General features: G+C 38.3%; 1 protein-coding gene across 2 annotated transcripts; it reads left to right on the top strand.

Moving 5' to 3' along the window:
• Positions 1 to 40,901: 40,901 nt before the first annotated feature.
• On the top strand, positions 40,902 to 70,373 carry EED (embryonic ectoderm development). 2 transcript variants are annotated; one of them, XM_047071212.1, is made up of 13 exons: positions 40,902 to 41,359; positions 46,080 to 46,232; positions 48,527 to 48,619; positions 51,751 to 51,816; positions 52,784 to 52,909; positions 53,851 to 53,932; positions 56,112 to 56,203; positions 57,926 to 58,059; positions 60,032 to 60,137; positions 61,265 to 61,339; positions 68,461 to 68,619; positions 69,604 to 69,677; positions 70,039 to 70,373. In XM_047071212.1, exons 1-13 carry the CDS (start codon positions 41,246 to 41,248, stop codon positions 70,163 to 70,165), a joined length of 1,401 nt encoding a protein of 466 aa, XP_046927168.1. In that variant the 5' UTR covers positions 40,902 to 41,245; the 3' UTR covers positions 70,166 to 70,373. The 2 variants fall into 2 exon arrangements, with proteins under 2 accessions (XP_046927168.1, XP_046927169.1); XM_047071213.1 differs by lacking the exon at positions 61,265 to 61,339 and having other exon boundaries at positions 40,939 to 41,359.
• The last annotated feature ends 1,716 nt before the right edge of the window (positions 70,374 to 72,089 follow it).

The following is a 72,089-nucleotide window of genomic DNA, read 5'->3' as shown; positions in this document are numbered from 1 at the left end:
ATTTCTGTCTCCAATTTCAGGATGATTCCCTCATACTTAACATCAACAGAGAACAGAAAGCAGAATTCTTTCCCTGCAAAGATATCCCTTGGGGTATAATAAATATTTGGTCTTGTCCCTAGTTCCTAATACACAGCTTCTAAGCCCTAGGAGTGATAGGAGTGTCTTTTATATGCAAATGAGGTGGCTGGAGTTGTAGAAGCTTCAAGAGGGGAATGGGGGTGAGTGGTGGCTAGAATGACCAAGCCTTGATTAGAAACTTGGAACTTTCAGTCCCAACCCCCATCCTCCAGGCTGGGGAGAGGAGCTGAAGATTGAGTTCAATTATGAATGGCCAATGATTTCATCAGTCATGCCTATGGAATGAAGCCTCCATAAAAACCCATAAAATATGAAGTTTGGATAGCTTTCAAGTTGGTGAACACATCGAAGTATTGGGAGGGTGGTACACTCCCAACTCCACAAGGACAGAAGCTCCTGCACTCAGGATGCTTTCAGACTTTGCTCTATGTATCTGTTCAACTGGCTATTCATTTGTATCCTTTATAATAATCTAGTAAACACAAATGAAGTGACTGCCTGAGTTCTGTAAGCCATTCTAGCAAATTACTGAACCTGAGAAGAGAATAGTGGGTATCCCCAATTTATACCTGGTTGTTCAGAAGCACAAACATGGGTGGTTTAAGACTTGCAATTGGCATCCAAAAATGAAAGAAGTCTTTTTTTTTAATTAAAAATATTGTTTTAATGTTTATTTTTGAGAGAGAGACAGAGCGTGAGTGGAAGAGGGACAGAGAGAAGGAAACACAGAATCTGAAGCAGGTTCCAGGCTCTGAGCTGTCAGCACAGAGCCCAATGTGGGGCTTGAACTCATGAACAATGAAATCATGACCTGAGCTGAAGTCAGACACTTAACCAACTGAGCCACCCAGGCACCCCTGAAAGTGAGAGCAGTCTTGTAAGACTGAGCCCTTAACCCTGTGAAGTGTAACTAACTTCAGGTAGTTAGTGTTAGAATAGAACTCAATTGTGGGACACCCAGTTGGTGTCCAAAGAATCAGAGAATTGGTGTGAGGAAAAAAAAAAAAAACCCAAAACCTATACATTTGGTGGCAGACATCTTGTGAGTCAAAACAGCTTACCCCTGGTTAAATATATCTTTCTAGTCTTACTATTTTATCTACTTGTAGAAAAATTAGTATTTAGCAAAATCTCATAGGTTCTCTGAGTGTGTACATGCACACACACATATGCAAGCGTGCTATCATGTGAGGTTTGGAATAGTGATTTGGGTAGGTGTAGAAGTGAATCTGGGTTTTTTGTCCCTCAAACATTTCAGGTCTAGATTTAATATTGCTCTGTTCTTTCTCCTCCGTATTCCTTACTTCTTTCAAGTAAACTTCAAGTTAGTTCACTGCTTTTGGAAGCTGCTATCAACCTCACCCTATTCAGTTACCTCTCTACTTGGTTCTACAGATACTCCATTTTCTAACACATTCTGTAAGGCAGTGAAGATCAGGAATTGTTTTAATCCTTGAAGACATGGTAGGATTTACCATGTGATTTTAGGTAATCACTTAGACCAGAGGCTACACAGAAGAGAGATTTGAGGAAGGAGGCTAGAGGTATCGTGCACAAAAGCACAGTTTTGGAGTCAGCCAAACCTGAGTCCAAATCTAGCTTCTAATACTTATTGGCTGTACAACCTTAAACAAGTTACTTATGCTGTCCCAGCCTGCATTTCTTCATCAAGGGCTATCGTAATGGTTTTCAACTAAGTCATGTTTATGAAGTGCTTAATGTAAAGATTGGCACATATTATGCCCTCACAAATGGCAATGATTAAGTTTAATTGTCATGTTGTCATGTGAGTCATATGAATGTTTTTCATTTGGGTCTTAGCTAGATTTTTAAACCCTTTCTTGTCAGCATCTCTCTTATTTCCCACTAAGGGCACTGGATACAATGTCTGTCCCCCAATCCTGACTAGAAGGTTATTCAAATGTCACCGCATTCCCACTGTGCAGCAAACTAATGTCAAAGGAATGTAGACTAGGACGGGATGGTCTCTGATACCCACTTCTTTTAGTCCCCCTGAGACCCCTTTCACTCTAGGCGGCCCCTTCCAGGCTCATACCTCATTCAATGCCACCGACTCACCACTCCTTACCTGCCCTCCTAAAACAAGTCCTTCATTAAAACTTGCTCTGCCACATCGTATCCTCTCCAGCTCTGTCTGCTTACTAATTCTTTCAATAAACTCAACAAACTTTTACTGAGTGCTTACAACATGCCACTAGCTGAGGAAACAAAATGAAAGCAGTACAGTCTTTATACTCCAGTAATTAATATTCTGCTTCTTCTTTGATACATTCAATGATTCTCAACCTCAGAATTAGAACCAACTGTTTGAAGTTTTAAAAACAGCAAATGCTTATGTCCCACCTAATTTAGTAAATATGGGTGGGACTCAGATACATAAAATTTGTAAACCCTCCTCAAGGATTTTACTGAATAGCCACAGTAAAGTAGAACCACAGGATGTGTTGAGAATGGAAAGATGATAGGAATCTGCAAGTGTTGGGTGGACTTCATATTGGAGGTTTAAATTGTATGCTGAGGGATGAGTAGTTTTCTAGGCAAAGAGAACTCCAGGAAAAGGAAAAGCATAATGCCTGAGCCTAAGCCATATGAATTTATCAGTATCATTTTCACTAATACCCTCATGGAAGAGGGTTAGAAGACTCATTTATGAATAGCATCTGTGCATGAACTATCAATTTCTGGGGGAAATACCCTTACTCTGGGTCTTGTGTGGTCTCCTTCTCTCCCCTCCCACCTGCTTTCATCTCCCTTCCTCTTAACTCATGGTTGGAATGTCCCAACAACATGGGGCCCTTCTCCACTTAATCATTAAACACTTTCTCCATCTTACTCAGAAAATAGCTGAGCCCCTTTGAGGGTAGCAAGAGCACAGCGCATAATGGAGGAAATGCCCAGTGCAAGGGCGAGAACTGGGTGAAAGCCTTAGTGTCACCCACAGTGTTTCTCCCTTTCCTCTTCCTTGAGGCTTCTCCTGTATGTGGCTGGGGAAATCCAGACCAGTCATCTCTGAAAACTTTTGAATTAAAAGCTTGATCTTCCACTAAAGTTGCTTTTGGTGAGGAGAGTTGGCTGAAGCAACTGTCCCCACCCACAACTAATACTCATGCACTTATCTACTTAAACCCTGCAAAATGATCTGTCCTCTCAGAAAAAAAATATACCATCCCTGTAAGCCTCTAAATTAGTCAAAATGACAAACTCAGACTTCAGAAGCGTGTTTACATGCAACACTTATGTCTGGCATACTCTTTCCATAAGGTCCCCTGGCTAGTCACCAGTCACCTATTAAAGATTATCACCCCAGGGCATCTGGGTGGCTCAGTCGGTTGAGCATCCAACTCTTCACTTCAGCTCAGGTCATGATCCCAGGTCGTGGGATTGAGCCCTACGTCGGACTCCATACTGAGAATGGAGCCTGATTAAGATTCCCTCCCCCCCCTTTCTCTCTCTCTCTCTCCCTCCCTCCTTCCCTCTCCCCCTTTCCCCTGCTCATGCTCTCTCTCTCTCTCAGAAGAAAAAAAAAGACTAACACCCACTTCTCCTCCCACACTCCTGAGTATTCATGAGGAGACAGGCAGATCTGGCCCATCCTCTTACCAGGTCATTTAAAACATTTATCAAAAAGCTTAATTTGAAGAATATAATCAATAACTAGTATTAAGGAGTTCCTGGGTGGCTCAATCAGTTAAGTGTCTGACTTTGGGTCAGGTCATGATCTCATGTGCTGACAGCTCAGAGCCTGGAGCCTGCTTTGGATTCTGTGTATCCCACTCTTGCTGCCCATACCCCACTTGTGCTCTGTCTCTCCCTCTCTCAAAAATAAATAAACCTTAAAATAAATAGCTAGTATTAAATCAACAGATGGATTGTGAAAGCTGAAAATTCCCTGTGGCGCCAAAGTCCCATCTTTTGAATGCTCTCCACCTCAGTCATGGTTGTTTTTGAGATTAGGAATCTTTCTGCACCGGCTTCTGTCTATACCCTCCTCCAGTGTTCTCTGATCCACTTGTGCCTCTGGCTCTGGCCTTAGACCTCAGCTGTGGGCTCCACTTCTAGTTCTGCCATCTCAGTCACATTTTCAGTTGAGCACTCAGCAACTTAAAATATTTGAAACCCACATCTTACATGCAGAATACTCAAACTCTTAACTGACAGGAAGTGCAAAATCTGTACTTAAGTTCCCTTGGTGCAGTTGTCTTTTCTTCTCTTTGATCCAGTGACTCCGGCTATCACATGGTTTGGGGTTGGTTTTTTTTTTCCCCCAGGAGTGGACTTGACTTTGGGATTGGTACCCTTAGAAGATTCTCCCCAATCCCTTCTTCCTATTGACTCACAGAGCTCCATCCCTACCCAATGATGACAGCTCTAATAGGCTGAATAGTGACACCCCAAGATATCCCTGAAAATGTTGGCTTATTTGAAAGGAGTCTTTGTGGACGTGATTAAATTAAGGGTATTGAGATGAGAAGATTATCCTGGATTGTTTGGGTGGGCTCTAAATGCAATCACAAGTGTATTCCTAAGAGAAAGTCAGGGAGAGATTTGACACAGAAAGAAGGTGCTGTGAAATGGAACACAGAGATTTGAAAGTGCTGACCTTAAAGATTGGAGTGACACAGCCATACAACCAGAAATGTTGAAAAGTTATTCAAAAGCTGGAAGAGACAAGGGACAGATTCTACCATAGAGCCCTCTCCCAGAAGGAGCGTGATCCTGCTCACACCTTGATTTCAGCCCAGCGATTTATGTCTTCTTTTATACTTTTCTGTATTTAATTTAAAGATATATACAGGGAGGCACCTGGGTGACTCAGTCGGTTGAGCATTCGACTTCAGTTCAGGTCATGATCTCACAGTGTGTGGATGCGAGCCCCACGTTGGGCTCTGTGCTGACAGCTCAGAACCTGGAGCCTGCTTCAGATTCTGTGTCTCCCTCTCTCTCTGCCCCTTCCTGGCTCACACTCTGTCTCTCTCTCTCTCTCTCTCTCTCAAAAATAAACATTTAAAAAAAAAAAAAAACCTGGCACAAGAACAGACACTCAGATCAATGGAACAGAATAGAGAACTCAAAAATGGACCCACAAACGTATGGCCAACTAATCTTTGACAAAGCAGGAAAGAATATCCAATGGAATAAAGACAGTCTCTTCAGGGGCGCCTGGGTGGCTCAGTCGGTTGAGCGTCTGACTTCGGCTCAGGTCATGATCTCACAACTCATGAGTTCGAGCCCCGCGTCGGGCTCTGTGCTGACAGCTGGGAGCTTGGAGCCTGTTTCAGATTCTGTGTCTCCCTCTCTCTCTGCCCCTCCCCCGCTCATACTCTGTCTCTCTCTCTGTCTCAAAAATAAATAAAACATTAAAAAAAAAAAAAAGACAGTCTTTTCAGCAAGTGGTGCTGGGAAAACTGGACAGCAACATTCAGAAGAATGAACCTGGACCACTTTCTTACACCATACACAAAAATAAACTCAAAATGGATGAAAGACCTCAATGTAAGACAGATAACCATCAAAATCCTTGAGGAGAAAGCGGCAAAAACCTCTTTGATCTTGGCCTCAGCAACTTCTTACTCAACACGTCTCCGGAGGCAAGGAAAACAAAAGCAAAAATGAACTACTGGGAACTCATCAAAATAAAAAGCTTCTGCACAGTGAAGGAAACAATCAGCAAAACTAAAAGGCAACCGACAGAATGGGAGAAGATATTTGCAAATGACATATCAGATAAAGAGTTAGTATCCAAAATCTATAAAGAACTTATCAAACTCAACACCCAAAAAACAAATAATCCAGTGAAGAAATGGGCAAAAGACATGAATAGACACTTCTCCAAAGAAGACATCCAGATGGCCAACCAACACATGAAAAAATGCTCAACATCACTCATCATCAGGGAAATACAAATCAAAACCACAATGAGATACCACCTCACACATGTCAGAATGGCTAACATTAACAACTCAGGCAACAACAGATGTTGGCGAGGATTGGGAGAAAAAGGATCTCTTTTGCATTGTTGGTGGCAATGCAAGCTGGTGCAGCCACTCTGGAAAACAGTATGGAGGTACCTCAAAAAACTAAAAATAGAACTACCCTACAACCCAGCAATTGCTAGGCATTTATCCATGGGATACAGGTGTGCTGTTTCGAAGGGACACATGCACCCCCATGTTTATAGCAGCACTATCAACAATAGCCAAAGTATGGAAAGAGCCCAAATGTCCCTCGATGGATGAATGGATAAAGAAGATGTGGTACATATATACAATGGAGTATTACTCGGCAATCAAAAAGAATGAAATCTTGCCATTTGCACCTACATGGATGGAACTGGAAGGTATTATGCTAAGTGAAATTAGTCAGAGAAAGACAAAAATCATATGACTTCCTTCATATGAGGACTTTAAGAGACAAAACAGATGAACATAAGGGAAAGGAAGCAAAAATAATATAAAAACAGGGAGGGGGACAAAACAGAAGAGACTCATAAATATGGAGAACAAACTGAGGGTTGCTGGAGGGGTAGTGGGAGGGGGCATGGGCTAAATGAGTAAGGGGCACTAAGGAATCTACTCCTGAAATCATTGATGCACTATATGCTAACTAATTTGGATGTAAATTTTAAAAAATAAAAAATTAAATTAAAAAAAAAAAAACCAACATCTTTACTAACTAACTAACTAACTAAATAAATAAATAAATAAAAAGATACATACAGGGTCCCCTGGGTAACTCAGTTGGCTAAGTGTCCAACTCTTGGTTTCAGCTCAGGTCATGATCTCATGGTTCCTGAGACCAAGCCTGAGCATCAGGCTCCTTGCTGAGTGTGGAGTCTACTTAAGATTCTCTCTCCCTCTGCCCCTCCCCCACTTACAGGAGCACATGTTCTCTCTCTCAAAAATAAATAAATAAAATTTTAAAAAATAAAATATTAAATAAAGATATTTATAAACATATTAAAATTGTACTCAAAGAAACAATGAAATGATTTTTATTACATGCAAAGAAAAAAGAGTAAAATACTTCTGTATTACTTGAAAGTTTATGGCGAGAATACATTTAGTTATTACTTATGGAACTTTTAAAAACAGACTGCCAGTATATAGACTAAAATATCAAAAGTAACTAACCCCTGGATGGTAGGGTTCTAAATGACTTATCCTTCTGTACAATTTTTCTCTATTTTCTAAGCTCACAACAATGTAATGCTAATACTTACATAATTAAAAATTGTAAAGAAAAAATTTTGACATAGATCATTTACTAACACTGAAAAAGTCCCACAAATACATTAGTAAGTGGGGGAGGGGGGGAAGCTACAAAACAATGTAAATATCATGGTGATTTTTACTTTAAAATATGCACATATACAGTCAGACAGTAAAAGTGCATACATCAAAATGTTAATAATGCTTATCTTTGGTACAATCATGTCTAATTTTTGTTTTACATTATGTTTTTGGCATCTTCAAATATTCTGCATTAATTATGAATTTTGTAATGAGATAAAATTCTTATTAAATAAGACAAGTTAAAAGCACATAAATGATAGAATAAAGGTTGATTTGGGTTAGAACACATAGACCTTCATGTAAGAATATCAGATGGCATGTTAGTATAATAATGTAGCTCCTATAGGGGCGCCTGGGTGGCTCAGTCAGTTGGATTTCCAACTTCAGCTCAGGTCATGATCTTGCAGTGTGAGATCGAGCCCCGTGTCGGGCTCTGTGCTGACAGCTCAGAGCCTGACACTGCTTCAGATTCTGTGTGTCCCTCTCTCTCTGTCCCTCCCCCACTCACACTCTATCTCTGAAAAATGAATAAATCTTTAAAAAATTTAAAAAAAAAAACCCGCAACTCTTATAACTGGATCGTGGAAGACAGTTTTTAAAAATGCTTTCTGAATGTATGATGCAAAAATAAGGTTAAAATTGTGCCTTTCTGTCACCCACAGACTAGGGTTAAGTCCAACACCTGCATAGGCTGCCTGCTTTCCCAGAGATTTGCACCTAAACACCACTGTGACTAGGTACACAGTGAGTTTACAGTATTGTCATCTCTCTTCCGTAAGTCATTCACAGGTCTCCTTTATTTCTGTGGTTAAAAACCTTTCCAGGGTCCTAGATTCAGGCCATTGATCTTGGTATTTCCAGCTCCTCACTCTTAAATTGAGGGCCAGGTCTTTCCAAGAAGATAGCCTTCATTTTAGAGAAGGTACGTGCCTCACAGTTGGCCTTGCATTTCTTCAAATTCCAGGCTTCTGCTGATGAGACTGTTTTGGTCCCAGAAGTGAATCCTGGCCAAGACTAGGTCCTCTCCTCCACCATGAGGGATGGAGCTGCACCACTGGGAAGCTGAGTGCTTTTGTATTCGCAGCCTTTCAAGGATACCTTCTCTGATGTCAGAAATAGTCCTCTGACTCTGCCTGTTGGCAATCAGTAGCTGAAGCTTTGAGCAAGATCTCTCTCAGCAAGAATTCTGCCCATGATAATACTGCCCCCTAAATCCTAGTGCCCTGTGTGACCACATCAGATACAAATCTTGTAGTTAGGTAGAACAATCTGACCAGGATCCTGAATCACACATGTAGCTATGACAAGCTTCTCACCAGACACATGTACCATTATCTTTATTGCCAGCTCATGCTGGCTCCAAATCCTATCAGGCTGGACAATGTGGACTCCTCAATATTTTTGCCCTTCTAACTCAAAATGTCCCAGACACCAATCCCAAGGCAAAGAAGAGGTGAAAAGATATGAGCATTACAAGATCTAAACAAAGCTAAGAGTCCCCAGAGATGATTGATGGGAAAATATCTTCTCAGCCCACTTCCGTTTATAATGACTTTCTTCCTCCAACAGAATCTGCAGACTCAATGTTGCTATAAAATCTCCATTTTGTTTTAGATTCACTTCAGAGTTCCTTTTTCTTTGGAATGAGGGACAGAAACCCTGAGCTCCCCCTGGAGGTAGGAGTGTGCTAGTAAGAGTCTCCTTGGACTTGCTCTTGACTCTTTCTACCCAGTTCATTTTTTTTTATGTTTATTTATTTTAGAGAGAGAGAGAGAGACAGAGCGTGAGTAGGGGAGGGGCAGAGAGAGAGGGAGACAGAATCTGAAGCAGGCTCCAGGCTCTGCACTGTCAGCACAAAGCCCGATGCGGGGCTCGAACTCACAAACTGTGAGATCATGACCTGAGCTGAAGTCAGATGCTTAACCGACTGTGCCACCCAGACGCCCCTCTACCCAGTTCATCTTAACACAAACCCAGTTAACTTGCTTACTTTCACCCATTTCCAGTCAGCTTCTGGTGACCTGTCTGCAATCTCCATAACATCTGACTGGGGCTTCTATCCTCTTTGTATTTTAGCTATTCTAATCCTTTTTTTTTTTTTAAGTTTATTTATTTATTTTGAAAGACAGAGAGGGTATGCACAAACACATATGTGTTTGTGTGCCTTCATAAGCGGGGGAGGGGCAGAGAGAGAGAGAGAGAGAGAATCTCAAGCAGACTCTTTGCTGTCAGCACAGAGCCAAAAATGGGCGCGATCCCAAGAACTGTGAGATCATGACCTTAGCCAAAACCAAGAGTCCAATGCTTAACCAACTGAGCCAGCCAGGTGCCCCTTAGCTACTCTAATCTTAAAGTAGAAAGTACTCCTTGCCTAGCTGCATAAACAGTATTGTCTATGTTTCCATCTTGTCTCAGATTTTTCTCCTTTAATGCAAGTGCTTTGTTAGTCATTTGATTCCTCTTGTCATCTCTCCAACATGTTCCTTTCCTCTTTATCCTTGTTATTGCTCTTCATCTTACCTAGAATTTTTTTCCTATCCTCAGCCCTTGTCTCCTTGTGAAAATCTTTTCCATTCATCAAAAGCCCAAGTCCCAGCTTCCCCACACCCCCCTCTGAAATCCTATAGAACTTGTTTACAAAGCATTTATGTATGCTGCTTTGTATTTTAGTTTTCTCTACATAGTTTATCTTACTCTATCCAACCAAATGTCTAGCATAGTGTCAAGGTCTAGTGTGCCATAGATAATCATTAGATAAATGTTGAATTAAATTGTTGAAGGATGATTTCAAACAACCCATTTTCAAAGAACAGATAACTGCACTGTTGAAAAATGAAGGAAAACAGGAGACAGGAAGAAGAGAAAAGTAACTGGAAGACAAAGGGCCTGAGGATCTGAGGATCTCGGGGTGCTGTAGAGAGAACACGGGGATCAGGATATAAGGATCAGGAACCTGGGCTCAAGTCCCACGTGGCTGTTAATGACCTAAACGACCACAGAGCTGCTCTCTAGAAAATCAAGGCAGTGGGTTATATGAATTTCCAAGTTTATCATCACGATGAAATTGTATGACCATCACCCCATTTAGGCTCCTGATAGCTGACCAAACAAGATAGTGTTCAGACTGCACCTCCTCAGAGCCTAATGTAATATATGTGCTAATAAATGTTAGTTTCTCTTTTCTTCACACACAATGGGAACATTATGCAACATTCTCAACTTTAACAAAAGTTTGCCTTCTTTATCCACTGAGGACAGGCCCACACAGGAATATTTGCCTGATAATATGGCAATAGAGAACTATACAACTTGTTTAAACAAAAATACTGCAGAAACATTTGTTTTCTTCTCTAGATGTGTACTTTATGGAAGAATTTTTTAGTGCCTGGTTCTCTCCATTAGGCTGAATATGTTTTCTTATCATTTTTTCTTCTAGTTCTCACCATGTGCCATTTTAGGTACAAGCTTCCATTCCAGCAACTGAAAGGAAACTGAAAAAAAGTTATGCCAATACAAATTCTTAGTCAACTACATCACACTGTCTGGGAAGATGTGGAAATTATTTGACGAAGATTGTTCTACATGGTAAGCAACAAAGAAGGGTAATATTTGGAAGGCAATAAAAAATGTCAAAGAGTTTAAATAAAGTATACCAGGAAAATAAACAAACTCCAAGGAATTAAACGAAGGATTCTGGAGCCTAGGACAGTTGCAGATGTTGAGATTAATATGTATAACAACAACCCACTTACCAAGGATTTTAGAGAAATGAGGACTTCTACCTGTGGGACTTTTAGAGTTCACTGAAGTTTGATTCTTTGCATTTTTAGAAAGCTGATTTAATTTCACTATTTTATTTTGATGTTTTCCTGACTTAAGAGAATTCCAAATTCCCCTCAGTCCCTGCAGATACACTGTGTTCTTTCACTCCTCTGTGCCTTTGTGGGTGCTGTTTCCTCCTCCTGCCTTTCCCCTCTCCTCCTCATCCTTCAAAACCTATTTTAAATCTCTGTGAAGACAAGCCTGACTCCACTCAGCAAAGTAAGTTGCTCTCACTGCCGTCCAATAGTCTTGACTCGTAGCTCTATTATTTTCACAATCACCTTGGCCCTGGCTGGGTGAATGCCAGGTGCACCCAGTTGAGGATCAGCCTGGGAAGTGAGGAGGATACTGATTAGGAGAGCAGTGCTGTGCTCAATTATGAGAAGTTAGGGGCCTTTCTTTACTGAGCATCTAATGCTATGATCTGTGTTAAAAGGAAAAAAAAGAAAGAAAGAAACCTTATGAAATGTTTTCTTTTTTTTATATATATATATATATGAAATTTATTGACAAATTGGTTTCCATACAACACCCAGTGCTCATCCCAAAAGGTGCCCTCCTCAATACCCATCACCCACCCTCCCCTCCCTCCCACCCCCCATCAACCCTCAGTTTGTTCTCAGTTTTTAACAGTCTCTTATGCTTTGGCTCTCTCCCACTCTAACCTCTTTTTTTTTTTTTTTTTATTTCCTTCCCCTCCCCCATGGGTTCCTGTTGAAATGTTTTCTTTTAATGCTGTCCTGAGTATATTCTGAGAGGCTCTTAATAGAAGCCAAATTGTGTGGGGGGTTGGGGAGTGCAGGGGTATCTAAGAGGAGGAGGGTGCTGAAATAGGAGGGGGAAGAAAAAAGAATCCTCAGTCTCAGAAGACTTTGAAAGAAGTGAGGTCTAAGTTTACCCACTCCCACACCTTCACTTAGTTATCCTCCTACAGGTCTTTACATTTTAGCTTCCTCAGGAAAGTGTGTCATGCTTTTTCTGATGAGAACAATCATCACATCTTATACCTCTCACTTCCAGCATTTACCACAGTTGTAAATCTATATGTAGATGTGATTCTTTGACGGATGTCTGTTTTTATCACTAGGCTCATGAGAATAGGGACTCACATCAGGTTTTTAATCACCACTATTCCCTAAGTCCTAGCATAGGCCTGGCACATAATGGGATTTCAATATTTGTAGGGTCAATGAATAATGTTGCATGAAAGGCAATAAGGGAAAGGCAACTGAAATACAGATTTAAAGGGACCATTTAAATTAACTCAGCAGTATTGCTGATGATCAGCATGATGTGATCAATATAATGATCAAGGGTGTGAGAGGTTTTTTCCTACTGACATCATATATCTGATGTCTTTTTCAACACTACCTCCCCAATTCTCCAACACCAGCTGGGTGACCAGCAATTCAATTCAGTTCTGGTGTAATTTACTTGGAGTTGGCATCAGACCCCATAAGTTAAAGGACTCAGCCCCATGAAACCGCCTCCACTTTCAGATGCCCGTTGCAAGTCCCTGGCCACCTGTGCCTTGGATCCACCAGATACAAATTGAGGATTCCTATGACCCTTTCCTCAGGTTTGATGTTTTGCTAAAATGGCTCACAGAACCTAAGACAGCATATTACTTACATTTACTGCTTTACTATGAAGGATACAAATGAACAGCCAGATGTAGAGGTACATAGAATAAGGTCTGGAAGGGTCCCAAGCACAGGAGCTTCTGTCCCTGTGGAGTTGGGGTATGTCATGCTCCCAGCACTTCGAAGTGTTCACCAGCCTGGGAACTCTCTGGGCCTCATTATTTACAGGCTTTTATGGAGGTTTCCTTACATAGGCATGATTGATTAAATCATTGGTTGTTGGTGATCAACCTTAATCTTCAGTCCCTTTCCCCCTATCAGGAGTTGGGGCTGAAATTTCCAAGCTTCTAATCTAGGCTTGATCTTTCTGGCCTCCAGCCCCCTTGCTAAAGCTATCTAAAGGCTCGCCAAGATTGGCCTCCTTGAAAGAGGCTCCTATCACCCTTATCCCAGGAAATTCCAAGGATTTTAGGAGTTCTGTGCCAGAACCAGGAACAAAACCAAATATGTTTCTGTGATACCGCAGGGTGGGAATGAATTTAAGGATGTAAATGTAAGGGTATATACAGTCAATAAGTTAATTGTAATGAAGATGCCAACAATGTACTGAGGTTTCAAAGGATAATAAGTCATTAGGTTACACTTGCATTTCATCACAATTTATTTTCCACTAACTTCTTCTGTAGAAATTAGTGACATCATATGTCTCCACTCAGTAATTATAGCACTCCCCATTTTATGTAATAAAATAGCATCTTACTCAGAGTCATTTATTTGATAATCAGATGTTACAGACACTCATGAGAATGGGTGGCTAAATTAAATATTCTGACACTGTTTTCTGGGAAGAGAGAAGTGAGTGCCTTTTAACAACCTTGAGCCCCACATAAGACCTATGAATTTAGATCTGAACTTTCTTTGTTTCTCCTATTCTCCAACACTTAACATATCAAAAAAAAAACCACTTTCCAGCACAAACTATAAGTTGATAATTTAAGGTAATAAATGAAACCCTGTCAATCTATATATGGCTACTCAAAATTGTTGCCGATAGGGTAACAGAAAGCAAATCATGTATAATCTGTTGATTGAGACATTCATTCATTCCCTTGAGTATTTGTTGAAAGCCTTCTATATTCCTGATACTAGGTTTATAGGAGACCTCTATGATCAAGTGAAAAGAGGTCTCAACACATAACCTGCCCTCAAGAAGTTCCCAATCTTGTTAGAACAAAAGATGATAGAACAAATTTTAGAACAAAATCTATAATTAGATACTAAGATGAAACAGCATTCTATAGATGTGTGGGGAAAAGGGCAACCAAATCAGATTAGGGAATCAGGGAAGGTTTCCTGGGAAGCCAAATTTTGAAAAGGATGAATTTGGAAGAAGAAAGTATTTTAAGCAAAAGGAAACATGTATGAAAAAGATCACAGCCTAATCTGTAAACTACCAGTAATTCACTACAGGTCTTTACTCAAATACTTTCAACTTACAAACATTCAAAAATACAAAGCTTGGGGCACCTGGGTGGCTCAGTTGGTTAAGTGTCCGGCTTTGGCTCAGGTCATGATCTCACAGTTTGTGAGTTCAAGCCCCACATCAGGCTCTATGCTGACAGCTCAGAGCCTGGAACCTGCTTCAGATTCTGTGTCTCCCTCTCTCTCTGCCCCTGCCCTGCTTGTGCTTTGTCTATCTCTCAAAAATAAGTAAACCTTAAAAAAATTAAAAAACAAACAAACAAACAAAAAAAACAAACCTCAGCTTCCAAGAAAAGGTGCATCAACTCTTTCAGACATGCCAGAAGAAGTTAGTGGTCAGGTGAGGTCATGTCAGTCCTAGTCACGTGATCATTGGGTTATTCCTTAATCCATTTAATTATTCCACTGGGCTATTCTTTAATCCATTGAATTAATTCCTTAACTTGCAAACTCAAATACCTACCATGAGTACAGCTGGCAGGGTGGGGCCTGAGGTGAACTGGAGCGTGAGGTGTGAGGTGAACTGTGTCCAGCTATGGGGAAGAGTGGCCCCAGGTGCTAGCGGATTTTACCCTGCCAGAATGTAGCCTCAGTGATGCCATTGCTCTCTCAAGGCAAACTGGAGACCTCCTTCAATTTTGAATTGTTGTTCAATTTTGAATTGTTGACAACTAATTCAAGTTTTTAAAATTGTGTGCAGGCCAAGCAAAAAATGTATGCAGGCTAACTTCAGTCTGCTGACCACCACTTTGTGACCTTTGATATTTGTATGTTTGGTGTGTTTGCTTTAATTTTCAATGTTTTACAAAAATTACAAACGTTTTTCAGAAGAAGGAATAGATGCAACTAGAATATTAATAGTGTTGGTAGGAAGCGGTAGGAAGAGACATGGAGTTAGTATAGAAACAACAATAGACGTAGTAAACAATTAAAAATAATAAATGTGTATACTTAAGGGATACATTGTTTCAGTGATAGTAACAATTCTGAAGAACAAAGATCCAATCATTCAATCATGTCCATGTACCTATGCCATCAAAAATAATGAACAAGATGAAGAGTAATTGTCAAAATGAAAGGCTTTAAGAATGTGCAGCTGGAGAGGTGCCTGGGTGGCCTGGTCAGTTAAGCATCTGGCTTCAGCTCAGGTCATAATCTCACAGTTGGTGAGTTCGAGCACCATGTCAGGCTCTGTGCTGACAGCTCAGACCCTGGAGTCTGCTTTGGATTCTGGGTCCCCATCTCTTCTCTGCCCCAACCCTGCTCTCACTCTGTCTCTCAAAAATAAATAAACGTTAAAAAATAAAAAAATAAAAAAGTGCAGGTGGGGGAGGGAAATCAATGTCAGATGTCTAAATAAAGTAATTTCTAGGGGCACCTGGCTGGCTCAAAGGTTAAGCTCCTGACTTTTCATTTTGGCTCAGGTCATGATCTCACAGTTCCCGAGATGGAGCCCCACGTCGGGCTCTGTGCTGACAGATTGGAGGCTGGAGCCTGCTTTGGATTCTGTGTCTCCCTCTCCCTCTGCCCCTCCCCCCACTTGCTCTCTCTCTCTCTCTCTCACTCTCTCTCTCTCTCAAAAATCAATAAACATTAAAAAAAAAGTTAATTCTGGACAAACGCAAGCATTTGTTCAGGAACTCTGCTGGACATGGTAAAATTGCTGCTCCTGAAACTTCGGACACAGTCACAGTGAAATTCCATTAAGGATGTTAGAGCTGCCAAGGAGTTTTCTACACTTGGCCATCCTCAAGGAGGGGGACCACCTGCCTCAACATATGTTCAAAATGGTAGAAGAGAGAGTCGATAGACTGCACATACGATAGGAGAAAAGAGCATGTCTGATTTGTAGACTGCACATACGATAGGAGAAAAGAGCATGTCTGATTTGTGATTTTAAAAACAAACTAATTGTTTTTTTAAGCAATAGTTGTAAATGTTTAAAAATTCAAGTAGTGTAAAAAGATATACAGTAGCAAACAAGTCTTCCTTCCTCCCTAGACCCCTAGTTCTTCTGCCTAGAAGTAACTGCTATTAATGATTTCTTTTTTTTTTTAATGTTTGTCCAGTCCATCTAATTTCATTCTTAACCACTTCAAACATGTTTTTAAATTTTTTTTTCATGTTTATTTATTTATTTTGAGAGAGAGAGAAACAGAGCATGAGCAGGTGAGGGGCAGACAGAAAGGAAGGGAGAGAATTCCAAGCAAGCTCTGCATTGTCAGCCCAGAGCCCAATGCAGGGCTCGAGCCCACGAACTGTGAGATCATGACCGGAGCTGAAATCAAGAGTCGGATGCTTAAGCAACTGAGCCACCCAGGTGCCCCTTAAGAATTTCTTATGGGGTGGGAATGCAAGCTGGTGCAGCCACTCTGGAAAACAGTATGGAGGTTCCTCAAAAAACTAGAAATAGAACTACCCTAAGACCCAGCAATTGCACTACTAGGCATTTATACATGGGATACAGGTGTGCTGTTTCAAAGGGACATGTGCACCCCCATGTTTATAGCAGCACTATCAACAATAGCCAAAGTATGGAAAGAGCCCAAATGTCCATTGACAGATGAATGGATAAAGAAGATGTGGTACATATATACAATGGAGTATTACTTGGCAATCAAAAAGAATGAAATCTTGCCATTTGCACCTACATGGATGGAACTGGAAGGTATTATGGTAAGTGAAATTAGTTAGAGAAAGACAAAAATTATGACTTCCCTCATATGAGGACTTTAAGAGACAAAACAGATGAACATAAGGGAAGGGAAGCAAAAATAATATAAAAACAGGGAGGGGGACAAAACAGAAGAGACTCATAAATATGGAGAACAAACTGAGGGTTACTGGAGGGGTTGTGGGAGGGGGTATGGGCCAAATGGGTAAGAAGCACTAAGGAATCTACTCCTGAAATCATTGTGGCACTATATGCTAACTAACTTGGATGTAAATTTAAAAAAAATAAAAAATAAAACAAGTTAATTAAAAAAAAAAAAAAGAATTTCTTATGGGGGCACCTGGCTGTGTCAGACAGTAGAGCATGCAACTCTTGACCTTGGAGTTGTAAGCTTGAGCCCCACATTGGGGATAAAGTTTACTTAAAAATTTTTTTTGAAGTTAAAAAAAAAGAGTTTCCTATATTTCTTTTCGTACAAATAAATGCATATTATACACTTATTTCTGCAACTTTTTTCCTATGTAATTATTTAATGTATTTTGGAGATTGTTCTATATTAATTCATGTAGATACACTTTATTCATTTTAAAAGCTACATATAAAGATACAGTGTAACTTATATAATCAATACTCCATTGATGGATTTACATTGTAGTCTTCTGCTATTATAAACAAGAAGACTGAGATAAAAACACAGAGAGAGGCAAACCATAAGAGACGCTTAAATATAGAGACCAAACTAAAGGTTGATGGGGGGACACATAAGAGGGGTGGGTTAAAATGGGTGACTGACATTAAGAAGAGCACTTTTTGGGATGAGTGTAAGATGTGTAAGAGATGAATCATGGGGGTTCTACTCCTGAAGCTGAGACTACATTGTATGTTAACTAACTTGAGAATGAAAAACAAAACAAAACAAACAAACAAACAAAAAATTCACTTAAAACAATAAATCTGTCTGGTTTGAAAATTTCAAAGAATCTATTTGGTCAACTACATCCTAGGCCTGCAAGCCTAAACACCTCTTAGTCCTGTTGGGCTTGGGAACAAGTGAACCTAAGAACAGCCACTTGGAAATGAACTTGTGCATACGTATAGAAGAATCTGTGTCTGGAAAGAAGGTAAATGTGGCAGGATGACTAGCGATGAGACTGAATTCAAAATTAGTGAGATCATTAAGGCCCCATGGCCTAATGATAACCTAAGGAATTTGATCTTCCCTGCAAAGATAGCCAGAACAACTGACTGGTTTCAAGCAGAATGATGACATACTCTACTCATGTTTTAGAAAACTTACTGCAACAACAATGAGAATAGATTGGAGGGAACCAGAAAAGAAGTCAAAAGAGAAGAAGGGAGACAATTCAAGTAATCCAGGAAGTAATTTCTGAGAGCTATTACAGGAGTAAAATCTACAGTACCTTGAACTGATTGGACAGGGGTATGATTGAATGGGCAAAATCTAAGATGAACACCTGGCTTCTGGGTAGGTCCACTTGGTGGATAGCGGTATTAATCACCAAGACTCAGGAAGGAGCAAGCATAAGGAGAAAGATAATAGTTGAGTTTTGAACATTTGACCTTGACCTTCTGGGCATACAGGTGATTATGTCCAGGTAGTACAATATGTAGGTCTAAAGCTCAACAACACACCAATAGCAGACATATAGTTAACAGTTGAACAGTTGAACAACATATATTTAACACTTGAAGCTGTCAGAATAGAATGGGTCACCTGAGAGTTACATATTCATTAATACAACAAAAGACATGGCAGAACCCTAAGAAAAGGAGCCAATAAGGGGAGGCAAAGGAGGCTACAGGTGGAGGAAAAGGAACCAAGCAAAGAAGTAAAGGCCTTTCACGAACAGTCAAAAATTAAATAAGCTGGCACAACAAGGAATCAAGAATTTTTACCTTATTTGAAACTCAAGCTATTTTAGGCAGATCTAATCAGAGTTCCACATTATAGGTAACTTAAGCTCATTTAGGTGACTAACCCAAGATTTCACAGTTTTTAAATAGCAGAGCTAGGACTTTAACGCAAGTCTTCCCCCAGTTCCACAGAGCTTGGTTCCACCATGCTGGCTCCAAATTTCTTATGATTCGCAGACTAGCAAAGCCAGGAACGCGGAAGAAGGAAAGAAGTTATACTAGCACAATCAGGCCTCCCACAACTCTCCCTCTTCCCATGCTTTTTACACAGTAGGAAACTAAGGTTCAGAGAGGTTTTAAAAAAACACATTACCTTAAAACTCCAGTCCTTATTAAAACTTCCCTAAAACCACAGACCTGTCCTTTAGCATTCACAGGCAAAGAGACATTAACTCTTTGTTTGCATAAGGGTACGTGTATTTAGGACTTTCATACTAAAGGCATCAGAAGCTAAATAGTATCTTTTTTGTACTGTAATCATTAGAGAGAACTACAAAGTTTCTTAAGTCCTTGCTCAAGCCCACATAATGTTCTTTATTGTATGCAAATGTACTAGCTGTGAGAGATATTCCATGTGGTTTTCAGGAGTGTGACATGAATGAATGTTAGAGATAAGTAGAAATCGGCAAAACATTCCTTATAATAGATATTGTCAAAATATTATTATTATGGGTCTGCAAAAGCTTAGAAAACTTTTTACTGTGATCCATCTTGTGATAGTGAAAACTTTTACTGATATTTGATCCGTAAGAATAGAACTTGGTCACCAGGTTTCAACACAAAGCTTGTTGAAAGAGTATGTTTCTCCTGCTGATATGAATAGGGATTTTAAAAAAATTTTTGATAGGTGTATATAAAACCAAGTCATACAAGTGTGTTGCATTTGGATAGATTCCAGATGCAGGTTTGAACATGATTATTTCAAGATCTCTTTACTTCGGTGCATTGGTGAGCCTGTGCAAGAGATCTCTGCCCAGAAGCTCCAACCTGTCAAAATGGTTTTAGTTGCTCCATTTCTCTTCTCACCAAAGGTGAAGTCTCAAGCTATATGATAACAACTCCAGGAGCTTACCTTCTTTAATGCCTCTAAATAAGTCAATTAAATTATGGTAGTAAACAGAGATAGTGATTTCATTCATTCAGAAAACATTTACTGAGTGTGAAGTCACCATGGATATCACGATGAATGAGAAATGGATTCTGCCCACAAATAATCCTTCCTGGGGTGGGGGTATGGCACAGCTAAGTAGCTGGGCTAAGGCTAACATCTCTGTTGAGAACTTAAAGTGTATGTATTTTATGTTGTTGATCCGTGGACTTTGAGGTATACGCCAATAAACAGGCGGCATATGGCAACGTTAGTGTTCTGGTAGGAAAGTCGAAAAGCTTGGTTGGTATTTCTCATTGTTGCTTGGAGTGCCTGCTCTTCTCTGCAATTCTGGCAGCGTTTCAGGAATCTGGCTGCTAAGGGATTACAAATCTTTTAGTCATCAAACAGTAAACCAACTCCGCTGTGTGTTAACTTGTACAACTTTACCAGAGTGAAATGTAACTTTGCATGAATGATTTAGCTTTCCTCCCGCTTCAGGAAACAATCACAGATTGCTATCAACATATATGTGCATAAGTACGAAAAAAATCAGAAACAATTTAAATGCCACACAACTGAGATGTGGTTAATTAAATTCTGGGTATCCTTCCTGATGTAGTGCTACGGAGCCATTAAAATGATGTCTTAGGAAAACAAAGGAAAATATTCACCATATGCTGTTGCAAAAATTGCTTACAAAACCATACCATGGTACCATTACATTTTCTGAATATGTGTCTATTCATGTTGTGAGTTCACAGGAAGAGACTAGAAGAATAGGAAGACTCAAATGTTAATAGTGGTTACCTCTGGGCGGTAGGATTATAGAAGAGTTTTCTTCTTTGTGGTTTTCTTGTATTTTCCAAATTATACGAAATGTACATGTGTTACTTTCATTATTCAAAACAAATTATATTTTTGAAAAGAAAGACCAAAAAGTAGTCTAGCTCTTCCTATTTTGTAGGTTTTTTTGACAAAGAAGTTTTACCAAATTCCCCAAGGTCTGAAACAGAAGACTATTTTAGTGACACCAACTGTGCCCACTCAAATCTTTACTCACACAACTTGTATCAAGAGGCAAAGAAAAGCTTCACTTCCCATCCCCATCTGGGGCACACTCACCAGGAACTGCAGGGAGTCTTACTACATTTTTATGTTTGAGGGTTTTTTATTTTTAATGTTTATTTATTTTTGAGACAGAGAGAGTGAGAGCAGGAGAAGGCAGAGAGAGAGGGAGACACAGAATCTGAAGCAGGCTCCAGGCTCCAAGCTGTCAGCACAGAGCCCGATGCGGGGCTCGAACTCACAAACTGCAAGATCATGACCTGAGCTGAAGTCAGACGCTCAGCCCACAGAGCCACTCAGGCACCCCGAGGGTTTTTTTTTTAATTTTGATATCCCTGGGGCCTCACAAGCAATGCTAAAGTCTTCATCATCTCTTCCTGTATGCTAGTTGGCCATGTGCAAATAAGACTATTGATGGCCTTCAGTAGTATCCCAGAGCTCAGTAGTACCCAGAGGGTAGGTACTGTTTGGAATAAAACCGCATATTGGTTAGGGGCACAGACTCTGTAATCAGACCTTAGTCAAAATCTTAACACTAAAATTTGTTATTTGTTGGGGCGCCTGGGTGGCTCAGTCAGTTAAGCGTCTGACTTTGGTTCAGGTCATGATCTCACAGTTTGTAAGTTCGAGCCCCACATCGGGTGCTGTGCTGACAGCTCGGAGCCTGGAGCCTGCTTCAGATTCTGTGTCTCCCTCTCTCTCTGACCCTTCCCCGTTCATGTTCTGTCTCTCTCTGTCTCAAAAACAAATAAACATTAAAAAAAATTTTTTTTAAAAGAAAGTGAAAAGACATAGACCGGAGAAAACATTTTATGTTTAGTAACCAAAGAATTTGTATCTAGAATATGTAAGGAACTCTTGTATCTAGAATATATAGAAGAACTTTCATTGCAACTCACTGAAAAAAAGGCAAACAAGTTTTTAAAAAAATGGACTGAAGATTTGGACAGACTCGTCATCCGAGAAGATCTATGGATCAGTAAAGTGTTCAACATCATTAGTCTTCAGGAAAATGCACATTAACACCATAGTAAGATACCACTACATACCCACCAAAATGGCTCAAATTAAAAAGACTGACAATACCAAGTTCTGGAAAGGATGTAAAGCAAATAGAACTCTCATACATGGATGGTGATGATAAAAATAGGATACAACCACTTTGGAAATGGTTTTAGGGGTGTCTGGGTGCCTCAGTCAGTTATGCATCTGACTTCAGCTCAGGTTGTGATCTCATGATCCGTGAGTTCGAGCCCTGAATCTGGCTCTGTGCTGACAGCTCAGAGCCTGGAGCCTGCTTCAGATTCTGTGTCTCCCTCTCTCTCTGCTCCTCCCCTGCGCATGCTTTGTCTCTGTGTCTCTCAAAACTAAACATTAAAGGAAATTTTAAAAAAAGAAAAGAAAATAGTTTCATAGTTTCTTACAAAGTTAGACATATACTTGCCATATAATCCAGAATTCCACTCGTATGCAATTTACCCGTAAGAAATTTAAAAATATGTCCATACAGTCTTGTCCATGAATGTTCATAGCAGCTTTATTCATAGTAGTCCCCAAACAAACAATCCACCTGTCCATCAACAGGAAATAGGTAAACAAATTATTACACATTCATTCAATAAAATACATGCTCAGAAATAAAAAAGAGTAAAAGAACATATGCAGGCAAAAACATGGATGAATCTCAAGAAGGATATATATATGTCCAAGAGTGCATACTGTGTGATTCCATTTATATAACATTCTAGAAAATGCCAACTAATCCATATTGGCAGGAAACAAATCAGTGTTTTCCTGGGCTGGAAGAGAGAGGAGAAGATGCTTGCAGAGGGGCACTAGGGAACTTTTAGGATGATAGAAATGTTCTGTATCTTGGTGGCAGGGGTTACATGGCATCAAAACTCATTGAACTGTATTTTTTTTATATTTTTAATGGTATTTATTTATTTTGAGAGAGAGAGAGAGAGAGAGAACATGAGCGGGGGAGGGGCAGAGAGAGAAAGTGAGAGAGAGAATCCCAAGCAGGCTCCTCACTGTCAGCACCGAGCCCAACACAGGGCTCGAACCTATGAACTGCAAGATCCTGATCTGAGCCAAAATCAAAAGTTGGATTCTCAACCAGCTGAGCCATCCATGCGCCCCTAAACTGTATACTTAAATGAGTGCAGTTTGTTTATTGTGTATGAATTATACCTCAATAAAGCATGAGAGAAACTAGTCAGGCCAGGTGCAATGTTAAGAAGTGATGGAACACACAGATGATAAAATATTACTGTTCCCTAGGCTTCACAATTGAAAATGATGTGCATAATCTTCAATAGAGATAAAAGTTTATTTTCCGTATGCTGCCCTCTCCTAATTCACCTAGCACATATTTACTGAGCTTCTCCTCTGTGCCAGCCATTTGACTCAATAGTAAGAGTCCTAAGGTAGGTAAACAATCTTCACACGGTTACTGACCTCACAGAGCCTACAGTATAGTTAGGGAGATGATAGGACCAACTGTACGTTATGAGGATGACTTCTGTGAGCAAGAGAATATGGGATGCCAATGAAGTACGTTCGCTTGGTGACCACTTCCTGTAGCAAGTAACATCTAAGTTCCTATCTAAAGTGTGATGTTTAGTTAACCAAAATCAAGCTAATTGTCACCCCAGAAATGCTCCCTTCCCGAATGGACAGGGACATTCAATATGTTCATGCATACAAGTTTTGAATTAATGCTTCTCCAACTAAGCAATCTTTCCAAAAGTTTTTCAAAATAGGGAGTAATGTATCCATGCTTTTAGTTTAATACCAAAAACATAGAAGTGTGTTAACCAAACCCCTGGTAGTTTTATGACTGAAATCCTTACCCAATTTTGTACAGTTTAACTTGTTATACTAATCAGAGTTTACATTTTAAACCTTATTTTAGGTAGTATAATTATAGATTCACACATTATTTACTGCAAAATAATCTGGCATGATAAATTACTCCATCAAATCAGAAAAAAAGAGAAAGTAATAGTCTATATATAAGATATAGCAAAAAGCAACCTTATCAAATCTATTACCTACTTTAAAAGAGGGTAGAGGGTAATTCTTAATGAAGAGTGTTACACCTACCTTAGAGTGTTTGGAAACCTTTGGGATGGTTTTGCGGTTGGCACAATGATTGAGAGAGCTATTTGCAATCAGAGATTAGGGTCAGGGGTGGTAAATGCTTTTCAATGCTCAGGATAACCCCCCATATATGAAAATTACTCTGCCCCCAATGCCAATAATATCCCCATTGAGAAATACCATTAGAAGGTCTCCAATGGCCTTTCTGGTTCTAAAAGTTTATTAGTGGATTCTATTCATTCATCTGAAATGGCACTGCTTTAACAAGAAGACAATATCACAGAGCACCTGGGTGGCTGTTGGGTAAGTGTCAGACTCTTGATTTTGGCTCAGCTCATGATCTCACAGTTCCTGGGATCAGGCTCTGCACTGACAGCACTGCCTTTTTAGGATTATCTATCTCCCTCTCTGCCCCACCCCTGTTCATGCTCTCTCTCTCTCTCTCTCTCTCTCTCAAAATAAATAAAGTTAAAAAAAAAGTATCATCCAACTAGGCATCTGTAATGATTAATTTTATGTATCAATCTGGCTGAGCCACTGTGCTTAGATATATGGTCAAACAGCACTCTGGATGCTTGTGTAAGGGTGTTTTGGATGACATTAATATTTAAATCGGCGGACTTTGAGTAGAGGAGATTGCCCTCCTGTAACGTGGGTGGGCCTCAACTAATCACTTGACAGCCTGAATAGAACAAAAGATTCCCACCCCCCAAGTGAGAAGGAATTCTGCTAAAGATGGCCTTTGAACTTGAATTGCAGACTTTGAACTTTCCAGTCTCTATAACTGAGTGAAACAATTCCTTAAAATAAATCTCTCCCTCTCTGTCTCTTTCTGTCTCTCTCTCTATACACACATCATATTGGTTTCATTTCTCTAGAGCACTTTGACTAATACAGACAGCATCCTTATTCTTGGGCATAAAATTTAGAAAATGTGAAATGGAAAAACAAAGTTATCCACATTGTCACATTTACCAGATTATCACATTTACCCTGAAGATGGATAGCCATGGTTTCATGAATGCACACCACAAATCTTAAGTATTTCAAGTATTTGAGATTTAGAATGTCCCTAAGCATTTTAACAAGCATCTTTCCTCTGCACACTTAAGTTCATGTGCACATAATCCCTATGTTTTGGATTCATTTACACTTAACTCATCAAAATCTCTTCTCACAGGTATCACTCCAAGCCTTCCAAATGCTTGAACTTAGCTCTGTCAGTCTTTGTTCTAAGAACCAGAAGTCATCTTTTGTTCTATCAAAGAGATAAAATAAAGAACCCAAGTTGGAGTAAATTCAGAGTGTACAATTTCTAATTTAGTTCCTATTCCCTTTTTTAAAGCACATTTATTTTTTTACTCATGTTCATTTGGAAAAAACTGCTGTGTACCTTAAACCCAATCAAGGTTTAAGATTAGGCCCATTTTTCTCAGACACATTTTTAAATACATACATATCTTCAAACCAAAAAGCAGCAAGTAATTTTGTATAAAGTGTATTTGCATTAAGTGCGTTTCTTTTCTTGCCATGGTTATATGGACCAATGGTGGATTCGTGTCAAGTTCAGTGAATCCAAGTGTAACCTGTTTTAGAGGTTGGGTTTTTTTTTTTTTTTTTTTTTTGTTTCCCTTTAAATGCCTCATGTTGTTTTGCGAAGTCTATGTAATTTAATCTATATAATTATCCTTTCAACAGAAAAACATCCCTGGTGTTGCCTTATGCCAACAAAAACAGTACTATCTGATCCAACAAACTAATGCTCCTGAGACATCATACAATAACAAACCAATATGAACAAGGGGAAAAGGAAAGCCAAATACTCACAAAGAAAATTAGACATACAGTTTTGCACTTCTGAGAGGCTAACCTCACATTTCTTTTAAACATCAGATCTCAGGACTGTTGTAGATAGTAGTGAATTTCTTAAGCTTGATTAACAATTTTTCAGACAATTTAAAGGTCACAAATGTTTAAAAAAAAAACACTCCTCTTTCTCTGGCTTTGACAGCTAAAGTTTTATTTCAGAATTGCACATTTATCTCTAATATTCCAGACACTGAGATAATGACAGTTAATTAACCTGGCAGTAATTGTAGTCTATTTTTCAGGGAATTAAGCACACACTATATCATGCACCAGACAAAACTTGGTCTTCAAACAGCAGTGCACTTAATGCTTAAAATGAAAATTAGATACAGAGGTGTTCTTTCAGGGAATGAATGAGAATTGGGTTATTTAAAATAAATTCATTTATCTGATTGCTTTTTAAATTAAAATAACCTTTTTTTCTTAACCTCAAAGTAATATATGCTTATTACTATAAATACAGAGAAGCAGAGAGAAAGAAAGAAAGGATACACTCAGGTCCATCCACCTAGAGATAAATATGTTGACGACACAGTGGGAGGCCATATGGTACAGAGTTGAAGAACTCCATTCCCACAGCTGGGCTGTGTACATTCAAACTTAACTCCACCACTTGCCACCTCTGTGTTGAGCTAGTAACTTAATTTCTCCATCTCATCTTCCTCAACTGTAAAATAGAGGATCGAGGGTGTTATGAAGATTAAGTGAAATAAATCCTGCGATGTGCCTTGTATATAGCAAGCCTTTGATGAGTGTTAATCATTAGTTCAACTTTCTAGATTCTCTTTGTCTTAGCGTGTTCACATAGGGATGCTGCTGGTTTTGATTTACATTTGAAAAGGGCACTGGAAGTCTCAGAAGATAGTCACTCAGAATCACAATTATCTTTCTCTTTGTACTTTTTTTTTTAATTGTGTAAGTGGAGGGGCACCTGGGTGGCTCAGTCGGTAGAGCATCCCATTCTTGATTTCAGCCCAGGTCTTGATCCATCGGGCTCCGCGCTAAGCATGGAGCTTGGTTAAGATTCTGTCTCTCTCCCTCTACCCCTCTGCCCTGCTTGCACACACACACTCTCTCCCTAAAAATGTTATTTTTTTTAATTGTATAAGGGGAAAATTGCATGTAAAATGATATTATTTTTAAAATCAAGGTTGGCGATTTTTTAAATTTTTCTTTTTTTCAACGTTTATTTTTTTGGGGACAGAGAGAGACAGAGCATGAACGGGGGAGGGGCAGAGAGAGAGGGAGACACAGAATCGGAAACAGGCTCCAGGCTCTGAGCCATCAGCCCAGAGCCTGACGCGGGGCTCGAACTCCCGGACCGCGAGATCGTGACCTGGCTGAAGTCGGACGCTTAACCGACTGCGCCACCCAGGCGCCCCAAGGTTGGCGATTTTTAAAACAAGAGCAATCTTTTATTTCAAAAATCAAAATTAATTTATCATTTAACAATGATAAATAATGTAATGCAGTGTTTCAAGCTCTTCCACACATATTGTCTTATTTAACACACACAACTCTTCTGAAAGAACAAGACATTGGAATTATCTCCATTTTTTAAGCTAACTCTTCCCTTAGATTAATAATAGACCACTGTCATTTGCATTTGCCCTTGAAGACTATATTTGGATTGGTGGAAAAATAAAATTACGTGTCTATCTGCTCAATGCTAAAAGCTAAAAACTCTGCTTGTTTCTCCTCCTAAGTCCCCTATCTTAGAGATACCACCATCCAGGAAGTCAGCCAGACTATAAACCTGAGTCATGCTATGCCTCTCTCTCCACCCCTCACATTCCATGAATTACTGAGTCCTGTCAGTTATATTTCTTAAATATCTCCAGAAACAACTGCTTACTTTCCATCGATCTTCATCGGCACTGCCTTAGTTCTGGTCTGCAGTGTTGCAATAGCCTTGGAGCTTACCTCCCAGCCTCCAGTCTTACTCCCTGATGTCTGCCAAAGAGAAAAACTCTTTGGCCACTCATTATTTACAGACCAATGGCATAAGGCTTTTCACTATCTGGCCACTTCCAAATGAACAGGATGCCTATTTATAAACCGTATACCCAAGTATGAAAGTGATGCTGTGGAATATTCCTCTCTAGTGACTAAAATACAAATGTCCACTCTTCAGGGCACTTTCTTCCTGTTATCAAGAAAACCAGAAAGTTGAAGTAGCAATCATAAGGTAGTATGTAGTAAGCAAAAGCACTGTACAATCACAAGGGAAATTTCATGCAGGCAATAATTGATTCCAATAAATTTCCCCTTATCCACAGGAGAGTGTACCTTTCTAGTGTTTGGAACACAGCATTTGCATCCACTGGATTATTTCTGCCTCTCAGGCTTTATTAGGGAAACACTGACAAAAATTTGTTTTCCAGGCTAATTCCCACCTCTTCATGAAGGCATCTCATATTTCCATCCAGTTAAAATTAGTTACTGCCCTACCTTTCCTATCATAGTACTGTATTCTGTGTTGAATATTTCTACTATAGGACTTGTTAGTATTGTTAGCACTAAAATGATTTAAGAAGGTTGCTCTCTTCTAGAAATCTGCAAGAGTTAGTGATTAAAAGGACCAGCCCTTGGGTCAACCAGATCTGGGTTTGAATTCTGATTCTTTCACTTACTACTTGAGTGGCCTTTTCTAGTCCCTTAACCTCTCTGAGCTATAGTTGCCTTATCCATAAAATGTAGACAGTATGGTCCTACCTTCATAGAATTATTGAGAGGAGTATATGTCAAGCTACATGGAAAGCACTTTGCACAGTACTGGACACATGGAAAACACTCAATAAAGTAGATGTTACTGATCACCTTGGCATTCATTCAGGGTGGCAGTGAGGAATCCTATGTATAGGACAGGATCCATTCCTTACACAGCCTTGCTTTTATTCTTGTGGCTTCTCTACTTTGGAAAACAGGAATATTTTCTCTTTTAAAATGTTTTGTCCATCATTTAGTGAGCAGACCTTTTAAGGCAGTTAGAAATACTCATTTGGCTTACCTCTGTCTTCCCTTACCAGACTATAAGTTACCAGAGGAGAGGCATGATGTTTTAATTACTTCTGACTCTCCAGCACCTAGAAAAGGCCTGGCACACAGCAGGTGCTTAAAGCAAATGTTTACTGAGGGGCGCCTGAGTGGCTCAGTCGGTTGAGCCTCCAACATCGGCTCAGGTTATGATGTCAAGTTTCGAGTTGGAGCCCCTTGTGAGTTTAAGCCCCATGGGAGTTTGAGCTCTGAGGGAGTTTGAGCCCCCCACCAGGGTCACTGCTGTTAGCATGGGGCCTGCTTCGGATCCTCTGTCCCCTCTCTCTGTCCCTCCTGTTGCTCCTGCTCTTTCTTTAAAAAAAAAAAAATTTTTTTTTAAATAAAGAAAATGTTTACTGAATGAAATGAATAGATAAATTGCTAGAAACTATTTATAAGACATTTCTGCTTTTATCATCTAGACCAGTGGTTCTCAAAGTGTGGTTCCTGAATTGGCAGCGTGGGCATCACCTTGAGTTTGTTAGAAATGCACAGGGAGAGACCCCAACTCAACCTCAAGTATCAGAGTCTCTGGGGATGGGACTCCTCTGTGATTTAACAAACTATCCAGATGATACTTATGTCTGTTACACTTTGAGAACTGCTGATCTACACAGTATTTTTCTTTAAAAGTTAACACCATTTTATAAATCTCAAAAACATGCTGAGCACAAGAAACCAGAGACAAGAGAGCACAAACTGAATCATTCCATTTATATGAAGTTGTAGAATAGGCAAAACTACTCTAAGGTGAAAAAACCAGAATAGTGGTTGCCTGGGGTTCTGGGAGGTTTGAATAGAAAGAGGCATAAGGGAACTTTCTGAAGTATTGTGAAGTTCTATCTATGTCTTAATTGGATATGGATTATAGGAGTGTATGCCTAGGTCAAAATTCATCAAACTATATACTCAAGCTATTTACTAAAATTCATCAAACTCATACAGTGCACTGTATATAAATGAAATACCAACAAAAAATTAAATAAAGTATTGCCATTTTAATTCCTTCTGTATAAGTCTTATCAGGAGGAGACTTTTTTTGCATAGCAATCTTAAGATGGTCTACAAGGGCCTGTGTGATCTGATCTCCTACCTACATTTCTAGGCTTAACTGTTAACTCTGCTCCTGTCACTTTTTCAGTCTTTCACCAGCAATGACCTTTTAGTTCCTCAAAGTCATATAGTCCTATCCTGCCCTAGGGCCTTTGCACATGCTGCTACCACTCCCTAGAACGTGTCTCTTTCTTCCCTTTCACCTGTTTAACTCCCATTCTTCTTTCAGTTCTCATTCTTCTGTCTGTTACTCAGAGAAACCTTCTCAAATGTCACTATATTATATGTGTCCATGGAACCGTTTGTAGGGCTGCTGTGTACATTCATGCAGGTAGTTCATCTAAACAAGGGTTCTCAGCTGAGATGGTAGTAGATGAAATTTGTGCTCCGCTCACAAAGACTTGCACATGGAGCAGGGCTATTTCAACCTGGAAAAAGGTCTGCCTTTTTCTAATTCATTAAAGGCATAGTTGCTTGCTAAGCTATGCCTACTCTGGGCTGTTTCCATCTAGGGGGACACCTTTTAAAAAATAGCACACAGATACTATGCGAGTTAGCAGCACCCCTGACCCTGTACTTCCTCTTCATAGTACTTACCACAGTTGTCATTTTACAATTTTTTGTGTGATTATTTGGTTAATTTTTGTTTCCCCCACTAGACAGTAAACTCTATGACAGTAGGAAAGTGTCTGTTTTTACTTATTATCAAGTATTCCCAATACCTAGAATAGTGACTGACACGTAGTGGGTAATTAGTAAATGTCTATTAAATGCATGAGACATTTTGGGGGCAGGGGGTTTAGATAATGTTTATTTTTCATTTTTCATTATATACTTATTTAAATTACAAAGTAATACAGGCTTATTATAAGAAATTCAAACAACAGAGAAGTGTATAAAGAAAAAAATGGGGCACCTGGGTGGCTCGGTCAGTTGAGCATCCAAATCTTGATTTCAGGTCATGATCTCAAGGTCCTGGATTGAGCCCCATTTTGTGCTCCACACTGAGTGTGGAGCCTGCTTGAGATCCTCTCTCTCCCTCTGCCCTTCTCCCCCACTTGAGCTCTCTCTCTCTAAAAAGAATTTTTTTAAAAAAAAAGAAAAAATTAAACTCTTTCCCCATCAGTTCCATTTTTCAGATACAACCACTGTTAATGTTTGACATGCCTTCTTTAGATTTTCTTCTAAGCATATATAATCAAATTCATTCTTTTTTTTTCTTATGTTTTAAGTGAAAATGCAACCACACTCTACTCATTGTTCTGTGACTTGCTTTTTTCACATCTTCAGGAATAGTTGGATTTTTTTTAACATCATTTTTTAAACTGGAAAAACAGTAAAGTTATTTTTGTTTGGGCGAATAAAAATGCATCATTCAGGAGAGAACAAAATGCATGTGTGATCTGAATGGCCCAGTGAAGAGACACACAGGATAGCAACTTCCTATGTGCAGGTCACCATAATGGCCAATACAGTTGAGGATCTAGACATGCCCAGTCACCTCAGGAAATTGATGTGTCCTGTACTCCCTAAATCCTCAAACCCAAAGAAGGACTGCTAGAGCTCAGCCTGGGCTAAGAAGGCCCAGACACTGGGCTGCAGGCTGTCCCCCGAGAGATGACTTCCCTGTGCTGGGACAGTGGCCCAGAGGGCAGCTTCCATGGGGTCAAACAGGACAAGGCCAAGGAAGGTTACCCCACTGCTATTTGGGAGGCTGCCTGATGCATGCCACCAACCACCCTTCCCCTTGGCTTGCTACAATCCCTCAGGAAAAGCACCCAAGTTCCCCTTTTTCTTCCTCCTCTGGTTCTTTCGATTGTCATATTCACGGAGAAGGTCCTCTGTGGGGGGTCAGAAATGCTTCCGGAGCCTCATCAGAACACTGCAGGAAGGGGTGGGCCAGTATCCTTGCCCCTGAGTCCTGGAAAGAAGCCAAATAACAAATCTGTCACTGTGTCTGTCCTGCAAGGCAAGACAACAGGTCTGGCTGGGAAGACCCATGCCCCAGGGACCCAGAGCAGAGCTGTGCCTGGCTTAGAAGAGCTACTTTTTTCCTACGGAGAGAACTGTAAGGCAGCTGAGTGAGAAAGTAGAATCCCTTACTCTGGCAGATCACTGCACAATATTCAAAGCTGTCCCAGTAACTGCACCAAACAGCATACCCTGAGGTGGTGACTTGGGGCCTGGGGCTGCTTCCACAGGCTCCCTGTCCTCTAAGAACTTCTTTGAAACGTTCAGTCATGGTTATCCTTTTGGCTTTTCTTTTCTGAAAATAAAACCCACACATTATGTGGAAAATTGTAAAATGGCAGGAAGGTACCAAAAAAATGTCAATGACTCATAACCCCATTATCGTAAGATGGCTCCTGAGTATCTTCATGTATCTCTTCCGTTGTCTATGTGGTTGTGTGCATATTGTTAACAGGATTAGGGCCCAAGTCTATACAGTGTTGTAATATGCTTCTTTCATTTGTCTAGGAAGTCATTTTCCTGTTTGTTCTTTATTTGTTTGCAGTGTGCTTTTTAAATGATGACATAAATAATATTAAACAATCCCATGTATTACTCCACATATTGTACTAGGGGCATAACATATGTTATGAAGTAGGTATTACTATTACCTCATTACAGAGATGAAATAACCAAGTCTTGGAGATGTTCAGTATTTGTTTTTTAAGTTTATTTATTTATTTTGAGAGAGACAGAGACAGTGCAAGTCGGGGAGGGGCAGAAATAGAGGGAGAGAGAGAGAATCCCAACCAGGCTCCAAGCTGCCAGTGCAGAGCCTGACATGGAGCTTGAACTCATGAAACTGTGAGATCATGACCTGAGCCAAAACCAAGAGTCGGTCACTTAACTGACTGAGCCAACCAGGCACCCCAGAGATGTTCAGTTTTGACCCCAGTTCCCATGGTCCTGCAGGCCACACAAGGCAACCTGCCTCTTGGGCTCTTGCTCCCATCCACTCTCTTCTACAGCCTTCTTTAGCGAACACTCCTAGCTCTGCTTTGCTCTGCTTTGTTTACCAGGGGCCTTTACTGCCCCCTTCAGGGAGCATCCCTGAAATGCAGGTGCTAGAGACAAAGGAGCCACATTCTGCTGGAAGAGCCAATGAGTGAGGACTGCACAAGACACCAGAGATGAGAAAACTAGTCTGAGGGTGAATTATCCTGGTTTCATGCCTGTATCGAATAATCCTTTTCTACTAAGAAGCTTACAGCATTTCATGCAGTTCTCTGCATAAGACACAGACCCATGGAAGCTAAAAAATTTGCTTCAAATCCTGCAGCAGCTCAGCAGGAGATGCATTTACCACTGCCTCAACAAACTTCTGGGTACTGGGATCCCTCTGTCATGGGCTGGGGCCCAGGCCACAGCTAAGGCAATTCATTTCACCTAGCCTCTGGGTATGTCACAGAGATTTAAAGATGGCCACCTCACCCTTGGGTAGTTATTCAGAAGTGGAAAACTCTGGGGGTGCCTGGGTGGCTCAGTTGGTTAAGCGTCCAACTATTGGTTTCAGCTCAGGACATGATCACAAGGTCCATGAGTTCCAGCCCCATGTCCTGACATGTCTAAGTCAGAGGTCAGCAGACTTTTTTAGTGAAAGACCAGTTGTCAAGTATTTCAGGCTTTGAGGGCCATATAGGTTCTGTCAGCTCTGCTGTTGTAACACAATAGAAGCCATAGATAATATGCAACAAGAATGGCTGTGTTCCAATAAAATTTTATTTACAAAAAAAAAAAATAAATGTTTATTTACAAACATTTGGTCTGCAAGTAGGGTTAAGAACGCAGAAGGGCCAGAGGCACCTGGGTGGCTCAGTTGGTTGAGCGTCTGACTTTGGCTCAGGTCATGATCTTGCTGTTCTTGAGTTCAAGCCCTGCATCGGGCTCTGTGCTGACAGCTCAGAGGCTGGAGCCTGCTCCAGATTCTGTGTCTCCCTCTCTCTCTGCCCCTTCCCGCTCATGCTCTGTCTCTCTGTCTCTCAAAAATGAATAAACATTAACAAAAAAAAATTTTTTTTAAGAACGTGGAAGGGCCAAAAAGAGAAAGGAGAGGGAGGGAAGGATCTCTTCGGAGGGCAAGTGGGGAAATCCCTCACCCTTTGGGGCAAGGGTGGTCCAGCTGGTTCTCTCTGGGGCTTCAGATCATCAAGGAGTAACCTTGGCTGGAGGACATCAGTTCTCCAGGGAATACCACAATTGGTCCACCAAGGGAAAGTCTGGAGAAATTCCTGGAGAACCCGGGGAGAGCCTCGGGCCAGCAAAATCTCCCCAACAAATGCAGGGTCCACCAAATGTGGGGCGACCCGATTGGGAGGAGGCCAGTGGTGTAGAATGTGAAAGAATTCACCCAAGGCAGAACAAAGGAGATGGAAGTTTATTGAATACACTGCAAGGGAGCAGCGGGCAGGACAGCAAAGGAGAGACTGTCTGGCAGGGGGCAGTGGTGGGGGGCTCTAGTTAAGGGGGCGAGGTGAGGAGATATGGGAATGTATGGAATTTTCCTTTTTAACAAAGTTTTTATTTTAGAGAGAGAGCATGCACAAGCCAGGTAGAGGGCAGAAGGAGAAGGAGAGAGAGAGAATCTTAGGCAGGCTTCACGCTCAGCATGGAGCCCAACACAGGGCTTGATCCCAGGACCCTTGGAATCATGACCTGAGCAGAAATCAAGAGTTAGGTGCTCGGCCAACTGACCTACCCAAGGTGCCCCAGAATTTTTCCTTTTTTGACACCTGTGCCTGGATGTAACTAACTCTTTGGTCAGCTAGGGCTTATGGATATTTTGAGGTAGGTCACCTAATGGGCCTGTTTGTATTCAGTCTGGTGGTTGCTATGGGCCCTTCTACCATACTCAGGTTTCCATTGCTCAAGCCAGTTGTCTAAAAGCAGCCTCTACAGGCTGTACTTTTCCAACCTCTGCTTTTAGGGTTTAAGTCTGCCCTAAAAACACCTAGATTTAAATATTGGACAGATTATAATTTACATGCAAATCACTTAAGTTTTAGAGCACAAGCTCATTTCTGAGGGGTTGACCTGTTTTTCTTCAGTGGCATAGGAACACAACCCTTCAATGATTAATCTAAAATCTTGGGCAAGTGCAGAAAAATCAGAGGATGTTTTGCCTTATATTGTAGTTGCTCAGTATTAGTAACAGATGAAAGGGAAATATTTTACAGATCCATAACAACCAGAAAAGAGGATCAATCAGACTGAGGGAAAGAAAACATTAGGAGAATCAAAAAGTGTATGAGGAAGAAAAATGATATTAATATAACCAGGCAGCTACATTTGGCTTCAGTTAGCCAACTGACGCAATGGGCAGCTTATCCAAACCAGGAAACAAGAGAAGTTGACAGCTCTCATTGGTAAGGATAGGGCATCGCCTTTCAGAAAACTTTAATTGAAGCAAAGATATTAAGATCACATACATTTTGGAGAATGCCAGGTAAGCTGTTGATGAGAAGATGAATTGCAGTCTAGGAATATCTCACATCTGGGGACATGCTCTGTGCTCCTCATTCCAACTTCCTGACTTCCTTTGTCCACCTGCGAAGCTGGGATGATGAGGAAACAAAACGCCATCTACCTTCTGGATATGGGAGGAGAGCCCTGCTGTGTGCTGTTGGGCAAAGGTATGCAGAGGTGTTAGCAAACACCCCCCAAGAGAGAAGTGGGGTCCCCTCCCTCAGCTGGAGAGCTTCGAAGAGGCAGGCTGGGAACAGAATTATACTGAGTCAAGATCCCAAGGATTAGAGTGGCAGGGCTGACAAGAATCCATGACTGATGGCTATACTCCAGCACCAGCACCTTCTTGGGAAGAACCACTCTCAAAATGCAGGCAGAAAGTCTGCATGAGACATCTATATATTTTTTTCAATATTTATTTTTGAGAGTGCACAAGCGGGGGAGAGGCACAGAGTGAGGGACAGAGGAACCAAAGTAGGCTGTGCTCTGACAGGCTGACAGCAGCGAGCCCAATGTGGGGCTTGAACTCACGAACTGCTTGATCATGACCTGAGCCAAAGTCGGATGCTCAACCAACTGAGCCACCCAGGTGCCCCTGCATGAGACTTCTAAAAAAAATTTTTAAATATTTATTTATTTTTGAGAGAGAGAGAGAGAGAATGAGTGGGAGAGGGGCAGAGAGAGAGGGAGACAAAATCCAAAGCAGGCTTCAGGATCTGAGCTGTCAGCACAGAGCCCGACACGGGGCTCAAACCCACGAACTGTAAGATCGTGACCTGAGCTAAAGTCAGTTGCTTTACTGACTGAACCACCCCAGGAGCCCCTGCATGAGATATTTTTTAATGCTGGAAGCATATTCAGCTTTTTGAAGGCAGGGACTGTGTCTTATTTTCCCTTTTTAGCCGACCCCCCCCCCTGCCCATATAATTACCTTAATGCTTTGCACATAAATGGCATTCAGTAAATTCCTCCTGATTGATTTTAAAATGTTCAAAGAAGCCATATGATGTTCTGTTCATAGAAAACTGGATCTGCAAGGCTATGATTACAGAGTGCATGAGTGATGATGAACAGCTGCTATTTATGAAGCAGAAGAGACAAAAAAATGTTGAATGAATGAGAAATAGACTTCAATTGAAATGGGAAGGATTTAATTTAGCTTTTGAAACTCATTTCCTGAGTTGAAGTTTACATGATACTATAAAACAATAGGAAGGGAGGCTGTAAAGTTTCTTTTCTTTATAAATAAATGATCTTTATAAGTTTTTCAAGATGGATCAACCACTTATTTGAAGTCTAACGGGTATTTCTGTGTAGTGTTCCCCAAAGTCTAATATGAAATAGATTTTTTTTTAAGTAGGGTTTTTGGTGTATAGGGGATAATTTTAAAGAAAAGTTACAAAGATAGTATTGAGACTTCCTGTATACCCTTCACTCGGTTTCCCTCATTTTTAACATTTATATTACTATGGCACATTTGTCAAAATTTAAAAAACTAAAATATGTCTGTAACCATTAACTAAACTCCAGACTTCATTTGGATTCCCTTGTTTCTCCAGTTATGTTTTCTTTCTGTCTCAAGTTAGGTAGCTTTCTTTGATAGTGTATAGAAGATTATGTGGTCCAAAGACCAAGCACCTGAGTAGAATTACATAAATCTAGAGCTGCCTGGGTTTATCACCTTGAGGCAAAAGCGCTTTGGCTTTCCAACCAATCAGACCTAAATATGATCCTTAGCTTTGCCATTTTGTTTAAAAAAAATTTTTTTAAATATTTACTTATTTTTGAGAGAGAAAGAGCGCAAGTGGGGAAGGGGCAGAGAGAGAGAGAAACACACACACACACACACACACACACACACACACACAGAATTTGAAGCAGGCTCCAGGGTCTGAGCTGTCAGCACAGAGCCCAACACTGGGCCTGAAATCACAGACCTCAAGATCATGACCTGAGCCTTAGTTGGATACTTAACCAATTGAGCCACTGGGGCACCCCAGCTTTGCCATGTTGAAGAGCTGTGTGTCTTTGGGCAAATTGTTTAATTACACTAAATCATAGTTTCCACATTTGTAAAACTGTGGGTGGTAAGACTTAAACTGTAATGGTTTCGGGGCGCCTGGGTGGCTCAGTCGGTTAAGCGTCCGACTTCGGCTCAGGTCACGATCTCGCGGTCCGTGAGTTCGAGCCCCGCGTCATGCTCTGGGCTGATGGCTCAGAGCCTGGAGCCTGTTTCTGATTCTGTGTCTCCCTCTCTCTCTGCCCCTTCCCCGTTCATGCTCTGTCTCTCTCTGTCTCAAAAATAAATAAAATGTTAAAAAAAATTTAAAAAAAAAACTGTAATGGTTTCTGAAATCCTCACAGTAATTTGGTGTTGAAAATTTATTATTTTTAATAGGTAATTAGTCTTTTGTGTTTATTAAATTAATGCCATAGAGATAGCACTCCAAATAAGACACCTATGATATTTTATATGTGTTAGATTAGTGACAAAGACTCTCCTCTTGACCAAATTGTAGTGTGGCTCCTCTGGGCCCTCTTCTCAATAGGCCATATCCTTGGGTCCTGTCTTTGGTGTCCCTAGTCCAGTTGTAGCAAGAATCCTAAATCAGTTTAGAGAGAATCCGCACCCTTGATAGCTGATCAAATTCTTATTCCCCACTCTGGATATCTGATCATCCTGGCAAGTCAGTTTACAAAGAATCCTCCTACCCTGGATGTTTCCTCTTACTAAGTTTCTGTCCATCCCCTACCCACCCACAGGGGAGGAAACGTTCCCTCTACCCTCCTGGGTTGGATAGCTGAGTCTAGGAAATAAACTGACAACAGACAGATTAACAGGAGAAAAGGTATACACGTTTATTAACTTTTAATACAACATGCACAGGGCATCACAGGGGGAAAAAAGCGAATACCCCAAAAAGCAGTGAGATTTGAGTTTATACCATCTCCATAGGGGAAGGAGTTGGGAGATGTATGTCACACAGGGAAAAGTAAATGATTTTTTGGAAAGATGAATAGGTCATTAGAATATATGGGAGCTATGATAGTTTGTGACAAAGTCTGTCTGGGTGTGGTGTGACTTCTAGTCTTTTCTGTGATAAGTCAGTCTTCTCTAGTTGGTGAAACTCCTGGGGAGGGGATTTATAACAGTTGAGCTCCTTTTGGAGGATCTGTCTTTAGGCAGATAAGAAGAGTTTAGAGGAAGCCTTTTTTTTTCAAGTGCATTTAGCTCAAAATCACCAATATACCAAAGCAGCATATTGTGGATGGCAAGTCCTAAACTCCTTCACCTCCAACTCTGCTCCTTGATTGTAAGTCCTCACTTGTCCTTGCTGTGTTTCAGAGTTGAGCCCTATCTCTTTCCTATTGCAACAGTCTTGACACCTATTACAATAATCCTGAATCAAGTTCACTACTATTTTAACAAGTGTCAAAATGATTTTTTAACATCAGTAATGAGCTTTAACTAATTTCCATTTATTATCCCTGACCCATAAAAAATTAAAATAATTAAAATATCCTTGCAAGTTGTAACAAAACTCTTTAAAAGTATTTTTGCTTTGTTACAGATAACATGCATGCTTAGAGGCATTTTCCTTCCATATATGTCCTTTATTCAAATGTTCAGCAACTTCCTTCATTTTATGATCAGAATTTGACTCCCACTTCCCAGCTCCTACTGATCCCAGACACATAGAGTAATTTGGATTGGAAATGTTTTAGTTGATTAGTCTTTAACTGTAGAGCAAAGTTTCACAATCTTTTCGACAGGGGAAGTTTGTCTCTGCTCATGAAAATGTCATACCAAAGCACATCTTACTTTCTCAGTGGCTGACTCCATACAAGTGTCATCTCCTTCTCACCAATTGATAAGTAATTAGTAGTGCCTGGAACATTAGAAGAATTCAGCAAATGACTGCAATTACTATTATTATTAAGACCTGAACTTTAATTTTTTTCAGCTTATTTTTCCTAAATCTTCACTGCAAAAACCTTATTCTGCCCTTTGCCTTACCTTACCTTCCTTTTTATCATTCTTAACTCCGTTCCCAAAAGGAAAAGTGACTTTGCAAGCTGCAGATAATGAAACTGATATTCTCTCTTAAGGAATCATGCAAAAATAATTCAAGTACACAAGAATTTTATGGATGGGGCACTCTATTCAGGTTATCCACTGGATGATGTAATGAGTTATAAGAGAGAAAAAATATGTATTATTAAGTAGGTGCTCAAGAAGTGTCAGGTCCCTTCCAATTTCCTCAGTTTTATAGATGAGGGCAATGAGTCCCAGAAAGAGAAGTAGTCACAACTAAGAGCTACCAAAAAGGGGGCTGAGGGTCTGGCTTTTATTTCTTGTCCTGGCCCTCCTTTTCCTGATTTGATTACGTGACTTAATGAACCATCTAACAAATCCACAAGGTTCGCCAATGTATATGACACATGTCAAGAGCCCAGATATACTAACACTTATTGGAAACAAACATTTTGGTCAAGTATACCAGTTATGGTGCCTTTCCCTAAAATTTTATCTGGTATGTCTCCAAATTTTGTCTGTTAAGTATCACAGCCTTATACATAGTTGGAGATAACTACTTATTTTCAGACCTTCACAATTTTTTTAACAATTAAAAAGAGCCCTTTAGGCTATAACTCATTGGAGTCTAGAATCATAATTACAGGATATTCCTAAATTAAACGATACCCAATGTTGGTACTAATTGGGTGAGAAGAACCACTGATTGAAATAAATATTCATCATATTAAATATTCATCAAGACTTTAGGACGCATCCAGACACTATGACTTTGTCGTTCTTCGAAATCCATCACGGACTATAGGAACCCGGTGGAAGACTACCTGGTTCAGCAAACAAGCTTTCGAAGAGGAGGGGCCCGAGTAGGCGGGTCTGGACAACCCAGCGCGAGAATACGCCCCAGCGCATGCGCACCTCTTAGCGGGTAACTTCCATTTGTTAGATGGGGGAGACAAGTGAGAGGCTCTCTACAGTTTTCCAACTCCTAATGACAACCAAAAGCTAGAGCTTCAACAGTTCCACGAATAACGTGAGAGAGTTGTCCTCCGAACTCAAGATTAAGGACGCTTGGCATATGCCGCTAAAGCAAGAGGTGACTTCTCGTATCTTCCCCCATCCCCTGGAACATTGGTGGTCTAGTCCATTCCACAGACTTTCGAGTCCTTGCAGCGGGTCGGGGATCGAAGGATTGGGCCGATTGCGGCTGAAACGTCTTTGGAAGGAGGAAGGGGGTGAGGGGGCATCCCTTTGAGTTCCGCTCCTCCTTTTTCGAGGCGGCAGTAGGGAAAGGGGACGTACGAAATACTGCTCTCGAAAGCTAACGGATCTTCACCTCTCCGTGCAAACTGCCGGGAGGGCGGCGGGAAAAGGGCAAGACGGGAGCAGGGAAAGGGAAAGAGCCAGGAAGCTGCGCGGGAGGGCGCGCACGCGCGCCCCTTTTTCAGCAGTGTGGCGGGGTCGCACGCACGCCCGCCTCGGCGGCTGGGCGCGGTTTGCGACAGTGGGGGGAGCGGTGGAGGTGGCGGCGGCAGTGGCAACTTTGCGGCAGGCTCCGGCCGGGCTTGCTTGACGGCGGTGTGGCGGAGGCCCCGCCCTAGGCGGCAGGAACCTGGAGGGAGGCGGAGGAATATGTCCGAGAGGGAAGTGTCGACAGCGCCGGCGGGAACAGACATGCCTGCGGCCAAGAAGCAGAAGCTGAGCAGCGACGAGAACAGCAACCCCGACCTCTCTGGAGACGAGAATGTGAGTGCAGCCCAGAGCAGTGTGGACGGAACTCTGGAATGAAAGTTTTAAATTCTTTTTAAACTGTCGGTGCGGGGGCGGGCGGGCTGCTTTGGGGGGGGAGGGAGAGGTGTCACCCGCAGGAAAACGCGGGCGTGGAGGAGAAAATCGAACTTGTCTCTATGTGGATTTTGAGCAGGGGCCGAGAGCAGGCAGAAACTTGGCGAAGGAGAGTGGTTTAAGAGAGCGTGGTGGGAGGAGGGTCTGAAGGGGTCTGCTCTGAGATCCTTTTGCGTGGTTGGGCAGTGTTTGGGCCTTCGGGAGATTTGGGGAGAGTGCGGATCTGAGATTCCAGTAGTTTAAAAGGCAAGTTAGAGTTTTTTCTGAGAAAGTTGGAAGGAGGAGCCAGAGTGTGTTAGTGACTTTTTAAGAGGAGTTTGGGGATTGTGTCACTTTCTTGACCCTTACATGCTGTTCAGGATGGGAAGAGTAGATAGATCTTCGTTTTAAGGGCTTTGGGTGACTCTTCTAAAGGTGGGATTTTATGTCTACTTCTGTCTTGTGGATGGGGATGGGGTGTGCCTGACAGGCGGCTTTTCTTCCGGAGGAGCAGAATTGAGAGGGTCGTCTTCTGAGTCGGAGAGGGAAGTCACCGTTGAAGTACTAAGAGTCGATTACTGTTCTGAAAATTTTTACTAAAATAAAGGGGACGACCTGGAAGATTTTAGGTAACAGTGGTAAAGGCAGATGTTTTTAGGTGTGGGCCAATGGCTTCGCAAGTGCAAGGTATTTTGGAATCAGACTTTTTTTTAAGCTCTGAAATGGATCTCCATAATCGTCTAGTGTTTAGGTAAGTCGCCAGTAATAACTAAAGTGACATTAATTTTAAGTTTATATCCAATACGATCAGCAAAATGTCTTGACAATTCAAAGGTATTACTGCATAGTGTGAACCTTCTTTTCATAATACATGGCAATAGAATCTGAATATATTTTTTAAATCTTTAAAGTGTTATAGGAGCGTGATGTAAATTCTTCATTTTCTCGTCCTTTTGGCTAGTTTTAGGAATAAACGCTATGATACACACCCCGTTCTTAAATTCTACATCATTACATCACCGACTGAAGGATATGTATGGCATGGGGTCATTACCGAAAGTTTCACTCGAGATGGGAAAGAATTATTTTTGCAGATAGAAGAAAGATGTTTGGGGAATTGTTAGTTCCAACTTAAAGTTTCTAGAAAGTTTAGGTGTTGAATCTTACCTCAAATCTTTTTCCTGTTTGTGCTTCTCAGTCTTATATATTACTTTCTAACATTGTTGACCTTCTTCATTCTAGTGCTTGGAACCTGTTTTATTTCTGCTTTTTAAAAAGTGTTTTCTGGGCAGATTAGGTTAGGAGTACAGATTGGATCCACATGTTTAAGTTAAAATTTCCAAATCTACTCCTTACTGGGTGCTTGACCTTGAGCAAGGTACTTGGTCTGGTTTCATCAGTTTCTTAGAAATGGGATTAATAATGGCCTTTACCTCAAGGAGTATTTGTGAGGACTAAAAGAGGTAATACAGGTAAAGTGATGAAAAGAGTGCCTGCCCCATAAGTACTATACAAGTGTTAGTTACTGTGAAGACTTAATGCTTCTGGCCCTTGCGCATACTAATCAAGTAGAACTGTAATGAAAATGCCAATAATCTAGACTGAGGAAAACTTCAGGGGACAAAGTAAATTGCAGGTTTTTGTTTTTGTTTTGTTTTTGGTAGACCCTTAAGGAGGATATATTCTTTGCACTCTAAAGCTGCTTAGAACCAAACAATGGAGTAAGCCTTTGTTTTGGTTCCCTGATTTGGGTAGGGACTTTAAACCTTTTTTGTGCGTTGGAACACTTCAATGAATCCTGGGTAGTCTTCTCAGAACAACATTTTAAATGTATAAAATACAATATATAAGATTATGAACAAAATAATAAAATTATGAAATACCTTAAAAATATTTTCAAAACAAATTTAAGATTTTTTTCATAAATTAAGTCCTTTAATATAAAGTGTTTAAAGAAAGTGCTTCTTTATTAGCACATTAAGTAACTAGATCTGGGAAGGTGTCTGGTAGTAATGATGGGCATAGGCAATTTTTTGAGATCTGCAACTACTAGCATATGATATAAAAATACTTGATTTCCACTGATGAGAAAGTCACAGCTACAGCAGTATGTTACCTTCATTTAATAGAAGAAAGTGCTAAATTTCAGTTAAAGATGGTGAACATTAAGCGGGTTTGTTTTGCCATTTAGGTTCAGACACCCTCTGAATTCCACCCAAGGACCTCAGATGTAGGACATAAGTTAGGGGGAAGCAATAAGGAAAAGCAGTAGAGAACTCTGTAGAAAAATTAGTTCAGAAAAAGCTAACAGGGGCAGTGGTCTTAACTCTTTGGAAACCAAATAGCGAAGAGAAGGCCAAAAGGAAGTGAGGAAAGAATGTGGTGTTTTTGAGTTGGAGTTAAGGTAACCTGAGCAAATACTACTGTGAATGTGAATCAGAGAATTGAAAGGACATATTTTAAGTATATATGTATATGCCATTTTATTGAATTGTTAAAGGTCTTATGACTGCAGAGTATGTAACTTTTAGAAGAGTACTAATGGTTGCCTAGCAGAGGGCTAAATCTGGAGACTTATCCTTTGCTTAAGCAACCTGTGGCAAGATTAAGGGACAAATTACTATCCCTGTTTTCTTGTTGGGCAAATGAAGATGGTAGTGCCATATCATCATTCTGTACTTTGAGGAGGGGCCAAAGTGGAAATCATCCTATACACAGATACTCAGCAAAGGTTTGATTTTAATTTAAAGATAAAATTAAAGCATTGCGACTTGCATTTCCATTTGATTCCTTTGTGATTTTCCTTTGGGAGGAGGTGGGTAAGTTAAGTGGTCAGTTAAAAAAACAAAACAGGGTTTTGTGTGGTTTCTTGATTAGCGGTTGAAATTCGGGCCAGAATGTAAAGAAGCTGGTGAATAAATGTCAGTTTTATTATTTCATTTCTCCAGTGTTAAAAGACAGTTTCCATAAAAACGGTAAGTGAAACATAATTTTCATTTTACTCATATGAGAGAACTGGGCAAGTGTAAGTCAGACCGTATACATTAAAGGAATGTAGAGGTGAAATTGCAAATGGAGACAAAAGTTTTTTTCCAGAGTAGAAGGGAAGATATTTTGAGCCTTTACCTTTGGAGACAGAATTTACAGGAGTGTAAGTTAGTTACCCACAATATAAAATGAGTTGTGAGGTTTAAAGGCAATGAAGAGGGCTAGAATATGATAACCTGGAAAGGTGCTATAGATAATGCATAGTTTTCCACTGAAAAACGGTTACATTCTACACTAGATGTTAACTCTGAAACTGTGAAGAGGGGGAGAAATAGAGATATAAACCATGATTTCAGCCTGGGAACTGAACTTAAAAGTTTACATTTTTTATCTGATTATATTTACATTAAAATTAAAATTCCAAATATTGAGCACCTGTTATGTACCATCTATCTAGTCTTTTCATCCAATTCAGTATATTCCAGAATAATTAGTGTATTTTTTAGAAAGGTAGGAACCATTTGAAGTTTTGAAGACTACCCCCCAAGAACAATTGTATAAAACCATACTGTTTTTAGGTGAGTTTGTATGGTATGAATTTTTTATATGCTTTTTGACACTCCAGTTAATTTTTACCCTTTTGTAAATATAACACCAGGTTTAGGAAGCAATCATTTAGAAATAGCCCCTAAGGCAGTGTTTCCTAGACTTGTTCTAATAGATGTTAACAGGCACTCTGCAAAAACAGCCTTTCTGTGGGATGAATTTAGGAGCTGTTGCCCTAAGGCAATAGGTTTAAATAAATCTCTTTATTCCAAAGAACATACTGGAATATGTAATCAAAGGAGGTAGTTAAATCTTAGATTAGAGGGCCATGAATGTATTTTGTGCACTGGAGATAGGGTATAAATTAAGTGAATTTTCATGGTTTCCTGCAGTCATTTCTACATTCGGAATGATTTTACTTTAATTATAGAGAGTTTCTGGAGTTCTATATAAGTATCATTATTACATAAGCGCTGTGAGGCAAATGTCACTTGTAAATAGCACAGAATATGTAGGATTTTATAAAGATTCTAAATGGTTTGTGTTATAATTAATTGGAATTTGAATAACAGGATTTTCAAAAACTACATCTAAAATAAGAGGCATCAATACTCCATCATCCTCAAAGGGCTACCAACCCCCGTGCTCCAAACAGAGCAGCGGTCAAATAAATTATGAAGACATGTAACATGTAGTTCAGTCAGATTTAGGAGTCACAGCTTGTTTTGAATCCCAGCAACCCTAGTAGCAAGAGACCTCTTAGGATCTCTAAACAACACTTTCTTATCTAACAGTACCTTCTGTGAAGAGCTGTAAAGATGAAATGAGCCATGTATTAAGGTGGCTGGCACAGACCAATGCTTTGTTATTTAAAGGCAGTATTATTCCCATTATTCTGATAAGCTTTTTTGTTTACATTGTTGCTGAAATCCACAAATCCTAAAGCGTAGCTAGTTTCCTTTATATCCTTATTTGGAGACAGGAATAAATTTTTGCATTTCTTACAGAATTTATTAATCACTGCTTTTAGGTCAATGAGCAGCTACCCTGTCATTTGCTGCTACAGTATTGCTGTTTCACGTAATTTTTCCCAATTTACTGCTTACAGGATGATGCTGTCAGTATAGAAAGTGGTACAAACACTGAACGCCCTGATACACCTACAAATACACCAAATGCTCCTGGAAGGAAAAGTTGGGGGAAGGGAAAATGGAAGTCAAAGAAATGCAAATATTCTTTCAAGTGTGTAAATAGTCTCAAGGTATGTGCTGAAAGACAGATCCTGTGGACTGAATGCTAGGCTTCAGAATTATTTCTCAGTGATAAACATTTTATGCTCAGGGTACTTTGTCAAGTTTAAAATTAGAGTGCTGTGAAGGGGTTTTTTTTGTAGCGTAGACCGCATAGTTATTACAGTCCATTTGTTTAGCTTTTTTTGTTTTGTTTTAATTTAAATGGGTAATACCTAGTACTGCATACAGGGTTTTCTTTATTGTTTGTATTAAGATAAAAGATTTTGGGATATGTTATTCTTCACATTTTGTTAAAACTTTAAAAACATAAAGCCATTTCCTGGTACCTGTTACTAAAAAGAACTGAATGTGACCCATTAACTTTCAGCACAAATTGAAACATGTTTTTCTGCAGGTTTTAAATATTTAATTCTTATCATTTGTCTTATTTGAAATTGTTTTCAAAGGAAAATGTGTAAATTAACTTTTTTGAATATTCAGTATTTGGGGAAAACAAGGTTTTGGAGTTATTTAAATTGCTGCTTCCTCAAAAGCATTTTCAGTTATAAAAAGGATTGATATTTATTTAAAATGTTTTCCTTTACATATTATTCTTTTTCTCTTTTTTAAATTTGGGAGTATTTTTCCTACACTGACAAAAATATACATTGTATTATCTTTTACGTATGTAAGTTAGAATCTTTCTAAATATAAGAATATATTTTTAGGTAAAGTATTGGGAAAGCATAAGAAGTTATGTGTCTAGGGAAATTATTTTCTTGTCGGTGTAGCAATATACATGGCTCAGTGTGTCAAATTATATTCTCTTAGAAGGAGAGAAATTAATATACTTTTTAAAAAAGCAAAGTGTCCATTAATAGTTTTGTGTTAATATTTAATTATCTTAACCCATTTAATTATCTTAACCCAGATAATATATCTGGAAGGTGTTGGTTTTGACTTTTTAAATAATTTGATTAAATATTTCAGAAGCCTAAAGCTGTGGCTTTTCAAAGGATGAGAAATGAAAGTTGTTAACACTTTAAAAGCGAGTGTGAAAGTTAATGTTCAGTGCCAGGAGATTGCCAGTAAAATTCTAAGGCTGAAAAATAATTTTTGTGAACAAAAGTGAATACTGTTGACCCTTGAACAACTTAGAGATTGGGGTGCTGTCACCTCTGCCCCCGTGCAGTTGAGAATCCAAGTTTAACTTTTGACTCCCCAAAAACCTAACCACTAATAATCCCTTGCTGACCAGAAGCCAATAACATACTTCACCAATAACATTGGTTATTGGTTGATCTTACCAATAACATAAAGTCGATTAACATGTATTTTGTATGTTATATGCTGCATTCTTACAGTAAAAATAAGCTAGAGAAAAGAAAAAGTTACTAAGAAAATCACAAGGGGGGCACCTGGGTGGCTCAGTTGGTTAAGCGTCCGACTTCAGCTCAGGTCAAGATCTTGCTGTTCACGAGCTCAAGCCCCACATGTTGAGCCCCAGAGAGTTCACGAGTCTGAGCTGTCAGCACAGAGCCTGGAGCCTACTTCTGATTTTGTCTGTCTCCCTCTGTGCCCCTCCCCATCTTGTGCTTTGTCTCTCTCTCTCTCAAAAATAAATTAAAACATTAAAAATACATAAAATAAAAATAAAATCTTAAAAAAAAAAAAGAAAATCACAAGGAAGAGAAAGTACGTTTACAGTACTGTAATTATCCAAAAAATCCGTGTTTAAGTGGACCTGTGTTGTTCAAGGGTTAACTGTATGTTTTTTGTATGCCTCCTTATAGCTTCCTAGTAACTGAAGTTACAGTCTATTGTCACCCCTGGTCCCCAGTGTTCCAGTATTCTTGTTCATGATAAAACTCCATGGGATATTTTTCTTTTAGGACCCAAAATCAAGATTATTTAAAGTTGTTTCTATAGGAATAATAGAAAGCAATGATTTGAATGGAGTTTGATATGCTTTGCTTTACAAGGGAAAAATTAAACCTAATAAAGTTTAGTGAGTGTTAGAGAAGCTATATTAACTCTTAGTGTATTTGTTCATCTCCTATTTCAGAAACATAAATTACGTCCTAAGAGATTAAATGCATCTACAATAATTAACCCAGTTTAATTTTGATTCAGAAGAATATGATTGAGTTTAAGTAAATAGAAGGCAAATCATGTTAATTCATAGTTGAGTGCTTGTTACCTGACCTCTGACTTAAATAGTAGCCTACATTTTTGGAGGGGGGAGGGGTTATAAGGGAAAACGGTCAGTTCACCATTCTTTTGTTTCTAAATTATAGTAATTTTTCTTATGATTATTTTACAGGAAGATCATAATCAACCATTGTTTGGAGTACAATTTAACTGGCACAGTAAAGAAGGAGATCCGTTAGTGTTTGCAACTGTAGGAAGCAACAGAGTGAGTGTTCAGGGGTCTGCTTGGCATTTGACTTGATTATTAGACTCTGGTATTATTATAATATTAAAGTGTGATGATTTTGAAGTAAATTTGGCATAGCTGGTTTGATGGTATTTATGTAAAAGTGAAGCGTTTTAGCGATTGTCAAAACTAGCTAAAATTGTTAAAACTAGTATTCATGACTGAAAATCTATCTTTATTTCATGTATTCCCAATTGTTCATGAAACAGATTTCTGTTTATATTTTGTCTTCATAAATATTTTGTTTTGCATGGCTGAAAGAATTGACTTCTGTTTTTGGAAGTGATTTAACTAGTTTATCATTTAAGATACAAAGTCTGTAGTTTTCTTTTTTTAATATTTTTTTTAATGTTTACTTATTTTTGAGAGAGAGAGAGAGAGAGACAGTGCAAGCGGGAGAGGGGCAGAGAGAGAGGGAGACAGAATCTGAAGCAGGCTCCAGGCTTTGAGCTGTCAGCACAGAGCTCAACGGGTTCGAACTGACGAACCATGAGATCATAACCTGAGCTGAAGTCGCAGGCTGGAGGCTTAACTGACTGAGCCACCCAGATGCCCCCAAGGTCTGTAGTTTCTTAAAAATAAACTTAATTAGTGGCTCTCTAAACACAAAGCATATATCCAGTAGATTTGTATAATAGTTATTGAAAGTATTTTAACGATTTTCAATAAACATCTGTGTTAGATTTGTTTTTATTTAAGGAAGCCAAAAGTATCTTGAACTGAGAGAAGTGTATGGAAGAAGCATGCTGGCACATTTTAACAGATACCATTATTTAACTTTTCAGTTAGACAAGGGATTCAACTGGTGGATAGCAATTTATTATTCTATTTAACTCTAAATAAATGGAGAACAGGAAGATTCCTTAGTGCTTTCCAGGGAGTCTCTGGAGTTATTAAATTGAAATCACCTCAAGGAAAAATTGTCCTCTTAACTTTGTATTAGCTAACATTCTGGGTATCCATTAATACTGTACTAGGAGTTAATGAGGAATAATGTAGAAATTTATTGTTGTATTTGGAAAAAGAAAAATGGAGGAAATAGATGAATTGGATATAGGTTGATAACAAATATAAGTCACTTCCTCTGCCTTTAGCCCAAGAGGTGAAGAGGAGTGAATCAGAGAGATGTTTTATACTTTGTTACTTTGAGTAAAAAAAAATGTTACGGTTCTTTAGTAATTGTGCTAAGCTTCTTAGGCAAAAAAGAACATGATTTAATGCACACTGTTTTCTGTATTTGTTTTTTGTTAGTGTTGGTATTCTGTTCTCAAAATTAACTTTATAACCAGGGACTGTCATCTCCATATTTTTGAAATGTCAGCATATTTCCAAATCACAGGAACACATATACATCTCTTCTGGGCTAGATCATTTTTTTCTAGATACCTATTTTCTAAAAAGTAAAATTTGACTTTAGGTAATTTCCTGGAAAACTTCCTTTAAGGAAGGTCTAATTACATTTAAGGCTCTGGTGCTTTACTAGGTTGTTGAAATTCTGAAAATTTGAAACTTGGCTACTACAGTTGATAACATGGGACAGCAGGGGTTTTTTTGGTGTTTAGCCAAATGTAGTTTGTGATATGTAGCCTGCCTATAGTTGTCTGGTTCCTAAGTTCTTTGAAAAAAAAAATTTGTGGGGAAAGTGATGTGGTTTCAAGAAAAGATTAAGGTTATTTTTCCTAGTTGGGAGCATACTGCATTGATTAATTTGAATCTACTTTAAGTAAGACATCACTGTAAACCTAAGATTATACTTCACTAACTTGGCCATGATAATATGAGAATTAGTATAATTTGTGCTCCAGTATGCTATTTTAAATATTCCATGCATTCTAACAAAAAGTATCCCTGTTATCATTTAAAATGACATTGAAGGGAGTGCACCTGGGTGGCTCAGTTTCTTGAGCTCTGCACTGACAGCATGGGAGCCTGCTTGGGATTTTGTCTCTCCCTCTCTTTCAGCCCCTCTCCCACTCACAATTAATCTCTCTCTCTCTCACTCAAAATAAACACTTAAAAAAATGACATTGAAGGCCATTACATAGCATATTGAATTATAAAAAGTTCTGTTTGGACTTCTTTTAAAAAAAAAATTACCTTCTAGGATATAACCTAGTTTAGCAGTCATATAAGGAATTTTTTAGACTATTAATGTAGAGCTTTTATTAACTTAATAGTGATAGGTGATTATTATAGAGTTACTATATTTTTAAAAAATTTTTTTAACGTTTATTTATTTTTGGGAGAGTGTGCACGTGTGTGCACACTGGAGAGGGGCAGAGAGAGAGAGAAAGACGCAGAATTGAAAGCAGGCTCCAGGCTCTGAGCTGTCAGCACAGAGCCCAACGCAGGGACTACAAGATCATGACCTGAGCTGAAGCTGGACGCTTAACCGACTGACCCACCCAGGCGCCGCTAGTTCTTATTTCTATTGAAATTATTAAGTTACTGCTAACACAACTATAAACTATAAAAAATGGAAAGAAATTTATTACAGTTAAATTGTATATTATGCAGATAGTATTAATTTTAGAATATATGGCAAATAAAAAGGACTCCCATACATCAGAAAGTTAGGGGCCCCTGGATGGCTCATTTGGTTAAGTGTCTGACTTGGGCTCAGGTCATGATCTCACAATGGGGGGGTCTGAGCCTCGTATCAGACTCCCAGCTGTCAGCACAGAGCCCACCTTGGATCTTCTGTCTACCCGTCCCTACTTGTGCTCTCACTTTCTCTCTCTCTCAAAAATAAGTAAAAGATATTTTTAATTTTTTTTAATGTTTACTTATTTTTGACAGAGAGAAAGACAGCATGAGTGGGGGAGGGGCAGAGAGAGAGGGAGACACAGAATCAAGCAGGCTCCACGCTCTGAGCTGTCAGCACAGAGCCTGGTGTGGGGCTCGAACTCGTGAACCGGGAGATCGTGACCTGACCCAAAGTAAGACGCTTCGCTTAACAAACAGCTGCTCAGGCGCCCCTAAAGAAGTTATTTTAAAGCAATAGTTTCTATAGTGTCTCTAAGACACATTTGTGACTAAGATGTTTCACAGGTGAAGAGAGTATGTTTTTGTATTTGAAATGAAATTTACCGTATTTTTGTTCTTATTAGGTTACCTTATATGAATGTCACTCACAAGGAGAAATCCGGTTGTTGCAATCTTATGTGGATGCTGACGTATCCTTTCCTGGGTTTTTAATATCTTTGGCTAAAGAAATTTCAATAAGTACACCAAAACTTTTCTAAATTAATTAGTTCCCTAAAGTTACTTTGTCCTTTCTTTACCCAGTGCTATTCCTTTACTGTCACAAGAGACTCCTTGTATTTAGTTTAATTTTCCTGATCCCTAGAAATGTATTTTAAGGTGGATATGAGGGAGGGGGGAAGGATGTCTGGAGATGTCTGGATGTTGGAAATCCAGTAGTAGAGAATGATAGCAAGAGAGTAGCTAAACCTCCTGCTTCTTTGACCTTGTGTAGAGTTTTATCATGTCAGGGTAGTTAATTTGATGAATTTGGGTTGATCAGAAGCTGTGACTGGCATTCATCCCAAGTATTTGAACAACAAAGCCTATAGGGAAAAAATAAACATGCAGTTTGTTTAGGAAATAAAATATTGCAAAACATGAGTATATAAAGAAAAAGAAAGGTTTAAAAAGCTGAAAGGTTAGACAGTCAAAGCTGTTTCTTTTAAGATCCATTTGAAAAAGCTAGCAAAAAAGAAAAAGCGAGGATATTCAGTCTTCCATCATTTATGTGGAAAGAAGTGCTCTGTAGCCTTACTGGGAAAGTCTCACAGGAAAAAGTGGAAAACTGAATAGTTGCTGATCTTTTTCTAGAGATGCATATTCAGAAGTATTGGGCTAAAACAGGGGTCAGCAAATTACAGCTTGTGGGGCTAGCTACCTGTTTGTGTAAATAAACTTTTACTGGTACACAACCATACCCATTCATTTACATATTGTTCATGGCTGCTTTCAAATGACAGTTGAGTGAAAGCATCTCTGAATAGTAATCAAATTGAGCGGAAGGACTGGTTTGTAAAAACTTGAGCGTTTCTTTGGAGCTTTCCTTGTACTGTACTATCATCGTTGACGTGTTTACTTTTCAAAAACAAATTATATTTCTTAACTGGCATTTCTTAGGCTGATGAAAACTTCTATACTTGTGCATGGACATATGATAGCAATACAAGCCATCCTTTGCTGGCTGTGGCCGGATCTAGAGGCATAATTAGGATAATTAATCCCATAACAATGCAGTGCATAAAGGTGGGTTTTTTTGGTTACATTGTAGATCTGCCCTGTTTTGAATGCACACTTGTGAAAACTTACTATTTTTTTTTAATTTTTTTTTTTTTCAACGTTTATTTATTTTTTTTTTGGGACAGAGAGAGACAGAGCATGAAGGGGGGAGGGGCAGAGAGAGAGGGAGACACAGAATCGGAAACAGGCTCCAGGCTCTGAGCCATCAGCCCAGAGCCTGACGTGGGGCTCGAACTCACGGACCGCGAGATCGTGACCTGGCTGAAGTCGGATGCTCAACCGACTGCGCCACCCAGGCGCCCCAGTGAAAACTTACTATTTTTTAATTTAAAACTAGTGGAATCAGTATCTGTATACTTTCTAACTTGATTTGTACTTTGCTTTTTTGCTTCCTTTAGACAAGTCTTTTGAGACCTTTGTCACATTTAGATAATACAAAGTAAGGAATAAGCAGGAAGTTTTTATTCGAAATTTTTAAAAAATAGAATAATTTGCCTCCTGCCTTGCCTTATTCAGAGAGTCTGGAATGAACTGTAGCGGAAGAGTAAGTCTTTTCCAAATCTTTTAATTAGGGATTTAGAGTCAAGGGCACCTTGTAAAGAACCAAAAGGTGAAGCCTAGGAATTTGATACCGAGAGAAGTTTTACAAACCTCTTTAAATCAGAAGTTTTTTAACCCTAGGGCACATTAGAATCACCTGAGGGTCTTTTAAATCCTTAGCTAGGCCTCAGCTAATCCAGTCAAATCAAAATACCTGCAGTTGGGACTTCAATGTCTTTTTTCTTTTTTTTTTCTTTTTTTTTTTAACCTTACTTTGTTGGGTATTTTAATGTGCAGCCAGGGTTGAGAACCAGTACTTTAAGTGAAACTATTTTTCCATTCTCTTAAGATTAACGAGAGAATTTATTGATTTAATATGAAAGTTGAATGTTATAAATTTATTGTAGCATTATGTTGGCCATGGAAATGCTATCAATGAGCTGAAATTCCACCCAAGAGATCCAAATCTTCTCCTGTCAGTAAGTAAAGGTAAGAGAAGCAAATGTTTCTTTAGTCCTATTTATTTGGAAATGATTTTTTTTTTTTAAGGGACAGAGAGTTCTTAGGTTAAAAAAAAAAAAGCCAAACTTAAAAAGAATTTATAAAGTATGTTTTAGTAGAAAAATCTTAGACCTTATTAGCATTCCCAGACCAAGAATTAGTTGAAAGACCATGAAAAATACACTGTTAACATCAGATATAAATAAGATAATAGGTACTGAAGATTAAGTATGTGTTACCCTTCTTATGTGCAGTAGTGTGTTATGATCATTCATACTCATTTGAATTATTAAACTTTATTAATTTTAGTGGCAGAACACCAAAGTTAGGACATTTTTAAGAATTTTCAAAAGTTTTGCCAATCATCTTATGACTAACCAGTCATGTAGTAAGAAATAATGCATCTGAAAATTGTTTTTCTCTGTGTATTATAAAGTTTTTATTTTGTAAAGGATCCTCTAATAGACTTCCTTAAAATGCTAAGTTCTCTAGTATAAGCTCTTTGAAATGTTTCCCATACTTCTAAAGAGAAAGCCTTCCATATGCCTATATTGGCATTATAAGTTTATTCAGGGCTCATTCAGGCCTCTTAATCATTTCTGAGCTCTCTGAAATGAGCTGGCTTGTTCTTATTTCTACATTCTGTTCTTGATTGCCTTTTTCCCTTTTACTTCTACATTATTCTAGTCAAGTTTATTCTTTTTAAAGGCTTGTCAAAAAATAAAGGCTTATCAAACCTATAATCTCCCCCTCAATCTGTTTATATTAAAAGATGTCCTCAAGTCAAAATTCTTACATGAAAATACTTCAGTGTGATTTTGCTTTAACTATCAAGGCTTAAGTATAGAAATTGACACCTAGGAAGAGCTGACAACTTTCCTCTGATAATAGTAGCTGGACCCAGGTATTTCTTTACAGGTGATCTGGGTCATAATGCTGCACTTGTTCTAACACAACTTTTTAACTCAGCTCTTCCCCCATTGTGCAAAATAATCTACAGAATATGATAAAATATTTTCCAAGTTGTATATCTAATAAGGGATTTGTATAAAGAGCTCTTACAACTCAACAATAAAGACAACCCTTTAAAAAAAGCGTCAAAGGTTTTGAATAGACCTCTAAAGAATACACACAGTTGTTCAGTGAGCACATGAAAAGGTGCTCAGCATCATTTATCATTAGGGAAATAGAAATCAAAACCACAATGAGACCATTTCATACCTAGTAGGATGACTATAATCGTACAGACAATAACCTGTAAACTAGAATGTAGAGAAGTTTGAACCCCCTATACATTGCTGGTGGGAATGTAAAATGTACCCACCTTAGAAAAAGTCTAGAATTCCCTCAAAAAGTTAAACATAGAAATACCACCTCCGTGTGTGTGTATATGTAGTCAAGAGAAATGAAAGTAGATGTCCACACAAAAACTTGTACACAATTGGAATCAAGAAATAATTTTTTTTAAGAAATTAATTTTTATAGCAATGTTAATTTCCACTACTAAACATAATTTGTTACTGTCTTTTAGTGTTCCCTATGGAATAGATTAATAGTCATGTACAGTTTGGGCATTGCCAGATATCAAGGTGTACATTCATTTTTATATTAATGCTGTATATTTTGTTGCTAATGTTTAGTGGATGAGATTGCTCAAATTATAGTTAATATTTCTAAGAGGTATTTAATACTATAAAAGTATGTTGTGATATGTATAGTTTTTAATTCTATTTTGGGTTTACTGTAAAGATCTCGTAAATCTGTTCAGTCCCCTTCAACTACTAAATGTGGATTCTATGGAGGGAAAAACTGTAGTATCTTGTTCTATGACATAACAAACTTTATGTCAAATCCCTAAGTGTTATGTCATGAGCATGACTCCATTAAATCAGATGTTATTTAAAAGAAATTCCTTGAGGTAAATAAGCTAAACATATTTTAAGACCACATAAATACTTCTTTTTGATCTTGAAAGTTTGAGCTCATACTTAAGTCTACATGTTGATGTAAATATTTTAAATTGCTATATAATTGGATTCTGCTTAGTCCCCTCTGTGCATAACTTAATTCCAAACTTCAGTAGTTTTCACTTCTTTAAAGAGGTTTTGCAAGTCCAGAGTAAATGAATGACTAAAGTTCATTTTAATTTTTTTTATGTCTATACTAGATCATGCTTTACGATTATGGAATATCCAAACAGACACTCTGGTGGCAATATTTGGAGGCGTAGAAGGGCACAGAGATGAAGTTCTAAGTGCTGTAAGTTGAAAGCTGCAGGGCGGTGATCTTCAGGTGTACAGAGCTACAGAGCTCTGAACGATCCCCATGGAACTCTTACAAGAAAGCATGTGGTTTGTTTCATATAGCCTGTCAGGCACGCATTTCGTTTACTTGTGACATAACAAGGTTATTAGCCTACAGATGAAGGAATAAAGCAAGTAAGGCTCTGTGTTTTATCTGTACTCTTGCACTTTATACCAGCACCTGGATTCTGATGAAAGAATACCTTGAACTTGTTCAATCAAAAATCACCAAGCTAACTTTTGTTTTGCTGTTTCTCAGTCATTAAAGAAAAAGGTTAAGCCAGTTAGCAGTTGATCAACTTTCATTTTTCAATTTTTTTTTTTTTTTTTTTTTTTTTACATTTATTTTTGAGAGACAGAGCACAAGTGGGAGAAGGGTGGAGAGGAGACACAGAATCTGAAGCAGTCTCCAGGCTCTGAGCTGGCAGCATAGAGCCAGACGCGGGGCTCGAACTCACAAACTGTGCGATCATGACCTGAGCTGAAGTCGGACACTTAACTGACTGAGCCAGCCAGGCACCCCAACTCTCATCTTTCAAATAAAAGATGAACTTCAAATAAAGCTGAAATATACAATCCATTTTTTGGAAATGTTTCATTATGTTTATACTGAGTTTTAGATAAGTTTTTGATGTCATGTTAACTTTATGTATTATAATCTATTGAACCATTTTAATGATATGATGCTAGTATTTTTAGCTAGTATTTTCACATTTTTACATTAAAAAAAATTTTTTTTAATGTTTATTTATTTTTGAGACAGAGAGCATGAATGGGGGAGGGTCAGAGAGAGAGGGAGACACAGAATCCAAGGCAGGCTCTAGGCTCTGAACTGTCAGCACAGAGCCCAACCCAGGGCTCAAACACACAAACTGTGAGATTGTGACCTGAGCCGAAGTCAGACGCTTAACCGACTGAGCCACCCAGGTGCCGTTATTGTTATTTCTTAAAATGAGAGCAGTACACAGTCTATTTCCTCTTCTCTATAATACAGGAGGAGTTCCACTAGAAGGACTGATGTGTGAGATTTTCATTAACACATGAATCACATGCTAAGTTAAAGAGCATCTCTGTGCCTCATTGCTTTATGAAATAGGTACATTAAGGTTATTACAACGGATGATCTGTTAGCAGTCTTAACAATTGGTATATAGCAAATGAAAAAGTTAAAATACATTATTTCCTTTTTTTAGACCTTTTTTCTTTTTAAAAGTGAACTTACCTAATGTAACTGAAGTATTTTGACTTAAATATACACATAAAGCAAAATTTCAGTTGTTTAAAGACTCATTGTATATTTTCACATACAGCTGTCAATTTCATTGTTTAATAGACAAAACAAACTTAACTCAGGTCTTTGCATCATAGAATAATTACTTCAGCATTCTATTTACCTTTAAAATCAAGCAAAGGTAATATTTAAAAATAATTGAATAGATAAAACTAAATTCAAACAATTTACTTTCTTGACTTATATAAGCTCATATATGCTATGGTGACAAATCAGATAAAATTAAATCTTGAAATCAGTAACAGCTCTGATTTATGGGCTACATAGATGAAACTCAAAGTGTTTGTGACTTAAAATACAATTTTCATTACACTGTACCTCAGATGAAAATTGGATAGTCTAATTTGGGCAATTTTGTATGTCTAAGCTTTTTTGTTTTACGTACAGGATTATGATCTTTTGGGTGAAAAAATAATGTCCTGTGGTATGGATCACTCTCTTAAACTTTGGAGGATCAATTCAAAGAGAATGATGAATGCAATTAAAGAATCTTATGATTATAACCCAAATAAAACTAACAGGTAAAAATTGTGCTATTTAAAACAGTTATTTCTTGCTGTTGGATTGATGATGTGTTTTACTTTATCCAAAATTTTTACATAATCCCTTACAATTTACATACCATAAAATTTACTGATTTTAAATATAGCCCTTTGCTTTTAGTCTAATGTTTGTGGCTCCTTTTTCAAAATCCCCTTTAAATTGCGTTTTCATCTTAATTTAGTAGCATGTTTTACTTATTTAGGTATGTATATGCTTGGCTTTTTACATTATAACAATGTTAAGCTGCTTAAAATTGCTGTGGGATAGAGTAAAGGGTCCTTCTGAATAATGTTGCTAGCATTATTTGTCAGCACTCTTAATTTTTAGTCACGTCAGTAAATCCTGATTTTTTAAATGGGTTTCTTGGCTTTGATTCATGATAATGTAATTCTTTCCTTTAAATGATGATCCCTTTTTTAGATGGAGAAAATTCAAAAGCTGGAACCTCCTTCAAGAGATTTTGAGTGGGAAGTTTTCTTAATATATATAAAGATTTTCATTTTTTAAGTAATCTTTCCACCCAATGTGGGGCTCGAACCTACAACCCCAAGATCTAGAGACACACACTCCACTCTTTGAGCCAGCCAGGCAATCTTCTTTTTTTTTTATTTTTGAAAAGTTCCAATTGAAATCTGTTTTTGAAATGCTTATATTTTTTTTATTGTTTACTTATTTTTGAGAGAGAGACAGAGTGCCGAGTAGGGGAGGGGCAGGGAGAGAGGGAGACACAGAATCCAGAGCAGACTCCAGGCTCTGAGCTGTCAGCCCAGAGCCCAATGTAGGGCTCAAACCCATGAATCACTGAAGTCAGACGCTTAACAGACTTGAGCCACCCAGGCACCCTGAAATGTTTCGATTCTTTAATTCAGTAACTGTCTTTTCAGTATCTGATCAGGCTGTTAGCACTTTCACTGTAACTGTCATAAATCTCCATTTATTAACTTTGTTTACAATTCTTTTTTAACAAAGAGCTAGCATTTATTTTCTCTTTATCAAACCAGATTATTAATAGATTATCAGTTAGATTTATAACTCATCAACAAATATTTCAATGCATTAACATTTATGAGACCTCAGTGGCCTCTGAGAATTAGTACAACTTCCAGATTTCTCTTTAGAACCCAAGGGGTTAGTATAATATTTGTTTTCATATTTTCTAGAGCTTTGGAATAAATAGAATTATATTTTACAGTTTACAGAAAGTAACATTGAGTTATGCTGGTCTTGAGAGGTTTAACCATAGATTATAATATTTATTTGGCTAAAAAGCAGTTAACATAATTACAGCAGAATTGAGAATTTATAACAGATCATGAATAACATTTTAATGTTTTAATAAAGAAAAGCTCCTAGAATTGGAATTGGGAGGAATGTATGAGAGGATTCAACCCAGCACCCTTTTTACATATGAAGGAGAAGTAAAAAGGATGTGTTGAATTGCCCAAGAGACACAACTAATTCATGGCATATCATTCTTTTATAATTAATTTCAGTTTAAAACCGAATCACTAGATTAGAAATGTTAGGTATACTTTTAATTATCTGTAGAACGGGAAGAACTGGTAGTTGGTGGTCTTCTCACAGACATGTTTAAGCAAAATATATGTATATATATGTATGTATGTATGTATAGCGGTATGTTTTACTTACCCAAATACAGGAAAAGTCTTATTAAATGCCAGATTCTTGTCAGATACCATTTCCAGAGATTGTTGCTCAAGGCAGGACTCTCATCTAGCTTTCTCTTTAGCAGTCTTTGGAATGATATGTCATTGTTCTAGAAAGATGACGATCTTTTGAAATAATCTAGATATATTGACTTTCATAGACTGTTAATGCTTAACTTTAGATAGCTTATTGTATTTATTAAAGTTTTATAAATCTTTTAAGTGAAAATTAGTGTGATTCTACTATCCTTTTTTCTTTTAACTTTTGACATTTCCATTTCAGGCCATTTATTTCTCAGAAAATTCACTTTCCTGACTTTTCCACCAGAGACATACATAGGAATTATGTCGATTGTGTGCGATGGTTAGGTGATTTGATACTTTCCAAGGTATGCTAACTGTTGTTAAGCTGTACTTCTGTTATTTGTGTTTGTGTGAGTTGGAACTTTTCAGGGAGCACAGTTTTTTCATATAGTTTGGTAAATTGGATGGCAGATGGCAGAAATTCCTTTTTTTTTCTTCCTTGAAGTCTCATAGATTTGGAAATTTGTTTTAGGCATAAAACATCCTGATGAATTGTTATAACTTGTGCTGTAATAATAGGAAAAATGTTAACTTGTGAGATGATATTCTTCTCTGATATCTGATGCTATAAAATAACCCAATTTCTAAAGCCAGTGGTGGGTTTTTTGGTATGTTTGTGTCCATTTTGGTAAATTTGTATTTACAAAAACAGCTGGGGTTGGCTATGGGCTGTAGTTTGCCAACCCCTGATCTCTAAAGTGTTGATGTATATTTACATATTTTTTGCTGATAATTTAGAGTAGTTGTTGGTGATGTTATCTGAACATTTAGGATTGTCATATTTGGAAAAATTGCTGTCCAGTCTCCTTTCTTGATGTGGATTTCAGGGCATTGCATATTTCTTGGGCAGAGCCTAACTTTTTTCTTGGCCTTCCAGGTATAGTTTTTCCTTTTTTTAAAGTTTTGACCTTGAAATAATTAGATTGACAGTAAGTTTCAAAGCAGAGAAGTCCCATATTGCCCTTCACCCGATTTCTCTCACATACATCTCACATAACTATAATACAATATCAAATTTAGGAAATTGACATTGTACAATGTGTGCGTATAGTTCTATGTCATCATTTTATCACATGTGAATTTTGTCAGTTCAGGAATGTTAACAGTATGGGACCTTTTAAGATTGGTTTTTTTCACTCAGTATAATGCCATCCAAGTTGTTGTGTGTATCAATAGTTTCCCCTTTTTATTGCTGAGTAGTATTCCATGGTATGGCTGTACCACAGTTTATTTAACTATTCATCTATTGTAGGACATTTTGGTCCTTTGCAGTTTGGGGCTATTACAAATAAAGCTTCTAATGAACAATCGTGTTCAGGTTTTTGTGTGGACTTAAGTTTTCATTTCTCTGGGATAAATGCCTAGAATGGCAATTGCTGGGTCATGGTTAAGTTTGTTTAGTTTTTTAAGAAACTGCCAAACTATTTTCCAGAGTGGCCGTGCCATTTTACATTCCCACCAGCAATGTATGAAAGATCCAGTGTCTCCGAATCTTCGCCGGCATTTGGTACTGTCACTATTTTTTATTTTAGCTGTTCTGATAGGTGTGTAGTGATACCTCATCGTGGTCTTAATTTGCATTTCCCTGATGGCTAGTGATGTTGAACATCTTTTTCATGTGCTTATTTACCATCCATATATCCTTTTCGATGATGTCTCTTCATATCTTTTGCTCATTTTCTAATTGGATTGGTTTTGTGTGTGTGTTTTTTTTTATTGTTGAGTCTTGAGAGTTCTGAATATATTCTGAATATGAATCCTGTGTCAGATATGTAGTTTGCAAAAATTTCTTCCAATCTGTAGCTTGTCTTTTCATCCTCTTAACAGGGTCTTTTGTAGAGCAAATGGTTTTAATTTTGACGAATTTCAATCTATTGAATTTTGTTTGAAGAAAATTATTTTATGGATTGTGCTTTTGATGTTACATTTAAAAGCTCTTCACACTCTGGATCCTAAGGAATTTTTCCTGCATTTTGTCGTGTTACATTTTATATTAACGTATGATCTATTTTGAGTCAATTTTTGTATGAGGTTTAGGTAGTAGTTCATTTTTTTGCCTGTGGATAGCCAATTATTCAGCACCATTTGTTGAAAAACTATTCTTTCTCCTTTGAACTGCTTTTGCATTTTGGTCAAAGTTGTTTGGCCTACTTGTATGAGGCCTTTTCTGGTTTTTCTGTTCTATTTCCCTCTACCACTGCTATATGCAGTCTTGGTTACTGTGGCTCTATAGTAAGTCTTGGAATTGGTTAAGTGATTTCTTCCATTTTATTCTTTTTCAAAATTGTTTTAGTTATTTTGATTCCTTTGACTTCCCATTTAAATTTTAGAATAATCTTGTCTACATTTTATAAAAAATCTTGCCAGGAGTTTTATGGGCAAGGGAGATTTTGATTGCTATTATGTTAAACCTATATATCAGTTTGGTGGGGGACTAATATCTTTGCTCTGCTCTCCAGTTCATGAACATAGCATGTCTGTCCATTTATTTAGATCTTTGATTTTTATTATCAGCATTATGTAGCTTTTAGCGTAGAAGTCGTGTACATACTTTGTTAGATTTATACTTAAGTACTTCTCTTTTTTGTGGTTACAAATGATATTCCTTATTTCTATGTGTTTATTGCTAGTATATAGGAATGCAGTTGATTTTTACATATTGACCTTTAATCCTGTGACCTAATTCTAGGAGGGTTTTTTTTTGAGGACTTGGGATTTTTTTACATAGACTATCATGTCATCTGCAAATAAGGGCAGTTGTATAGTTTCCTTTCTGATCTTGCCTTATTGCACTGGTAGACTTACAGTTCTATGTTGAATAGTGATGTTAAGATCAGACGTTCTTGACTTGTTTCTGATGTTAAAGGGGAAAGAATTCAGTGTTTGACAATTAGCTGTTTTTTGTAGATGTTCTCTATCAAGTTGAGAACTGTCTCCCTTACTAGTTTTTTGAGAGTTTTATCATGAAATCCTTATTGAATTTTGTTAAATGCTTTTTCTCTATCAGTTGGTATGGTCATGTGGTTTTTCTTCCTGAGCCTGTTAATGCAGTGTATTTCTTTTTTTTAAGTTTATTTACTTTGAGAAAGAGAAAGTGTGTGTGTGATTGGGGGAAGGGACAGAGACTGGAGTACAGAGAATCCCAAGCACGCTCTGCTCTGAGCCACCCAGGCACCCTGTCATTGTTTTTTTTAATATTGATTCCAGTCCCTGGAATAAGTTTATTTGGTCATAGTGTATAATTTTTATATATGTTGCTAATAGTTGGTATTTTGTTAAATATTTCTGTATTTGTGTTGATGAGACTGATATTAGTCTGAAGTTTTTTGTAATATCTTTGTCTGGTTTTCCTATTGATAATACTGGCTTTATAAAATGAATTGGGAAGTTTTCCCTCCTATTTTCTGGAATTGATAGAATTGGTGTTTATAGAATTCATGTTAATTCTTCATAAATGGTTGTTAGAATTCTCCAGTTAAATCATCTGGGCCTAGAAATTTTTGAGGGAGAGTTTTAAGGATAACAGATTCAGTTTCCCTGATAGTTAAAAGAACTGACTGTTGAAATTAACTATTTTATATTGTGTGAGTTGTGGTAATTTGTGCTGTTTGAAGAATTGGTCCATTGTATTTAAAGTAAAAATTGTGTGTAGAGTTGTTTGTAGTATTCTTACTGCCCTTTTGATAACTGCAAGGTCTCTACTCATGGCCCTGTTTCATTCCTGAAATTGGTAATTTATTGTCTTCTTTTTTTGTCAGTCTTGGTTAAGGATTCATCAATTTTTTGTCTCTTCTTTTATTTCCCATGGATGTATTTTGCTCTTTTGCCAATTTCTTAAGGTGTGGGAGCTTAGATTATTAAAAAAAATTTTTGGGGGGTGCCTGGGTGGCTCAGTCGGGTAAGTGGCCGACTTCGGCTCAGGTCATCATCTCGCGGTCCCTGAGTTTGAGCCCCTCATCAGGCTCTGTGCTGATAACTCGGAGCCTGGAGCCTGCTTCTGTTTCTGTCTCCCTCTCTCTCTACCCCTCTCTCATTCGCACTGTCTCTCTCTGCCTTTCAAAATTGAATAAATGTTAAAAAATTGTTTTTAATGCTTATTTATTTTTGAGAGAGAGAGAGAGGGAGACACAGAATCCAAAGCAGGCTCCAGGCTCTGAGCTGTCAGCACAGAGCCTGATGTGGGGCTTGAACCTATGAACGGTGAGATTGTGACTGGGATTGAAGTCAGGACGCTTAACTGACTGAGCCACCCAGGTGCTCCAAGAGAGCTTAGATTATTGAGTTGAGACTTTTCTAAAGTAAGTATTAGATGCTGTAAATTTTCCTGTCAGCACTGCTTTAGCTGCATTTCACTAATTTTGATATGAAGTGTGTTGTTTAGTTTCTAGGTGCTGGAGATTTTCTTGTATTTTTCTCTTATTGATTTCAGTTTGATTCCATTGTGGTCACAGCATACTCTTGAGGATCTTGGCTCTTTTAAACTTTTTGAGATTTATTGTATGACCCTATCGGAGGTATATGTTCCATAGGAGCTTGAAATGGATGTGCAGTTCTGTTTGTGTGTAAGTACTGTAAATGTGAGTTAGCTGCTCTTGTTGATGGTGTGGTTGAATTCCATATCTGCACTGCTTTTTCTGTCTACTTATTTTATCAACTAGTGAGAGATGGGGAAGTTTCCAGCTGTAATTGTGGATTTTTCCCATACTTCTTTCAGTTTTATGATGTTTAGCTGCTCTGTGGGTTGCTTGTTAATGCTATGTCTTAATGACTGGATCCTTTAAATTTTTTTTTTTCGTATTTTCTTTTATCTGGGCTTTTCCCCTAATTTCATATAGGTTATATGGACATCTTTTTTTTTTTTTTTTTTTTTAGTAGGCTCAACACCTAATGTGGGGCTTGAACTCACAATTCCTAGATCAAGAGTCACATGTTCTACTAACTAAACCAGCCAGGCACCCCTATGCGAACATTTTTTAGAATTCCATTTTGATTTATGTGTAGTGTTGAATACATTTCTTTATGTAGCTTTTTTGGTGTTTCCTCTAGCGGTTACATTATATATACATATTACCTATTTTGTTGCCATATCTTATATATATTATGTATTTTTGTTATGCTATCTATAAGAAAGTTCACTAGGTATAAAATATGTATAGATTAAAAGTAAAAAATTATCTAAAAATATACTACCATGCAAACATAAGTATAAATATATATTTATTATAACTTGTCTACTGTGTATCAACATTTTACCACTTCATACGAAGTATAGAAATCTTATTTCCTCTATATTATTACTTTGTCCTCCATTTATAGTATAATTGTCTTAAATATTCCCTTTATACTTGAGAACATCAAAAAGTATTACCATTTTTGCTTCAACCATCAAACATAACTTAAAAACTCCAGAGGGAAAGGAGGGTATTGTATTTGCTCATTTTGCTTTTTCCATTTTTCTTCCATCCTGATGTTCCAAGATTCCTTATATGATTTCCTTTATGTTTATAAAGGTGCCTGTAATCATTCCTTTAGGGCAGGTCTGCCAGTGACAAATTCTCAATTTTTCTTCATTTGAGAATGGCCTCATTTTTCCTTTTTCCTGAAAGGTACATTCGCTCTTTATAGGATTTTTCTGTTGACAATTCTTTTCTTTAAACATTTGAAAAATGTTGTACTCCTTCCTTCCAGCGTCTGTGGTTTCTGATGAGATACCTGACATCATTGGAATTGTTTTTTTCCTAAACATAAGTGTTCTGTCGTAACTGCTTTCATGATTTTTTTCTTATGTGTTTTTAGTTTTCAGAAGTTTGAATGTGATGTGCCTTGATACAGATTTCTTTGAATTTATCTTTTGGGGTTTATTCACCTTGAATTTGTAGTAGATTTATGTCGTTTGGGGACATAGTTTGTCCCAGATTTGGAAACTTTTCAGCCATTATTCAAATTATTTTTTAGGCCTGCTGTCTTCTGCCCTTCTTTTGGAACTCTAATGATATGAATGTTACATCTTTTATTTGGACCCCTGGGCCTTTCTTGTGTACATTTGTTTTCTTTTGTTTAGATTGGATAGTTTCTGTTCTAACTTTAAATTTATTGACTCTATTCATCTCCTGTTGAACCTTTCCATTGATTTTCTTATTTTGGTTATAGTAATTTTTCGGTTCTAAAATTTCCATTTGATTGTTTTTATTTTTTTTTTGGTTGAGACTTTTAATTGTTTTAAGTGTGTTTGTAATTGCTCATTGAAGCATTTTTATGGTGGCTAAATCCGTGTTAGGTAGTTCCAACATCTATGTCATCTCAATGTTGGCATTTATTGTCTTTTAGCATTAAAATTGAGAATTTTAAGATTCTTGGTATGACAAGTGAATTTTTGATTGAGATCTGGATATTTTGAGTATTATACAAGACTCTGGGTCTTATTTTATTTAAATCTTTTGCAGCAGGCTTCCTCTGATAAATTTTCAGCTGGGGAAAGGGAGCGCTACTTCATGATTGGCAGGTGGTGGGGCAAGTCAGATGATAGTGTCTTATTACTGTTTCCCAAGTGGTCTCCACTGACCCTGGGGGTTGTGGCTGGTGGTAAACATGCTAACTTTCTGCTGGGCTGCCTCTGATACCACCCCAGCTGGAAAGGAGAAGAGTTACCTCATTATGATGAGGGATAGGGTGAGTTGAGGATGCACTTGAGGTGCATAGTTAACCACCTGAGAAGTGCTCCCCACTGGGCCTTGGCTGGTTCACATGAGGGTGGGCCCACAGTTTTTGTTTTGTTTTGTTTTGTTTTGTTTTGTTTTTTCTGTGGTGTTTGGCTAGAGTAGAGTGTTTGAAAATGTTCTCTCTTGCTATGTTGCTATCTTCCTGGTTCTTTGGCCAGAGAGAACAGGCTTTTGTTGGGATTTTTTTTGGCCTTTACCTTTTAGTATGGGGGAGTTGCTGCCTTCTCTAGTATCCAGTCTGTAAATGAGGCAAAAGAAAACCAAGGAACTCAATGTGCTTCACATCCCAAGGTTCCTAACCAGACTGCCTTCTCTGTACCTTTCAGAGTCTTATGTTTGCTTTATATTTGATAGTCTTTCAAGCTACAATGAGGATAATAGGAGAAAGTATATCTACTCCATCATTTTGGAAGTAAAAGTAAAAAGCCATCAGCTCTAAAATTTCTTTTCTTAGAACTTAATCAGATGATAGGAAAGAATTTCTGCATTTTAGGTTTCAGGAAGCTGACCTGAATGAACTATATTGGTGGTCTCAAATCTATTTCTGCATCAGAATCACTGGGAGAACATTGTAAAAATAGATTCCTAGGCCTCACTCCTGGAGATTCTAAATCTGGCACAAGGACCTGGGAATTTTAGTTTTAAAAAGCTTTCTAGATGATTTTTAAGTGTAGTCATCTGTTAGGCTTGTCAAATTCTTTTTAGCTCCTTAAGTTTTAGTTCTCCATGAGGGCACTTTACTAATTAAGGGTCCTTTACCAGTGCAGTCAGTGATAAGCACTTGAAGAGCTGTGTTACAATTCTTCTGTTTTGGCCTTCACTTGTAGAGGTTCTCATTCAGTAAGGTTGGGACCAAGATGAGTCTTTTGAGAGAAGTAGACAGGCTTTCAGTCCAATCGTGCACTTAGTTAAGAGTTATCAGAGTAGGTAATGTCCAAGGTACTTTACAGTAAAGAATTTGTATATCAGATATATAACCCTGTGATTTCAAAAAGGCAGAGAGGAAGAAAAAAAAGGGGTATTGTTTCCTCCCTAATCTTCCTGTGCCTCTGCTGTTAAACTATTTTATAGGTCAGTGAACCTGACAGAGCTGCCGTATGTGACTGTGTAGGCTGTGTCCTGTAAAACTCCAGGAGGCACTCTACCTACACAAGAATTTCTCAGTCAAGGTTCTGTTGAGACATTGGGCTAGATAATTTTTTTTTATGGGAGAGGCCATCCTGTACATTGTACGATGTCCAGCAACATCTCTGGCCTCTACCTACTAAAGGCCAGGGACATTGCCAAAGGTCCCTTAATTGGCACACCACTGACCTATAATGTGAATAGTGCCCACTGTGTTGTAATTTTTCTTCCATCGTATTCTTTACTACTTGGTGCTTAACTTAGATGTGTGCAAAGAAAGATATGATGTTACAGGATAGAGAAGGTGTAACTTAGTCTATTTCCGTCCTATCCTCATATCAATGTCTTGATGTTAAACCACGCATTTAATTGCCTTCTATTATAATCTTATCTCTAAGCAGGGGACACATTGAAGAGCCATCTATTTGTATACAGTTTATATAATTTTACCTTTGCTATAAAACACTCAAGTCTCTGGATGCCAGAGTATCTAGAGCTGAATTTGGTTTGGAAGAGAAATTGTGACTTCAAAATGAATATTCCAGATAATATAATGCTTTTGGGTATTGTTAAATTCTGTTGATAATATAACTTCTTGTCGTCAAGTGTGGGCATTGACTCCAAATATAAATAAATGTATATCACTGTATTTAGTAGATGGATAACCAGGTTTTAAGACTGTCAATTCTAAAAAGATAATAGAAAGAAGGCTTTTTAAACAAAAGTTAAATTCAGTTCTTTACATAACATATCTTTTTTTTTTTCTCATTTTTCTCTTTCAAAGTCTTGTGAAAATGCCATTGTGTGCTGGAAACCTGGCAAAATGGAAGATGATATAGACAAAATTAAACCCAGTGAGTCTAATGTGACTATTCTCGGGCGATTCGATTACAGCCAGTGTGACATTTGGTACATGAGGTTTTCTATGGATTTCTGGCAAAAGGTAGCAACATATTTTTACATTTTCAAATTACTTGACTTAGACCATTATAATTTCACTTTTGTGCATCCATGTTCGGTTCCCTCTAAGAATCTCTACCTCAGTATTTTATATTGATTATTTTGGCTTTTGGTGTTATTTATTCTACCTTTGTGGCTCTGCACACCATCTGCAGTGCTTATTATAAATGCAGTTGCAGGTGTCAATCATGGCAGTGAGGTATTTACTTTCTGTAACATGTTACTAAGATTTAATGTTTTGGTGTTTAGAGTTAACCTTTGTAAGTAGATTTTTGGTAGAAAAACCTAAAGAAAAATAAACATGGGGCAAAGTACTAGTTATCTAAAAGGTTTTTTTTTTGTTTTTTGGGTTTTTTTTTTTTTGGCGTGTGCATTTATTTATTTTTGAGAGAGAGAGAGACAGAGCACGAGTAGGGGAGGGGCAGAGAGAGGGGAAGACAGAACCTGAAGCAGGCTCCAGGCTCCAAGTTGTCAGCACAGAGCCTGACATGGGGCTCGAACCCACGAATGGTGAGATCATGACCTGAGCTGAAGTCAGACGCTTAACTGACTGAGCCACCCCGGCGCCCCATAGTTATCTAAAATTTTAAGGAGATTGGTGTTAGGATTTTGTAGTAACAAATTACTTGGGTATTTACTTCTGTAAGAAAGCTTTGGAGGAGCTGTCTGTAGTTTTTGCTACAGTTCTTTAAGGCAGAATAAAGAGTACATGCTAACAATGTAACTTGTAAAAGTTCTTCATAAATTTGCAGAATGCCTTCTGATTTACTCAAAGTACTTCTGTGAGGTATTAGTTGCTCTTATCCCCATTTACAAATCCGAAATTTAAGATGGCAAAGAAATAATTATAAGCATGGCCATAAGCTGGAGCTGAGGTTTTTCTGGAATATGAGTATGTCTTAGGAATGCTTGAATACTTTATAGCCTATTTTAATAATTGGATGTTTAAAAAAATGTGTTTATACAGATGCTTGCATTGGGCAATCAGGTTGGCAAACTTTATGTTTGGGATTTAGAAGTAGAAGATCCTCATAAAGCCAAGTAAGTATTCAGAAATTTTATTGATAATTACTGCCTTTTTCTTAAATGTTATGTCAGTATAGAGGAAGTAATTGATACTTAAGGTACCATCCTCAAATCATTTTTAACATTTAAATGGCTCAGTTATTTTAAAGCATTTATCTTTTATCATAGTGACTGGTTATAAGTATCCTGGTGACAAGTTACTTTTTTAATTTAAAATGTACCCAAATTTTATGAAAATTGAGGTTGAGCTCTTAGTGATGTTTTCAATGCGTTCTATAGGACTTGGAACATCTATTTGTTTTCTAATTTACTGGCTTAAGTTAGATACAACATATTCTGTGAATGGCATTTAACCTGTTGTCTTGTTTTCCCCTAGATGTACAACACTGACTCATCATAAATGTGGTGCTGCTATTCGACAAACCAGTTTTAGTAGGGATAGCAGTATTCTTATAGCTGTTTGTGATGATGCCAGTATTTGGCGCTGGGACCGACTTCGATAAAATACTTTTTCCTAATCAAAATTAGAGCGTGTTTTCTGTGTATAATAGATTAATGTATCTTGCTAGTAAGGGCACATAGAGCATTTAGAGTTGTCTTTCAGCATTCAATCAGGCTGAGCTGAATGTAGTGATGTTTACATTGTTTACATTCTTTGTACTGTCTCCTGCTCAGACTCTACTGCTTTTAATAAAAATTTATTTTTGTAAAGCTGTGTGTTAGTTTATTTTCATTGTGATAAAGAGAAATGTTGAAAGTAATAAAAGTATGCCCTTTTTTGTAGTGATCATTTTTGTAGTTCTTTTACCTGAAGAAAGCTATTATAGGGGCACCTGGGTGGCTCAGTTGGTTAAGCGTCCAACTTCGGCTCAGGTCATGATCTCACAGTTTGTGAGTTCGAGCCCCGCGTCGGGCTCTGTGCTGACAGCTCAGAGCCTGGAGCCTGCTTCAGATTCTGTGTCTCCCTCTCTCTGCCCCTCCCCACTCATGCTCTGTCTCTCTGTCTTAAAAATAAATAAAACATTAAAAAATTAAAACAAAAAAAAAGCTATATAATGTAGTGATTAAGTGTAAGTTCTAGAACTAAACTGAATTTTAAGTTTTGACTGTGCAACTATAAGCTGGGCTAAATAACTTAACATCTACCTCAGTTTCCTCTTGTGTGAAACAGGGATAAGATACTCATAGAGTTATTAAGGATCAAATGATTAGACACATGGGAAGCAGCCAGAATAGTACTTGATATACATTAAACCCTAAATTACATTTTTACTGGAAATCGTATTTCCTATGTCTTCGTATTTCTTCTGTAATAATATCATAGTGATTAAATTTAAAATTTAGAGTTGGCACATATGATTTAATTAAGCTATCTGCACTATTAAAAAATATACTGCTGTTTGGTTTGCAGCTAGACCATAAGTAATCTGAGTGGATATTTTGCCATTAGAGCAAGTGAGAAGAGGACATAGAAGTTTGAATGCAGGGGGTTGAAAAATGAAAGAAATGGAGTATGTACAGTGTTACTATCTGCTTTTCTAGAAAGGTATTGCTTAAGAGAAATAGATTGAGGGAATCAGACTTGAGAGTAGTTGATTGTTTTGTTCCAAACATAAGGTGCTTTGTATACACTTATGAACAAGAAGAAATAACAAGAATGAGAAAATCCCCCAGTTAGGACCAACATGACATGTGGAGGAATTAACCTGAAGCAGAGGGAATGAAGAAAACCTGAGTAATCATAAGGTAGGAAGTAAAATGAGGGGACCCAGCATAAAATACAAAACTGAATTTTGTCAAATTTTGAGATGATGAGCCTTGTTTTTTTATAAAAACCCTGCATCTCCACGAATATACCTGTATTTAATACCTTTTTGGATGTGCTCATTGCTTCTGTTTTTTTTTTTGTTTTTTTTTTTTTCTATTGCTATAAACAGCATTTTGGCTAATAGCTCAGTACACAATTATGTCCATGCTCATCTGTCAGAATTAATGAAAGGGTATTTCTATTAATGTACCAAATTAACTTGCTCCAACTATATATGTTGGTACCCATTTCACTTTTGTTATTAGTTCCTATGTGTATCTCTATGGATCAGCAGTTGGTAAACTTTTTTGTAAACAGCTAGGGAGTAAATTTTTTAGGCTTTGTGGCCTATACAGTCTCTGTCACATTCACTCAACTCTGCTGCTATAGTGTGAAAGCAACTATACACAATCTGTAGACAAATGGGCCTGGCTGTGTTCCAATGAAATTAATAAAAACAGGCAGTAGGCCATATTCAGTTCCCAGACCTATATAGTTTGCCTGCCCTTGCTGTGGATACTGTTAAAACTAAATCTTGAGGCTCCTGAGATTGCTGAAAATTTAGGTCAGATAGCTCGCAAAGATCACCAAATAGGCAATGAAACAAGTGCTATGAGTGA

The sequence above is a fragment of the Lynx rufus genome, unplaced genomic scaffold (assembly GCF_022079265.1).
Source record: "Lynx rufus isolate CCGP_SWC_20201006 ecotype Redwood Valley unplaced genomic scaffold, mLynRuf1.p SCAF_9, whole genome shotgun sequence".
In the NCBI taxonomy this organism is placed as follows: Eukaryota; Metazoa; Chordata; class Mammalia; order Carnivora; family Felidae; genus Lynx; species Lynx rufus.
The sequence above is the reverse complement of the archived record's forward strand: the minus strand, read 5'-3'. Positions and strand labels throughout refer to the sequence as shown.

Coding starts and splice junctions, on each gene's coding strand:
- EED (XM_047071212.1), top strand. CDS start 41,246: ATGTCCGAGAGGGAAGTGTCGACAGCGCCGGCGGGAACAGACATGCCT. Junction 48,620..51,750: donor CAACTGTAGGAAGCAACAGA/GTGAGTGTTCAG, acceptor TGTTCTTATTAG/GTTACCTTATATGAATGTCA. Junction 52,910..53,850: donor TAACAATGCAGTGCATAAAG/GTGGGTTTTTTT, acceptor AATTTATTGTAG/CATTATGTTGGCCATGGAAA.